Genomic DNA, 72089 nt, shown 5'->3' with positions numbered 1-72089 from the left:
GCAGATCCCATTGGCCACAGTTCCCCATTCCCGGCCAATAAGAGCTGCCAGGGAGGTGTTTGCAGGCAGGAGCAGCACATGGAGAACCCTGCTCCCCCTCCGCCAGGGCCATGGGGGCGTGCTAGCTGCTTCCAGGAGCAGTGTGGGGCTGAGGCAGGCAGGGAGCCTGCCTTAGTGGCAGCCCCGCTGCAGCCAGAGATTGCGATCAACGGGTAGAATCTCCAGGATTGACCAGTCAATCGCGATCGACCGGTTGGTGAACACTGACGTACATTAATTTTGCTCTATGCAATAGGATTTGGCCATATAACTACAGCCAATCATGATGAAAACAGAAAAATACATTTTATTTTGAGCATTTTGTTTTTAAAAAAACATTTTGCTCTTGAATGAAAACCTGTTGCTGACTTTATTTTAAATAAATATTAGTCATCTGATTAGAAAACCCATCATAAGCATGGTTATAGTGGAAATACTGACAACCCTTCATGAAAGCAAGGTGCTGGGTAGTGGTAGATTTATAATTAACAACTTATATTATACTACTATTATAGTTCATATAACGTATACCTTCAAAAAATTTAAATATATTAAGTAAACAGTTAAAGCCAAACTGGACTTGCATAAATGAAAATAATTATAACACTCCAATCTTAAAAGTCATTAGGGTTCCATTGTTAGGGGACGAAGGAGTCAGGAGGCCCAGGTTCAATTCAGTGTTCTGCCACAGACTTCCTGTGTAACCTTGAGCAAGTCTCTTTACACCTCAGTTCCTCACATGTAAAATGGGAATAATAAGACTTCTTTACTTTACAGGAGTGTTGTGAGGATAAATATATCACAGAGTGTGAGGTGCACAGATATAACTGTGATGGAGGTCATAAAAATACATAAAATAGATTGAAACCTGCAATCTGCTCCATGGGGGTGAATTCCTGTGCATGCTGAGTCACACTGACTTCAGAGAGACTCTGCATAGGCAGAGTTTGCCTTTGCAAATCAGACTGTAGGACTTACATTTGTACTCTGGATCTATTTTTTGTTTTGTTTTGGTGTTTCAGAATATTCAGCCATTTCAATTATAATGTTACAAAATTAGATTTCCATCTCTGAATGTTTTTCTTAAATTTTATGAAGGATGTGTGTAAGCAAGTCAATTATTAGAGTCTGTACTGTAAGTAGTGAAATAAAAACTGGTACAAAGTATCATGGATAATTATTAAAACTAATGTATATAAAGCTTTTAAAAAAGGTAGCTCATAAATGCACATTTCAGTGGCTTTGAAAATACCATCCAACAAATTTATACTTTTCTGGTTCAGTACATTTGTTTGAATCAGTTCAACAGAAGAGTAACTTATCTGGCAAATAAATGTCAGAAGCATCTCTTACTAATTTTCTTGGCAAGCCTTTGGCTTTTCCTCATCTGCTCAACCTCGCTGTTTGCATCCATAGTTGATCCTTGGTATGTACTGGCTTCCAGCTCTGAATGCTGTTCTTTGCTGTCCTTACAAGCAGAGTCTTGTGTTCTACTGATGAGAGATTTGTTCAGAATGAATAAGAATATTCGCCACTTTATAAAACAACAATGTAATATTTATACTAGATTTAGAAGTAAACATTTAATTTGTAAAGGAGGTTTATAATTATGTGCAGATGCATACTTCTCATAATCACACAAACTTCAATGGGATTGTATGGAGTATAAATCAGTGCAGAATATGACCTTGAGTGTTTTTAAGAAAATGTAAAATCTTTACCTTTCAGGTAACTTAAATGAACATTTACATAGTACAAATGAGGAATGAGTGGCATGTAAGTTTCATATTTATTAAATAAATTGGAAGAGAGAGATAAAGAGTTCATGCATGAAGAGAAGTGAGCTTTTTATGTTATATATATCATACCCAAAATCTTTAGATGAAAGTTTATTTCCTGTTTCTTCGTCATTACTATATATTCTTTGGTGAGTTTCTTCTAGCATCTTATAACAACTGGAAGCTTCATCTATGTGCTTTCTAGTGCAGTTTTCTCTTAATCGAGTTGACCTCCTTAATGTACAAGAAGTTGCTTTGGTAGTTTCTATACCCGAGGTATTCTCTATTGAACCAGAATTTCCTTCACCAGCTTGTTTGTCATAAGAGGCGACATTGCAATAATCAGAAATTATCAAATCCTGGTTCTTCTGGTTACCTACAAGCTGTGACAAAAAGTATTACTTCAAACTACTGATAGTCAAGCTATTAAAAGAAATGCTGTGCCTGGATTATTGTGTGTGGTGTTAAAAGCAAAATGTCATTTAAGTTATACATGCACAGATAGATAGAGACTTAGAATAAATAGATTACTTAATAACTGGAGTTCTACAAATATACTGCCTGCACAGAGGAACACACTTGGAGTTGTGTGCCATGCTATACAGGCCTTGGAACTACTAAGAACACCCAGCAAGGGAAGTGGATGGCTGAGGAGATAGGGATGTAATGGGACAAAGATGTAAAGTCTGTGGATGAGATAGCTTTTTTAGCTGATGCCTTCTAACAGAATCAGGCGTCTATTGAGGGCAGGCCACAGAAAAAGGGGTTTAAAACTGATGGGAAGGGAGAATCCCACTTTGCCCCTGGGAAGAGAGAAGGGGGTTGGGAGCCTAAACATTCTCTTACCCATAAACATTCCTCTAACCCTCATCCCAAATCTCCTGTAAAAGCAGAAGAGCCCAAAAGGTGCTATCAGTGTAATTCCACTGATCACCTGAGGAATAAATGCCTTGTGCTAAGAGGAAGCAGGCAACCAATAACTCATGTTAGTTCTGCTGTCCTCAACACAGAAACCCTCCAAGCAATTGAAACCTATCATACTGGTTCTGTGAGGTTAGCCTCAGAGAAACAGGTGGCAGAGGGTACCCCAATCCAGGTCCCAATTTTTCAGGATGCTATTTCTGATAAGTTTTTGGAAAGTAACTGTGTCTCTTTAAATCAAGATGCAGCTCCAAAACCGGTAACAGCAGAGGAGTTGGGACCAGGAAACTGCCAGGTGGTAGTTTGTGAGAATACAAATGGCTCAACTGACAGAGTGGGGGTGTCTTTCCCCATGCTGGTGAGACACAGAAAGCAATTATGGGAGAGCTGCTGGGAAAAGGTGCATCTGACCGAAGGGTAAACACACCTAGCCCAGAGAGCACAGATCACAGCCCTCTAGGGGACAAGGAAGGACTCAGTGCTGGGAGGGTGAAACACAGGGTAACCCCAAAAGGGGAGCTGGATTTTCTGCATATGTACAGTCCTGGGGTTGGGAGACCGCTCCCCAAAGGGCCAGCCAATGTGCAGGGTCCCCCTGAACACCTATCTTGCCAGACCCTGAGGCACCAAAATTCCAGATACACGATTAAATTAAGAGCCCACACAATGGGGAACAATGGAGGGAAGGAAAAGCCAGTGACTGATTACATGGGAGAGAGTCAAAGGACACCATGGGTAATGAACAAACTAACCTCAAACTACACTACCTGAACAGAGGGTGTGGTATCATAAAGATACTTGTAAACGCACATCTGTGATAAAAATTTTGGTATTAATGTTAAGTTTTGGGGATAAGAATTTTGACACGGATGTTAAACCTTATGATAATGCTACTTTTCAATTAATACCTGTAAACAGGTTTAAAGCTTATCACAGCAGAGAAACCATAAAAAATTTGGTTTGCTGTGTGTGAATGGGGAAACCGAGGCATACCGCCTCATGGCCTTAATGGCTGGATGCCAGGAGAACTATAACACAAACTGCCTTTGAGCTAGTCAGTGACTAACCCTCTTGCAGTAAACTAAGAGGAGAGGTGTAACGCTCTGTACCTTGGGGGAACATCCAGCACCTCCATGTTATTCCTCGTAAAATGATTGTGTGGTATCCAATGCAAAGTTTGTCATGTCGGGTGTCTTTGGAAGGCTCGTGATGTACTGAGCATGGCTGTTATAGTGATGTTATTATAATTGTTACAATAATGTTACAGTAATGTTATAGGTTATAATTTCATGTATATAGTTATGAGGCTGAAAATGTATCCTCATGGCTTAAAATAAGCCCAGGCAAAAACTCTCCAGGAGCAGAGGGGCAGTTCACACCTCATCAGGGCATGTATGGGACAAACCCAGCCCAACCTCACAGGAACAAAGGACGCTGGCCTAGGCAGCAACAAAAGAATCTGTTAGACTCTCCAGGGAGTCACCCCCCTTCCTTTGGTCAGTTTGGAACTGCGATGAGGTAATGCTCATCTGACTCTGAAGGCGGGGGGCAAAGCCAAGAGGGAAGAAAGGACATGATAAAAGGGAGAGACATTTGCCATGCTCTTCCTCCCTCTTCCACCTACATCTATAGATGCCCCACCATGCAACTGAAGCACTGATCAAAGGAGAGAGCCTAGCTGAAGAGCAACCAGCCAGCCTGTAGTGAGAAGCATCTAAGTTTATAAGGGCATTGAAAAAGTGTTAAGATCAGCTTAGAATGCATTTTGCTTTTATTTCATTTGACCAAATCTGACTTGTTATGCTTTGACTTATAATCATTTAAAATCTCTCTCTATAGTTGATAAATTTGTTTGTTTGTACTGAAGCAGTGCGTTTGGTTTGAAGTATGTTAGAGGCTCCCCTTGGGATAACGAGCCTGCTACATATCAATTTCTTTGTTAAATTGACGAACTCATATGAGCTTGCAGCGTCCAGTGGGTATAACTGGGCACTACAAGATGGAGGTTCCTAGGGTTGTGTCTGGGACCGGAGGTATTGGCTAGTGTCATTCGGTTGCACAATCCAAGGAGCAGCTTACATGCCAGAGGCTGTGCGTGAACAGCCCAGGAGTGGGGGTTCTCACAGCAGAGCAGGGTAAGGCTGGCTCCCAGAGTCAAGGACTGGAGTGGCCTAGCAGATCACCGCTCCAGATAACACCAAGGGGAACGTCACACTCCCTTGCTACAATTTAAGCCCATTGTTTCTTGTCCTATCCTCAGAGGTTAAGAAGAACAATTCTTCTCCCTCCTCCTTGTGACAACCTTTTATGTACTTGAAAACAGTTATCGTGTCCCCTCTGAGTCTTCTCTTTTCCAGACTAAACAAACCCAATTTTTTCAATCTTCCCTCATAGGTCATGTTTTCTAGACCTTTAATCATTTTTGTTGCTCTTCTCTGGACTTTCTTCAATTTGTCCACATCTTTCCTGAAATATGGCAACCAGAACTGGACACAATACTCCAGTTGAGGCCTAATCAGCATGGAGTAGAGCAGAAGAATTACTTCTTGTGACTTGCTTACAACACTCCTGCTAATACATCCCGGAATGATGTTCACTTTTTTTGCAACAGTGTTACACTGTTGACTCATATTTAGCTTGGGGTCCACTATGACCCCCAGATCCCTTTCTGCAGGACTCCTTCCTAGGCAGTCATTTCCCATTTTGTATGTGTGCAACTGATTGCTCCTTCCTAAATGGAGTAGTTTTTCCCTCAGTAAATTCTTCCCACACACACCACACAAACTCTCACACATAAATATACATACAAAATAATCCTTTCAGCTAATCATGCTAGTTATTCTACAGGCTGAGAAGAGATATTATTTCTATTTTTAAATATCTGTGAGATGCTTAGATACTATAACGATGGGGAACGCACAAGCAGATAACATTGCATAGCATAGAATAGTATGAAGCAAGTAGACAAAGTTTACTAGGATTTCTCCATTCTAAAAAGTTCAATAACTGACGTGAAAAAGTAGAAAAGGATTAGAAGACTTTAAATAAAAAAAAGACTAATAAAAATGTAAATTCTAGACTCAATAATTCTGTACCAAGACTAATAACATCTTAGAAAAAATTAACTCTTCAGTAAAATATTGTAAGATACACAAAACATTTCAAATAGGTATTAAAACATGTACATACTTGTTCATCTAAAGTACCCTGAAATGGAGCCTCTGTTAATGCTTTTATTTCTTCCAATTGCTTCACAGAAAATTGAGGTTCAAAACTGTTATCTGTTATTTGAGTGCAGTCATCTATCTGGAAAATACTGGGTTCTGATCTCACATGTTCTTCTTCAGCATTAAGCTCTCTTTCCTTCCCTACTAATTGACGGACAGGCTGTACTACAGATTCTGAAAAGGAGTTCAGTGCTGTCAGAAGCTCTATTGGCAGGACATTGCTGTTCTCATCTACTGATATATCTACAGATAGAGCATCACCTTGACACTGTAACGTGTCGTGCAAGGGGTTTATCATTTCTGGACTCTCTGAATCACTGAGTGGTTTCAGCAAATCTCTAATTTCAAATTCATCACCCATTATACTTTGTACAGTTAATGTTTCCCTGGAAATCTTCTCTGATGTTGATGATAAAATAAAGTCAGGTATAGACTTCTCAAGAGAATTATCTTTTACCGTAGTATCTATCTCAGTAATGGTCATAGTGGCACTTTGACAATCTTTTAAAACACCTGGAAATACATTCCGTGGTGTCCATTCCTTTGGAGCCATTAATGTCTCTTTTACAACTGCACTTGACAGTAGGCTTCTTTCTGGAGAGTCATCTTCATCATTTAATCGATGTGAAATCTAAATGAAAAAAATGTTCACAAAAATGGATACATGTTTCTAAAAACATGTAATGAACATTTACTTTACGGTTCATTAATACTCATATTATTAGGGTTACAATTTTTTGATAAAGCAAGCTACAAGCCCCTAAGAATTTCCACAATGGAAAAATTCCCATTGACCTTAATAGGGGTTAGACTGTACCCTTAGTCATAAAGGCAGAATGAATTAAGTTGCTGACTCCCCTATTACTGAAGATCCAGGATAAGATGCAGAATAAATCTACCACTATTTTGAGATCAAAGGTCTCATCCTGTTCTCAGGGTACTCGTGTCCCATGTTAATGCTCAGGATGATTTCTCTTCCTTGTTTAGCACGACATTAAATCGTTATGTAGTCAAAGCAAATAGTAGAAGTGCGGACTACTGCAGATACAATATATGTATGTTTTGTTTTAAATCACATGCAACTACTGACAGGGTGCAGAAAGTTTGTCCCACATCCAACGCTGAATATTATGCAAAAAGTAGGGTAAATATAGTTATTTAGACTCATTGACTTTAAGGCAATAAGAGACAATCATGATCATCTAGTCTGACCTCCTGCACACTGCAGGCCATAGAACCTCACCCACCCACTCCTGTAATAGAACCTTAACCTCTGGCTGAGTCACTGAAGTCCTCAAATCATGATTTAAAGATTTCAAATTACAGAGAATCCACCATTTACCCTGGTTTTACCTTCAATTGACCTATGCCCCATGCTACAGAGGAAGGCAAAAAAAATAAAATAAAATAAAATAAAAATCAACCCAGGGTCTCTGCTAACCTGACCTGGGGGGAAATTCCTTCCTGACCTCAGATATGCAGTCAGTTGAACCCTGAGCATTTTGGCAAGACCCACCAGCCAGACACCTGGGAAAAAATTCTCTGTAGTAACTCAGAGCCCTCCCCGTATAATGTCCCATCACTGCCTGTTGGGGATATTTGCTACTAGCAGTCACAGATTGGCTGCATGCTATTGTAGGCAGTTTCATCAGTTTTATAGTCATTTTTGTCATGACACCAAGAGATGTGCCTGTGACAGACTGACAATAGGGTCCTGTAATATTCTGAACAAACCTTATGGAATTAAGATAAACTTTACTGAATTAAGCTAATCCTTACTGAATTAGGTGTAATACCTTTGGTTTCCATTGTACAGTCAAACCCCGCAATAAGGCGCCCCGCCATAACGTGAAACGCATATAACGCGATCACAATTTGGCCCCCGTTTAAGACATACAGTAATACAGTACTGTATGTACCAGTGGTCCCCAACGCCATGACGCCTGCCAGGCAGGGGAGAGAAGTGCCAGGCAGGGGAGAGAAGCTGCAGCCCCGCACCTGCCGGGGACAGTGAGCACCGGCGCCCGCAGCCCTGTTGTTCTCTGTCCCCGGCAGGCGCGGGGCCATGGCTTCTCTCCAGCTTCAAGAGGATCCGCGGCCCTGCCAGCCGGGGACAGAGAACAACAGGGCTGTGGGCGCCGGTGCTCACTGTCCCCGGCAGGTGCGGTGCCGCGGCTTCTCTCCCCTGCTGGGCACTAGGCACTAGGGGCACTAGGCGGCACACATCAATGCACCGCCTTGGGGACCACTGATGGGCTTGAAACCCCGCTATACCGCGACCTCGCGCATTTAGCGCGATGTAATTTTTTGGACCCCAAATATCGCAGTATAGCGGGGTTTCACTGTATTACAAATACAATTATATATGTGTTTTGTGGAATTGTATGTTCCTTCTCTAGTAGGAGAGGGATGCTAATGTACTTCTTCTATTATTGTCCTCTGACCAGGGCCGGCTCTAACTTTTTTGCCGCCCCAGGCAAAAAAGAAGAGCGCCGCCCCGCCGTAAACCCCCCCCCCCCCCCGCGCCGCGCCGGCCTGCCCAACCCCCCGGAGCGCCACGCCGGGCCGGGCCAGCCAACCCCCTCCCCCCCGAGCGCCGGGCCGGGCCGCCCAAACCCCCGGTGTGCTGGGCCACTCAAACCCCCTCCCCAGCGCCGGGCTGGGCCGTTGAAGCCAACCCCCCCAGTGCTGCGCCGCCGAAACACTCCCTGCGCTGCCCGGCTGAAACAAAAAATAAACACCCTCGAGCGCCGCCCCGCCGAACAAAAAAACAAAAACACCGCGAGCGCCCCCCGCCACCCCAACATTGGCCGCCCCTTCTAAGGTGCCGCCCCAAGCATGTGCTTGGTCGGCTGGTGCCTGGAGCAGGCCCTGCCTCTGACACCACCCCTTTGGAAAGGTACACATATACTAGTTCAAACTGGATTCTCCAGGGACCAACAGACAAAGAAATTATTTTTAGATAAATAGCCTGGTTTTAAACTGGCTCAGGGCCTTCTTTCTGATCCAGCAAATGGGCAGGACCTCTAGTCCACAGAGGGCCCCAATCCTTACAGAAGGGTTAGCAGGACTGGGCCTACTGAGGCCCATAAGACTGTGTGCTTGTTCTGAGCAGAAGCTGTGATGAACTTGTAACCACAAAAGAAACCCCTTTGGTGGGTTTGGAAGGACTGCTCCAGAACCCATGTTGGGGTAGGGGTAATCTCTGGTAAGCTTATAAGCATGTGTGTAGGTTCTTTTACTGTTTTTAATATGGTTTTTCTGTAGTGCTTGTACCGTAAGAATAATATAGGCTTACACAGAAAGAATTGTTTATAAGAAATTTATAATTTGACAATAACGCTTATCAGTCTCTGAACAGAAAACAAGCAGGTGTGTTTGTGCAGCCTGCCAGTGCCTCTGCAGTGAACGACAGAGTGAAGGCAGGGAACTGCCCAGCCTGGAAATACCACCCCCAGAAGGGAGAGAGACACGGGACTTCACCTAAGAAAGGCAGTGACTGGGGAGCTGGAAACCTAAGAGCAGGTGCCCTAGTTGGACCATTGAGGGGAAATACAGGTGCAGTTGTCCTGAACTGTGACAGTGCCTGTTCTTCAATCAATGAAAATACAGAACTTTTTCTCCTTCCTATGAAGGATTGTCTGAAATTTCTGAACCAGGTACCTCAGTTAGTACCTCAGAGGACTGACATGCTTACAGTTTTTACCAACATTGTATTTTTCGCTGCTCATACTGTTGCCCCAACATTGTATTTTAGGGTAAATTTTCTTCAAGAGATTTTTTAAAATCTTTTGTTGCCAACGCATGGCAAAATTGTATAGAGCAACAGCATTTTAATATCAGCAATATAAATCTGATTAACCACACTGACAATTAAAAGTGTAATAAAACAACAAGAGGACAAGATCACTGAGGAGAAGAACCTTCTTCATACCAATTTATGGATTTTAAGAACAAACTTGGAACATGCAGTCCTTTAGAGAGACTAAATTTAAACATTATGATATAATCCAGTAACCAAGGATGCAAATTAAAAGATCTATTGGCAAGTTAGGAGGGAGAAGGAGAAACAAATTTGTTAAGTAACGGGAAAATTACTACTGTCATCTGATAAATATGATTTCCAAAAGAGACTAAGAATATACTTAAAATGTTATAATTATACAACAGTTTAAGGGACTGAGACAAGGAGGGATACTGAAACGATAATTTGATCCAGTTTAAAGAGATGCATTTTATAATATGGAGAATTCACAGTTACTGCAAAAAAGGGCTTGATCCTGCACCCATACAGTGTATGCGCAGGAGGGTTAATTGAAGAAGAATTATGGCTTATGAAACACCAACAATGGGCAACCTTTGTGAGATAAGAATAAAGATTACTGCAAGATACTAGGGCATAAGGAAACTCAGAAAACAGAGGAATGGTAGAATAAACAGTCAGGAATACTACTTTGTCAAAATCAGTAAAACCCAAATATGACTTGTTTAAGGATGTCAATGTTTTACTAAATTACAAAATCTTGACAAACAATTTGTCTTGAAGTTTCACAGTTCTAGCTGCAAAACTGGCAAGCTTGAGATAGTCAAGGTGTCTGTGCTGGGAAGACTGTAATGGCTATCAGTTTCTCTTGCTACAGTTCTTTCTGTACCATTTTGATCTGTTCATCAAATAGTGCAAGAGATCAGAAAATACGAACAAATATAATTTACTGTAGTAACTGGGAGTCTCAGGTACAAGAAAAAGCAAACTCACAGGAGCTAAAGCAATATAAAGGAGCCTTTTACTCCTACTAGTTTGTCAGATACCATCTCTGGCAATTCTCCCTAGACACTGGAATTCCTAGTTCTCCTAGTATCTTTAGGTTTTACAACCTCCTTTGAGACTATTAATCATTGGCATTCTGTTTCAGGAACTTTCATATTGGATTTTATTCCACTGAACCAACTCTGAAATATAGGGAAGTTTTACTTGATGAAATTTGTTAGTACACCTCTACCCCGATATAACGCTGTCCTCGGGAGCCAAAAAATCTTACCACGTTATAGGTGAAATCGCGTTATGTCGAACTTGCTTTGATCCGCCGGAGTGCGCAGCTTCCCCCTCCCCCGGAGTACTGCTTTACTGCGTTATATCCGAATTCATGTTATATCGGGTCGCGTTATATAGGGGTAAAGGTGTATCAATATTAGTATGTACTGTAAAGAAAAGAATCTCCTGGCTTTGTTTATGATATGATTACTTACTCATATAGTTTAATCTGTTACAAGATATATGTTTTACTATATTGTCTTTAGTATTTTCTTTTGGGAACTTTAGAAGATTCTGTTATTTTCCAAATGTTAATCTCACTCAGAATCTATGAAGAAAGTAAATTCTATTTATATGAAACTTTAACAGCTTTCTTTTGGATGCAAATTTTGCTTCACCCACCTTATATAATTTAAACAAGGTGGCAACCCTTGTATGAAAAAAATGTGTCTTTAGTCCTCCCAAATAAACAGAATGACCTGTGGCTAAAAAAAAAATCAATGGTAAATTATTTATCTGTGTATGTGGCACAGACTTAGTCTTTTGTTACTTGACACTAGAGTATAACTCTAGTATGGAAAATGGCTTGCACAAATTACAGATTCATATCTGAAGTACACATATGCTAGTGAAGTGATCATAAGCAAAGATTCACACAGCATGTGTGACAACACAGGAATCTTTGGATTCAACACCACAGACAAAAGAGATGCAAAATGCATCTCCCTGAACCAGCAAGGGCCAAGGTTCTAGAGAATGATTCACTCCTCAAGCAAAATAGGCCATTTTATCACCAGCAGCCTCCATCACTGGTTTGTCAATCAGGAGAAGCTCTAAGTTTAGCACTGCTAACTTTTTGGATTACTATACACCCGTTGAAGGGAAAATTGCAACCACTTTAAGTAACTACAAGTCTGCCAGCAGGGGAGGTTTCCTAGGGCCTCAGCATCTAGATCAACAGTGATTCTGGCCCATTAAAGAAAGCCACACTGTTTACAAGTTCATGTCTATTTCAGCTTCAGACACAGCTCTTGCAGTAAGATATTGTCAGTCACCAAACTGCTTTCAACCTATATTCAGGGCTGGTGCAACCCATTAGGCGACCTAGGCAGTCGCCTAGGGCGCTAGCATTTGGGGGGCGGCATTTCGGGTCCTTCGGCGGCGGCCGGATCTTCGGCCGCCCCAGTCGCCGTCGGCATTTAGGCAGAGGGAGCTGGGGCAGGGGGGCACGGGGAGGGCCACCTGCAGCAAGTAAGGAGGGGAGGGCGGCACGCAGGGGAACTGCTCCCCACCCCAGCTCACCTCTGCTCCGCCTTCTCCCCTGAGCATGCCGCCCCGCTCTGCTTCTCTCCCTCCCAGGCTTGCGGCGCCAAACAGCTGATTGACGCCGCAAGCCTGGGAGGTGGGAGAAGTGGAGCAGCGACGGCGTGCTCGGGAAGGAGGTGGAGCAGAGGTGAGCTGGGGCAGGGAACTGCCACACGGCTCCGCGGACTGGGGGGGAGCTGCCGTGGGGGGGGCCCCTCAGGACGGAGGGGGGCAGCTGCTGCGGGGGGGGGGCGCCTCAGGGCGGGGTGCGGTGGGGAGTTGCCGCGGGGGGAGGGGAGGGGAACGCCTTAGGGTGGAGAGCTGCCACAGGGCTCGGGGAGGGCGCAAGGTGGAAGTTTCGCCTAGGGCGCGAAACATCCTTGCACCCTCCCTGGCTATATTATGCATCTGTGTTAAGAACATGTGCTTCAGAGTGGATTTGGACAAAGACTGGTATTTTTGCTTTAAATATTCAAAACATATGGAACCTCATTTTTTCCCCAGAAAATATTCTGTAAGTGCTAATTAAATCAAATCAAACTGTTGACATGCATTCTGTTGTATGAATATACTCACCTTTCTCTCTGTTTTCAGAAATCCAGACATGTCAGTATCTAAACCTATAATGATGGTAAATAAAATAATATTTTTCAAATTTACTGTCACTGAATTGCACTTTTAGAGCTTCTCAGCTTTTTCTGATTAAGGGGCCTCTGGGTGTTATAAGATGTTGAAATTTCAAATTCCCTTCACACTTATACTGGCATTAGAAAAGGTTCAGAGAAAGGCAACTAAAATGATTAGGGGTTTGGAACGGGTCCCATATGAGGAGAGATTAAAGAGGCTAGGACTTTTCAGCTTGGAAAAGAGGAGACTAAGGGGGGATATGATAGCGGTATATAAAATCATGAGTGATGTGGAGAAAGTAAATAAGGAAAAGTTATTTACTTGTTCCCATGATACAAGAACTAGGGGCCACCAAATTAAATTAATGGGCAGCAGGTTTAAAACAAATAAAAGGAAGTTCTTCTTCACACAGCGCACAGTCAACTTGTGGAACTCCTTGCCTGAGGAGGTTGTGAAGGCTAGGACTATAACAGCGTTTAAAAGAGAACTAGATAAATTCATGGAGGTTAAGTCCATTAGTGGATATTAGCCAGGATGGATAAGGAAGGGTGTCCCTAGCCTCTGTTTGTCAGAGGGTGGAGATAGATGGCAGGAGAGAGATCACTTGATCATTGCCTGTTGGGTTCACTCCCTCTGGGGCACCTGGCATTGGCCACTGTCGGTAGACAGGATATTGGGCTAGATGGACCTTTGGTCTGACCCAGTACGGCCTTTCTTATGTTCTTCTTTCTTGAGGTGGTCCCTGGCTGAAGCTAACTGAGTTTAGTGACGGAAGCTCTATTTAACAACAAAATATTTTCTAACTTAATTATATATTTTATTACTACTTTTACCTCCTGTTTTCTTATATCTGTGACCCATAGTTCTGTGCCTTCAAAGGTTACCAATCAACTACCACCATCTGTTTCAGGGAATGGAGCATATTTCTCACACCCTCCACACTCAGTCAGCGCTGTTGCCCACTTCCTCCCCTTTTAGGGGTGTCTTGAGCCCTCGGAGTGCTAGGAAGGTGCACAGGGGCCCACAGGGACTGTGATTCTCACCCCCTCCCTTCCCTTTGCACATCCCTGGAACATCCAGGCACAGTCTGACCCACAATTTTATTAAGCAGTGCTACCACAGTAAACTCAGCTTCAATCTAGAACTATATCAATATCTTAGGAAAACCATGAATAGTAATTGTTTTATAACAAACTTGCAAAAGTTATACAGTCCCAACGTTACAAGAAAAATAATGTAACCTGAACTCGAGTCCAGGACATCTTTGAAAAAGGAAGCAAGGGCCAGATTTTTAAAGGTACTTAGGCACAGGGGCATCATTTAGGGGGGCCAGGGAAGCTCTAGCCTCCCCTACCCCCAAGTTTCATGCCAGAGGTCTACTCACCCTAGCCCCAGACGGAGGTGTTTTAACTGCAAAACAGCTAAGCCTGAGTGTAATTTGGGAACAGTACAGCCTTTGGGGCAGGGAGTTTGTTTATAAACAGAGGCAGGGTGAGTAAGATAACAAAAAGCTTGTCATTAAAGTAAATTAAGGATTGTGAGATGATCCTGAAAGAAGTGCCAGGCACTCCTGTTAAAAGACAGGAAACAAAGGGTAGGAATAAATGGTGAGAATGGAGAGAGGTACATAGTGGTGTCCCCCTGGGATCTGTACTGGGACCAGTCCTATTCAACATATTCATAAATTATCTGGAAAAAGGAGTACGCATTGAGGTGGCAAAATTTGCAGATGATACAAAACTACCTAAGATAGTTAAGTCCAAAGCAGACAGCGTAGAGCTACAAAGGGATCTCACAAAACTGGGTGACTGGGCAACAAAATGGCAGATGAAATTCAATGTTGATAAATGCAAAGTAATGCACATGGCAAAATATAATCCCGACTATACATACAAAATGATGGGGTCTAAACTAGCTGACCCCATCAATAAAGAGATCTTGGAGTCGTGGATAATTCTCTAGAAACATCTGCTCAATCAAAAAAGCTAACAGAATGTTGGGAATCATTAGGAAAGGGATAGATAATAACATAGAAAATATCATATTGCCTCTATCTAAATCCATGGTATGCTCACATCTTGAATACTGCATGAAAATCTGCTCACCCTATCTCAAAAAAGATATACTGGATTTGGAAAAGAGTACCAAGAAGGGCAACAGAAATGATTAGGGGTATGGAACACCTTCCATATGAGCAGAGATTAAAAAGACTAGGACTTTTCAGCCTGGAAAAGAGATGACTACGGTGGGATATGATAGAGGTCTATAAAATCATGAATGGTGTGGAAAAATTGAATAAGGAAATGTTATTTATTCCTTCACATAATACAAGAACAAGGGTCACCCAATGAAATTAATAGGCAGCAGATTTAAAACAAACAAAGTCTTTCTTCACAGACAACCTGTGGAACTCTTTGCTAGGGGAGTTGTGAAGACCAAAACTAAAGCAGGGTTCCAGTAAGAACTAGATAAGTTTATGGAGGATAGGTCCAACAATGGCTATTAGCCAGAGTGTGCAGGGATCCAACACCATGTTCTGCATATCCCTCGCCTCTGTTTGCCAGAATCTGGGAATGTGTAGGAGCCAGAAGGGGGACATGCTGCTGCTTCTGGGAGCTGATTGAGATAAGTGCTGTCCGGAGCCTGCACCTCTGACTCCCTCTTGTACCCCAACCCCCTGCCCTAATCCCCCTCCTGCCCTCTGAGCCCCTCGGTCCCAGCCCAGAGCACCCTCCTGCATCCCCAACCCCTCATTTCCAGCCCCACCCCAGAGCTTGCACTCCCAGCTGAAGCCCTCACCCCCCCCCCAGCACCCCAACCCCATCCGAAGCCCCTTCCCACACCCTGAACTCCTAATTTCTGGCCCCACCCCAGAGCCCTCACCCTCTCCCGCACCCCAACCCCCAATTTCATGAGCATTCATGGCCCGCCATACAATTTTCATACCCAGATGTGGCCCGTGGGCCAAAAAATTTGCCCACCCCTGCACTAGACCTCACTCCCCTCTCAGAGCTGAGATAGAACCCAGGAGTCCTGACAGGGTCTCTCTCCCCGCAGAGTTAGTAACAATGTAAGAATATACATTAAAATTTTAAACCTAACCAGTGTCCCTTAAGTGACTTGCCAGCAGACGTGAGAACATGCGAGCATTAGAGCTGAGTGGGTCTAATATTTATTTCATTTTCTTTTTTTATATAGGAATTAGATACAGGGCTCCTGTCAGTTAATTGCTAAGTTATCTGCCAAAAAACTAGAGCTTTCACGTGCCTAAGTAGCTCCTGGAATAACGGTTAAAGTTGGATCCCCCTTCCAAAATCTGTAATGGTGCCCCTGCTTAGGCAGTCCCACTCAGCATGTCTCCCACAGGGTTCACCACCTAGCGGAATTTTGAGAGCCAGGATAGGTGCCAGTTAGGCACTTTTCTCCCTATTCACTTAGATGGGGACCATCTAAGCAGCTACATATGGGACTTTAAAAAGCTGAAATGAGTGCTGCCCTGCTTAACTGGACATCTTCTTACTCAAGCAAGGCAAGCTTGGAACTTTGCAAAGCGATGAGAGGCTGACCGGCCCTTACACACGTCTGACTGCTCCACGGCCATTTCCACTATCTAGTACAGCACTGGAAAAGAGAAAATACTTTTTATTCCAACTCCCTCTGGAGTCCCCCTGTGTAGGAATGTGTTGCTCCCTAATCATAAGCCTTGAAGAACGGCAAACTGTTCCCTCGGAATTGAGGCGGGAGTGACCTTGTTCTAGCGCCTATGTTTGGAAAACATATTGGCTAGCCTGATAGTACCTTTGCAGCTGGCTGTTCACGCGCTCTACAGATGAGTTTGCTATCTTGTATAATTGCACACTGCGTGTATCCTGCCTGCCTTCTGAATGGGCAAAGATGTAACCACTAAGAAGAGTTGTAAACAAAGTAAGGAGAGAAATAAAAACCCCAGGAAAAGTTTTCCTGGGAGGCTTTTGGCTTGAGGCTTTTTGCAGGAGGCTTGTAAAGCCCTCTGGCTACCAACAAACCTGGCGTTCTGTTTCCTTTCCTGCGTCGTCACCACTGCACCCCTGAGCATCCTTAGGAACCCAAGCCACTTGATAAGAACCACAGGCACAGGACAGAAACAATGGTGAGCTGAGCTTCCCACCATGCTTTCATGTCAGCATTCTGGAGGGTGGGGGAGGAGCAAATGGAGAGAAAGGGAGGGAGGCACTCCATGCCACGCCAGCACACACTAATCCAAGTCCCTTTGTCCATAGCCTCAGACGGTTCCCAGCAACTCCTGGAGGAAGTCAATTTCAACAATATCCCCGAGCACATAAAAGATAGCTTTCATCATCTAGCTGGGTTGATGGCACCCTGAATTTATGCTCTGGATATACTCAAGCGCTTAGTGGATCCCCAATTGCTATAGGAATGCAAGGGGACAATCTTCTACGAGGGTGGAAGGAACAGGAAAAAGTCCTGCCTCTTCATTTAGTCCTGGCCTTAGAGAATATGCTAATAGGAAAAATACAAGAAAATCCCTCAAATACACAGGAAGAAAGTAAGAACTACCATCACTAAACTTCTAAAGTGACCCAGATGGGTCCTGGTGCCGTTATCCCAACCCTGCAACTGATCTAAGCAAAACCTTCCCCACCCTCCTTTCCTATCTTCTCCACTAGGACACTCATGGACACCCCATCCATTCCTCACTCACCCTTGCTCCAGACCACAGTTACTGGCTTACAAAGCTACAACCATTTGCTGTGGGGGAGTGGCAGCACTTAGGACACCAAGGCTTAGGTATTTCAGTGCCAATTGGCAGGAAAACAGTCACCCAGGGGGGTTAGGCAACAGCTGAGCAGTGGATTTAAAAATACCATGGGCATGTAAATGGTGGATTTAGCCATTTAATTCTTCTTTACGTACCTAAGTACCTTTAAAAATCTGCCCCTCTGGTCTCAAAGGTCACATATCTATATCCTAAATAAATCTATATGTATACTCATTTACAGTTTCTCAGTTGTTTCTGCCAAATTTAGAGTGACTGTATTTTAGGTTGTTTTTTACAACATAAAACATACCTACAGAGTAATTTTGCTGTCTACCTACTGAGGCATTTAGTGGAAGACCAGGCTGAGAAATCTTTGTAGTAAATGCTGCACCCCTAAAAAGAAACAAATACAATTTTAAAAATTTGCCATTCAAGGAGCAATGCACAAAAATACTTTGCCCGTTCTCATGGGCTACGCCTTCCCTGGGTCAGCTGCCGCCGACCTGCCGCCAGACACCTGGCCCTGCCCCTTCCCCAAGGCCCCCACCGTCTGTTGCTGCCTGCCTGCTGCTGCTCACCGCGTCTCTTCTCCTTGGGGGCGGGGGAGTGAGGAGGGAACATGATGAGCCAGTGGTGGGCAGGAGGGTCTGGCGGGTGAGTGAGGCAGCTCGCTCAGCCGTGCACTGGGGCTGGCCGGCCATGGGAGGGGAGGCTGGCCAGCCATGGGGGGAGGGGGATGCTGGCTGGGGCCGGAGGCTTGGCCCGGTGTGATTGGGGCCGGACTGGCGGGGGGTGGGGGGAAGGGGGCAGTAGTCTGGCATGGCTGGGGTGGGCAGGCTGTGGGGCTCCTCTTGTTATGGGGGGGTTTGGGCTCCGGCGTGCGGGTGGGTGCAGCCTCGGGCAGAAGAGTCACAGCCAGCAGGCTAGCCTCCCCAAAGCGGGGCTTCACCCACCACACATGCACGTTCTGGTACTTTGGACAAAATTTTCAGCCTTGTAAAGGGTCAACATACAACAGTTTGCTACTTTAATTGGAGTTACCAACCTATTCAGTGTAAACACAGCACTGGATTAGTTTTGATTAAAAAATAACACAAGTTTGTTTAACTATAAGGAGCGATTTTAAGTGAGTACAAGTACAAGGTATTAAAGTCAGAAATGGTTACAAGAGAAATAAAGATAGAATGCTTTCTAGTCGCTAAAACTTAACAAACTAGACTTGGATCAAGATAAAATCCTTACCACATGTCCCCAGCAACCTTGCTGACCAAATTCTAAGGTCAGAACCCCTCCCAAAGTCCAAAGGCTGGTTCCTGTCTTCTTAGGTGAGATAGAGAGAGAAAGAATCTGGGGTGCTTTTGCCCCTTGCTTTTATAGTCCAGGCACCTTTTGAAATGCATTTTCCTGGGTTACTCCTAGATAAAGTTCCTTCCCGCTGTGAGGAATATGGAATTTCATGATGAAAGAGATTCCACGCTGTTGCTTGCTAAATTGCAGATCGAGCTGTTCCTGCCTCTGGCTCATTGCCAAAGAATGACCACTTGAGAGATGATTGCCAATCAACTTCCAGGACACCTGACTATCGGCATTAGTTTGTCCTTTGTCTTTGTGGAACAGGTTTACCCCCTTCCCAGACTTATCTGGTAAACACATTTAGGTCATAATTTCAGCTTATGTTCATAACTTTACATATAATGTTGCTACACAGATTTCACCATGATATTACTGATCAGTGAGTTATTAGTTTTCAAACAATACCTGACAAGGCATATTTTACACAAAGATTATTACAGTAGTGTGTAGGGCAGAGGTCCCTAAACTGTGGGGTGTGCCCCCCTGCCCCAGGTTAACACAGAGGAACATTCAGGGCCAGGCGGCGGGCCGGGCCAGCCCCCACAGAAGCAGGGAAGAAGCACCACCCAGCCCCCAGTCGTGGCCCTGGCTCCCAGCCCCATGTCTGACTCCCGTCCCCAGCCTTGGTGCGGTTCTGCACCCAGCTGGGAGCCTGGCTGTGGCTCTGCTCCTGACTCTGCTCCTGGCCTCGCCCCCAGCCTTGGCTCCAGCACCAGCCCCACCCCCAGCTGTGGCCCGAGCCTCATCCCCTTTACCCCTGTCTGCGTCCCCCACCGCAGAGCTGCGGCTTCATTCCTGGCCTTGGGGGGGCAGAGGGGCATGAACAGAGGGAAGGGGGGCACAACCCTCAAAAGTCTGGGGACCACTGCTGTAGGGTGTGAATACAGGGGTGCATTCAGTCACAATGTGCAATACCAATGTGACCAAATCGTTGAGTCCTCTTCATCAACCAGGTAGGCAGGTGGTAGTCCAACCAGATGCAGGATTTTTGTGACCAGGAGCTTCACCAGTGGAGAACTTCCAGAGCTGGGAAAACATATGATCAGCTTACACTATGTTGACCTTCTAGTTACTTTAAGACTGATTGTTCCATGTGGTATCCTACATAGGTGCTCATACTGGTTTTGCCACATCACAGAAAACAAGTAATGCTGCAAGAGAAATTTTTTTCCTGTGATGCGGTAGCCACCAATATGGATTGCTAACTCTGACCTGCAGACCACACCCAAGGAAGAGAAGAGTAACTACAGAGATGTTAAAATAGGCATGGCTAAAATGACAGTAGGGAAGAAACTCGGAGAGCAAGGGAGGAAGATGTGTCAGAGCCTGCTGGAGTCTGGAAGAGAACTTCCAGAGAACTTCCTGACCAAATTCAGCATCAACTGAATTAATCCACTGAGGCCACACCACGCTCAGCGAAGGGCCTGGCCGATGCCAACAACATGGCCACCACTCAAGTACAGTGAGCTCAAAGCCTGTCTGAGCAGAAGAGATCTGCAAGGAAGGAGGAGTGCAGATAGAAGGTCTGAACCTGCAGGAAAGGATATACAGTATCTACCCCCTTTAGTGAGGTTCTTTGAACAGGATGAATAGGGACTTGGATTTGCAGACCTATTCAGTTCAGGCAAATCAGACTAAGTTTAGCAGACATGCAGGGAGTGCCACCAGACTTCAAGTCTGGCTTTTGGGTGTGGGTAGAAGTTGGGGAGAAGGATCTCCTAGCTAAGGTTGAATCATCTGCAGGAGAAAACTGGAGCATGTTTGGAGAACTATTTTCACTTTGTGTAAAATGAGGCATGGGTACCACAAGTCACATCTGGGTGCTCCCTGAATTGCCAGGCTGTGGAGACCAACACTAGAAAGGCCACTTTCTATGCCAGGAGACAAAGTTGAATGTTGAGAATGGGCTCAAATGTTTCAGAACAGAAGTCATTTAGCATCAGGTTTGGGCTCCAAAAGAGAACAAACTTAACAGGAGGCCTAAGGTAAGAAACTACTCTAAGGAACTTGGTTGGGAGCTCATTAAAAACCTTCCATGGAACTCCTAAGGGTGCTGCTAAAGGATGAGGCCCAAACCATAAAAGATGAAGGCCCTTTCTCAAGCCCATCCAGATGAACTCTGCTAATCTGGCATTAGCAGATTTTCTGGTTTAGGTCCCAGGGAAGAGAAAAAGATATACAAGATTCTGTAGTAAGAGAGGGAAGCATCTTTCAGGGCATAAGCCTGCAGAAATCAAAAACGAGCTTTTTCTGCCATGTATATACTAACAACAACTGGATAGGTACATTACTGAGTTGGTGAAGTATCAGGTACTGGCTACTGCTAGAGACAGGATACTCGATTAAAGGGACAAATGGCGTGATACAGTATGGGAAATATAAAAAGATGTACTTGCTGTTGTTTACAAAGCAAGTTAAAAAAACCCCAACCATTATCTCATGGTACTTACAAACTGATTTCCATAATCATAAATTCATAGTATTGAAACACCTATTAGATCAATGATACTCAAACTGAGGCTCGCAAGCCACAAGTGGCTCTTTAACATGTCTCCTGTGGCTCTATGCAGCACATGATATTAAAACACTGTGTGATTTATTTATTAACCAATCTAAGTTATTGACAAATCAAGATGTTTTTCCTACATTATTAACCAATTGTAGTTGATAAAATAATACTTGGTCAGACATTTTGCTGTGAGAATTATATAACTAAATATTTCCCCTGTCATACTGTTTAAATGAGTATATAGTACTATAGTAAATGAAACAATGAATTCACACTACAATGGCTTTTTTGGGTAATGTTGATCGATAATTTGGTTCCTGAACCACTGAGTATCACTGTATTAGATCATCCAGCCTATTTTCTTCCCAACACAGATTATTCCCTACCGGATTTTAGGATTTTGTGTTGTCTAGTGTTAATTGCTCCAAGGGATGGTACTTCCACAAGTTATTCCATGGCATAGGCCATTCTATGGTTTCATAAATCTCAGTGTCAGGATGATTTTTCTGACAACTTAAATTTTCCTTTATTTTTTTCCAGTTATGCCCAGTTATATATCCTTATATATAAATATATAGGAATGGGCACAGGAATGGAATGGTTTCACCCATCACTGATACAAAGCGATCTCTGGCGTTAAACACAACTGCTTATTAGCAACCAGTAAAACTATTTTATAATTCAAGGCTGGAAAAAATATCCCATTCAAATGAGGCTACAAGGGAAACTTTTTGCTGGGAAATTACTGTTTGTCTGAATGGAATTTGTCCAGCGCATATTATACTCACTGTAGCAGAGACTGAGATTGTTCAGTTTCACTCATCTTATGAGCCAGCTGGGAGAAAAAAGTGTTTGAACAACTTGGTGAATATACACTACTCAATGATTTAATTTTTCAGCATTATTATACACCTAGCTTCTTCCTATTATCAGTGGTTTTGGAAGACCTAAATACAGCAGTGAGACTCCAAATTCTGCTAGACCGGATTACTACGTAAAATATTACTATGGCATATGGGCTACTTACTCAATCCAAGTCAAGGAAGACAAAATACAGTCAGAATGAAAATATACCTTATATAATTAAATTGTATACCCTTAAGCTTGAGCTCTTTTATTTGTGAAATGACCAAAGTACAAATTAAATATATTCCTCGCCTCAAATTCACCCTCTTTAGTTGAGTCCTGGAAGCAAATACTCCCCTGTCCCCAATTATTTTTAACCACTCTTTCTTCCCTCTGGTAACAATAACCGCATCTTCCAATTAAAGAGGATAGGCTGCTACTCCAGAAATGGCTGAAGTAATAGCATCAATCACAACAACTATGAGAAATACTAATAGTACACAAATTGTCCCCTAAACTAAGGCCTTCTCTACACTGGAAAGTATTTTTAACCTAAAATGTGAATTTAAATTAATATAGTTATGCCCGTATAACACACACTCCTCTCCCCTCCAGTGTGGACTCTCTTATTCTAGAATAAGAGTTCCTTCTTCTGATTTAGTTTATGTCTCTTGGGAAGGGTTTAAGCTAAACTAAAAATAAGTCTCTCATATCAGAATAAGAGCATTCACTCAGGGGATTACACTGATGTAACTATACAGGCATAACTGGAAATATTTTCCCAGTTATGTAAGTCTAAAGAAGCTCATTTACAGGACAGGAATCTCCATCACATCAATCTAGAGTTTCCTACTACTCATTCTGTCAGCCTGTCATCTGCAGGTGGAAAAAACTGGTTGCCAATTTGAACGTTCAGTAATTTTACAGGCTAATTACAGCCCTGCTCCTGAAAGTGTAGCAAGGCCCGCCCCCCCATGAAACTCCAGAGGAAACTCTTCTGTGCATTCCTGGGGTAAGTATATACTGCAGATTTGGTGCTCCTCCTTCCATAAAACCCTTTTCAGTTACATACACTCTGGCTCTTTCCACATACAGAAGCGGGAGGGGCACAGTCAGGCACAATTACTCTAATAATTATTCATTGCAGTATGTGTGTAGCTGCAGAGCTGTAATTTCTATACATACCGGATTTATCTGGTTCTTTTGCTTCATATTTTTTAGATTATCACTGAATTTACAGACAAACTGAATCTCTGGGGAGAGGTTTTCTAAAACTAAACACAAAAATAGGTAGTTAAAGCCACTTTTGTTGCGCTACTGTTATACAGACTCAAGGAATTTCTGCAAATTCCAACTGCCTGAAAAAATAATTTGACAAATCACACCTTCACACTGGTTACTTCTGAACTAGATTCTAAAATCACAATATGGCAGATGCAAGAACTGAAAAGAAAACTATTTAGGGAAAAAATTATTAATTCTTTTGCAGACAATATTAAGGAAACATGGGCTACACATCAGACAGTGTGATTCATTTCTGACAATAGGTTTTTTTTCCTAACAACTGGAATTTTAGTCAGTGTCCTCATGCACATAACAAACTTTAGTACTCATCTTTACACATTAATTATCAAACTGATATGGGAAGATTAAAATTACTGAATGATGATACTGAGAAAAAAACTCAGCTCTAGAGTAATATAGAGTGCATCTCTGTTGAATTTGATCCCTTATACTGCAAAAATCACAACACTGGTATCCAAATTATTTTGTTGCTTATTTTATCAACTTCAATTGACTATAGCGCATATTTTCTTGTCATGAAATTGATGTGATAAAAATTAGCACAAATAATAACATGCTAACTACAATGGGCTGAATAGAAACCAAAAGCTGAACAATGAGCCAAACCAAAGCTCTGTACTCTGAAGCTCTAATTCCAGTGGATGACCAGAAGGAGCAAGTTCTTTCAGGTGAGGATCCTCTCTGCTGACAAAACACCAGACCACAGAGAATTCAGCTCCAATAACTGACACCAAGAAAATCCTAGCCATTTAGAAAGACTCCCATTGCCTTCAGTGGGGTTTGGAATCAGACCCCTACCTACTATGAGTAGATATAAGGTGAGAGGTAATCTCTCAAGGGGCCAGATTTCAAACCATGCAGGGTCTTAAAAATAGGCAAAAATACAATGAATTGGACCCAGAAACAAATAAGAAGCCAGGGTAGAGTTCTGCACACTAGTATTTTGTGTTCGGAATGCTCAAACACTTGCAAGGTAGGCAGTAGAATTCTGCTTTGCCAGTCAAGTTTTTATTGACAGGAGTATGGGATCATCACATTACTTAAAAGCGATTAAGTGAGGCTGAATTATGGAAGGCAACCCAGACAGGTCCCAGTGAAAATTTTATGCCACACCATCAAATACTTGTTTATGCCCCTTACTTTGAGGAGCTATCGTAGAAAGCCTTTAGAGTTAACAAAAAATAAATTCATACCCCTGCTTTTCTTAAACTAGGTACCCTTAGTAACAACATACTGGCAGAATGAAGGAAAATAAGCACTAACAAATTTATGTTTTAAATGTATATATTTAAAATATATTGAAAATTTGGCCTGAAAGATTAACTAATTGTTATTCAGATTTTAGTAGAGATGCAAAATTATTCTGATTAAAAATACTGTACAAAACTGTTTCGCCTAAAAATTAAGAAAGAGTCAAAGAAATAAAGGTCTCAGGAAAAACAACATATATTGTCTACTGAAAAAAGAACAATTTCTTACCTCCATCTACTCTTCTTATTTCGGCAGCAAAGATGGTTTCAGTTGTTAGAGATACCTCCTTATTAACAAAAGATAACCTTTAAAAAAAAAATAAAAAAAACCCTACAAATTGTTCTATCATCCTCTTACCAAGGGTACAAACACAAGCAACAAAATATTAACCAAAGCCAATATTTCTAACTCCATTCCTTCCCTATATTATCACTTATTAAATACCATTGTAATTACGTGAGAGCATTTTTAAGGTAAACACTATTTTTCAAAAGTTTAGAACCTGGTTGTAAAAATCTGCATCAAGCTGCAAATTGGCATAGAAGGATGAGTCATGAATACATCTCTGTTTTTACAAATTTCCAAACATTTTTAGTCAACATTTCTTAGGAGATACAGAGTAAGGGCAATGTTGTTCAGCGGGTTTAATTTCTCAGTAACCAAAGTATCAGTTTGAATGAGAACATCAAGAGAGTTCTGAAATTAAAAAATAAAAGAAATGTCCACATTTGCAGTATTTTTATTTTACCAATGCTTTTATCATTGATTTTATTTTCTTTGGGCTGGATTCTGATACCTTTATCCCATTGAGTAATACATTGTTTCTCAGGTAGTCCTATAAAAATCAATGGGACTATTTCTAGAGTAAGCTACTATTCCATATAAGGGTTCTGGAATACCCTATGGAGATTTTTTTCCCCTCACACTTTAACCTGTCGCAGAAAATCTTAAAATAGATATTTATCAAAGAATCTAGGAAGGCTATTCTAAAACCATTTTAATCAGGTTTATATTAGGTAGATTCCAGTCTCATAGGATTGTTCTTTGTGCTTTGTGTTTTTGTTTCCAAAGGTGATAGTCCTACATGGCACAGATGCAGCATTCATCTCATCACATAAGTCCCAGCAATGTATTAACACTCATTTTTTAAGTCACACTTGCTCCTATACATATATATTTATCACCTCTTCGTGTGCAGCTCCTCTTCGTCTAGGTCACTCTCAATTACTGAGCCCTCCACTACTGTCTCATCACTGTCACTGTCAGAAATGTCACCTCCCTTCTTCATGGCTCCTTCTCCACTCCTCAGCCTCCTAGGGACAGCTCCTCCAGGCAGCCACTCTCCCTCCCTCAGGCAACTCCTCCAGGCAACCCTCCTCCTCCCTTCAGGCAGCTCCTCCCACTCCTGAGGCACTGAATCACAAGCAGGAGTAAGCAGAGGGTGGTGCAATGCCTTCTGGGAACTGTAGTCCTCAATGGAGCCTTGTTGTGATCATCCGAACAACAAATTTACTCTAATTGTGAGCTTAACTGTAAGGAGTGAGTGAAAGTTCATAAAAATGTCACAATGCCATAATAAATACACACTGATGGGAAAAGGTGCAAGAGAGAGAGAGAGAGAGAGAGACTGAATTAGTCCAAACAAGAAGGCCAACTAATATAACTCAAGGACTGTGTTAAGATCAGGCCTGATTAATATGAAGTGTGTGCCACAGGACATCAATGAATCAAAATTGGTGTGTCAGAAATTAGGTCTAACTGGTGAACAATATAGTGAGGGGACAGGCTATTACGCTCATCACTCCTTTTGGAGGTCCTTAAAAGAAAAGACTCTTGAGGGGAAAAAATAAAGAAGCAGCTGTATCCCAACAACCTCTGACTGAAAGACAGGTGAACAGGAAAGGAATGAGCTTTACCATTGAGGCTGCCGGGTGCCACCCCCATCATCTTCTTGGATCTACCATGACACCATTGAGCCTTTGCCATCCTGATAAACAGAATCAGACTTTAATAACAGCTCCATCTCATCCCCAACTAACTTCTTCTCTGTTCCCCAAAAAGGGCAGTGATCACCATCTAAGGCTTGGTCTACACTTAACCCCCAAGTCGAAGTAAGGTACGCAAATTCAGCTACGTGAATAACGTAGCTGAATTCGACATACCTTACTTCGAACTTACTGCGGTTCAGACGCGGTCCAAACCGCGGCTGAAACCGGCCTTTCCGTGTCGGATTTGGGGTAGTGGGGACGCAATTCTACAGTATTGGCCTCCGGGAGCTATCCCAGAGTGCTCCATTGTGACCGCTCTGGACAGCACTCTCAACTCAGATAGACTGGCCCGGTAGACAGGAAAAGGCCAGCGAAATTTTGAATTTCCTGTTTGCCCAGCGTGGTGGAGATCCCAGGTGAACACGCAGAGCTCATCAGTACAGGTAACCATGATGGAGTCCCAGGATCGCAAAAGAGCGCCAGCATTGACCGAATGGGAGATACAGGATCTGCTCGCCATATGGGGAGACGAATCAGTGCTAGCTGAACTCCGTAGCAGTAAACGAAATGCCAAAACATTAGAAAAAGTCTCAAAGGGCATGAAGGACAGAGGCCATAACAGGGACGCACAGCAGTGCCGCGTGAAAATTAAGGAGCTAAGGCAAGCCTACCACAAAACCAGACAGGCAAACGGAAGGTCCGGGGCAGAGCCGCAGACATGCTGCTTCTATGCTGAGCTGCATGCCGTGCTAGGGGGTGCAGCCACCACTAACCCAACCCTGTGCTTTGACTCCGTCAATGGAGAATCACGAAACACGGAAGCGGTTCTTGGGGACGAGGAAGATGATGATGAAGACATTGAAGATAGCTCACAGCAAGGAAGCGGAGAAACTGGTTTCCCCAACAGCCAGGATACCTGGAACCAGTAACCCCCGAACCCACCCAAGGCGTGCTCCCAGACCCTGAGGGCACACAAGGCACCTCTGGTGAGTGTACCTTTGTAAATATTACACATAGTTTAAAAGCAAGCGTGTTTAATGATTAATTTGCCCTGGCATTCACGGCCAGTACAGCTACTGGAAAAGTCTGTTAATGTGTATGGGTATGGAGCGGAAATCCTCCAGGGACATCTCCAGAAAGCTCTCCTTCATGTACTCCCAAAGCCTTTGCAAAAGGTTTCTGGGGAGGGCTGCCTTATTCCTTCCTCCATGGTAGGACACTTTACCACGCCAGGCCAGTAGCACGTAGTCTGGAATCATTGCATAACAAAGCATGGCAGCGTATGGTCCCGGTGTTTACTGGCATGCAGACAACATCCATTCCTTTTCTCTCTCTGTTATCCTCAGGAGAGTGATATCGTTCATGGTCACCTGGTTGAAATACGGTGATTTTATTATGGGGACATTCAGAGGTGCCCGTTCCTGCTCTGCTGAACAGAAATGTTCCCCGCTGTTAGTGATCATCCCAGAGAATTGGGTGTGGGAGGGTGGGGAGGGGGGTTAGTTGGGTTTGTGCTGCACGTTAACCCGGAAACCACAGCCCCACCTTTTACATTGCAAACCCATTTTAAATGGCCAACCCAATGGCCGCTTGGTATGTGAAATGAGGGCACTGCTGTTTGAAACCATTCCCACATGTTATGAAGGTTAAAAAAGCCAAAAGACTGGCTTACCATGGCTGCCTGCAAGCCGAATTCTGTTGCCTGGCACTGCGTGAGTGATCTCTCACACCAAACCGGCAGGCCCTCAATATAAGAGGAAAAATGCGACCTTGTAACGAAAGCACGTGCTGTGTAATGTGAACAGCAAGATTTAACGTGAAAGAGTGTACCCATTGTTCTCTAAAATGTGTCTTTTTAACTATCACCTCTCCCTTCTCCTCCACCAGCTGCAAATGTTTCTCCTTCACAGAGGCTAGTGAAGATTAGAAGGCGAAAAAGGCGCACTCGGGATGACATGTTCTCGGAACTCCAGATGTCCTCCCACGCTGACAGAGCACAGCAGAATGCATGGAGGCAGACAATATCAGAGTGCAGGAAAGCACAATATGAACGCGAGCAGAGGTGGGCTGAATCGCGGGCTGAAGAGAGCAAGTGGCGGGCTGAAGAGGATAGGTGGCGTGAGCTTTCTGACAGAAGGCAAGAGTCGATGCTCCGGCTGCTGGAGCATCAAACTGATATGCTCCAGCGTATGGTTGAGCTGCAGGAAAGGCAGCAGGAGCACAGACTGCCGCTACATTGTCCTTATCTCCTCCCCCACCCCACCCGGTGCTTCTCTCCTCCTCCATCCCTCCCGGGCTACCTTGGCAGTTATCCCCCTATTTGTGTGATGAATTAATAAAGAATGCATGAATGTGAAGTAACAATGACTTTATTGCCTCTGCAAGCGGTGATCAAAGGGGGGGGGGGAGGGTGGTTAGCTTACAGGGAAGTAGAGTGAACCGGGGGAGTCATCAAGGAGAAACAAACATAACTTTCACACCGTAGCCTGGCCAGTCATGAAACTGGTTTTCAAAGCTTCTCTGATGTGCACCGCGCCCTGCTGTGCTCTTCTAACCGCCCTGGTGTTTGGCTGCGCATAATCAGCAGCCAGGCGATTTGCCTCAACCTCCCACCCCGCCATAAATGTCTCCCCCTTACTCTCACAGATATTGTGGAGCGCACAGCAAGCAGTAATAACAATGGGAATATTGGTTTCGCTGAGATCTATCCGAGTCAGTAAACTGCACCAGCGCGCTTTTAAACATCCAAATGCACATTCTACCACCATTCTGCACTTGCTCAGCCTATAGTTGAGCAGGTCCTGACTACTGTCCAGGCTGCCTGTGTATGGCTTCATGAGCCATGGCATTAAGGGGTAGGCTGGGTCCCCAAGGATAACTATAGGCATTTCAACATCCCCAACGGTTATTTTCTGGTCCGGGAAGAAAGTCCCTTCCTGCAGCTTTTGAAACAGACCAGAGTTCCTGAAGACGCGAGCATCATGTACCTTTCCCGGCCATCCCACGTTGATGTTAGTGAAACGTCCCTTGTGATCCACCAGTGCTTGCAGCACCATTGAAAAGTACCCCTTGCGGTTTATGTACTCGCTGGCTTGGTGCTTCGGTGCCAAGATAGGGATATGGGTTCTGTCTATCGCCCCACCACAGTTAGGGAATCCCATTGCAGCAAAGCCATCCACTATGACCTGCACATTTCCCAGAGTCACTACCCTTGATACCAGCAGGTCTTTGATTGCGTTGGCTACTTGGATCACAGCAGCCCCCACAGTAGATTTACCCACTCCAAATTGATTCCCGACTGACCGGTGGCTGTCTGGCGTTGCAAGCTTCCACAGGGCTATCGCCACTCGCTTCTCAACTGTGAGGGCTGCTCTCATCTTGGTATTCTGGCGCTTCAGAGCAGGGGAAAGCAACACACAAAGTTCCATGGAAGTGCCCTTATGCATGCGAAAGTTTCGCAGCCACTGGGAATCGTCCCACACCTGCAACACTATGCGGTCCCACCAGTCTGTGCTTGTTTCCCTGGCCCAGAATTGGCGTTCCATGGCATGAACCTGCCCCATTAACACCATGATTTGCACATTGCTGGGGCCCATACTTTGTGAGAGGTCTATGTCCATGTCTATTTCCTCATCACTCTCATCGCCGCGCCGTCGTCGCCTCCTCGCCTGGCTTTGCCTTGGTAGGTTCTGGTCCTGCATATACTCCAGGACAATGCGCGTGGTGTTTAAAGTGCTCATAATTGCTGCGGTGATCTGAGCGGGCTCCATGATCCCAGTGCTATGGCGTCTGGGCTGAAAAAAGGCGCGAAACGATTGTCTGCCGTTGCTTTCACGGCAGGGAGGGAGGGTGGGATCTGACAACATGTACCCAGAATCACCCGCGACACTGTTTTTGCCCCATCAGGCATTGGGATCTCAACCCAGAATTCCAATGGGCGGCAGAGACTGCGGGAACTGTGGGATAGCTACCACAGTGCAACGCTCCGGAAGTCAATGCTAGCCTCGCTACTGCGGACGCAGTCCGCCGACTTAATGCACTTAGAGCATTTTGTGTGGGGACACACACAATCGAGCTTATAAAAATGATTTCTAAACAACCGACTTCTATAAATTCGACCTAATTTCATAGTGTAGACATACCCTGAGGCATATGAAGCTGACAAGAACTACAAATCGCAGACTCTGAGGGACAGGGCATTAAAGGAACTACTGAAAGTGGCAGGAAACACTGGGTTTGTCTTCACTGGCTGAGAATTCTAATTGGTGGGAAGTGCCTCACTGAGGTCTATCAGTTAGGCACCAAATTACCTTTTGTGGATCTGCCCCCCAAGCCCTTCCCCCTGCATTTCTCTCTTCCTGGCTATATTAGGCAGCTCCCTAGACAGCCTGCTGTCTTCTGTGAGTCTTTCTTAAAAGACTAACTCTCCTCCTACAATGCATGGTGAGCCTGGGCACTTAACTGAGGGCTGTGAATTCCACTGGGAGGCAGGAAGTTGGGCATTGCATTACAACACTGAGCATTGAAACATTTAGCATCCCTGTACTCACACCCTACAAACTATTGCAATAATGTTTGTACAAAATATGCCTTAGGTGGAATAATTTGAGAATGAATAACTCACTAGCCAATAATATCATGGTGAAACGTATGTAGCAACATAATATGTAAAGTTATGAAATCTCCCTGTATAATGTTATTGGCACATATTCAAAAGCATTACAGTTCTGCCTATTCTAAACAAAGGCCTGTTTAGTAGTAGTAAACAGGGTTCCCGAGACAGCAGGGGAAGGAGATGTCAGAAAACAGAACAATATGCAATTCAGCAAATACACATGGGGCAAGAAAGAGCATGGAGCCTCCTTCACCAACAGACTCCATGTCATCTTCTTCATTGCTTGAATTACCTGTACTCTAAAGGGTAACCCTCAGAAGAAGCCCCTTCAATGGTTTACTGGACTATAAAAGAAAGGAGCAGAGAACCCCAAGTTCTCTCTCTTTCACCTAAGACAACAAAGGCACCAGCACCTTTGGGCCTCTGAGAGAGATCCTGACCAAGAAAAGGGTCAGTCACCATCTTGCTGGAAGACTGTGGGTGATAAAGGCCATCTTAAACAAAGCTTTGAACCAAAACTTGCTAAGTTAAATTTCAGATGCTTGTTTTCACTTGTATTTGCTTGTGACAACTTCTAACTTTGGCTCTTACAGTTGAATTTGCTTAAAAATCTATCTTCTTTTGTTAATAAACTTTTTTACCTTTAAAATAAAACTATTCAGTGCTGTGTTTAAACTGAACTGCTTGATAACTCCAGCTAAAGTAACAAACTGTTGAATACTGACTCCTTACAGAGGCAACAGATCTTAATATCTGAACAGTCCAGGAGAAGACTGGACAGTGCAGAATACACGTGTTGAGAAAATTCAGGACTGGGAGTGTTTGGGAGGGTTACCCTGCAAAGCAGTAACCAAGGCTGGTGGAAGTCACAATGTGACCAATGTGTTACCGATAGGCTGCTGGGGTCAAAGCTGCTAGACCAGGGCTGCAGCTATACATAGACATGCTGGGTGTGACGTGCATGCTGTCAGGCTGCTTGTGAGTGGCCCAGGTCAGGATCTGCTGCATTGGTGCCAAGTAGGCATTGTTAATACCAGTTTACGAATGTCTGTGAACACAGAGTCAGCGGAGGGTATTAGGAATTGGGAGGTGTATATATAACAGTGCACTTCCTCTCTCAATGGTAGCAGCATTTCAGAATTTAAAGAAGTGTTAAAAAGTAAGTCCACTACTAGGCCCTTCTTTGGTGTACAGTTACAGCGCTTCAGAAGCACTGGTCCAGCCTCTTCTGTGGGGAACAAGGGGAGGAGAGGTTAAAGCACATCTGCACTGGAGGGATGCTCCTGAATCTAGGTTCACTTTATGTTGGCCCGAATTTTACCCCATTCAGATAGAATTATGTAGTAGAACTTTTTGTAAAGGAGACTTACCAGATGGTCTTTCACATTTCTAGGCAGCCCAAACTTCCCATGCCCTCCATTGAATGGACCATTCCACACCGGGCATTATTTGGCCCTCAGTCAGGAAATGATGAAAGTGTGGCCACTGCATAAGTCAAGTCCAGGGCTAACTGCATGAGCTGCCACTGCTTAAGCCAAAGAGCCACAGCTCTGCAGCTGGGGTTATAATAACTCAAATACCCTGCAGACTGACACAAAGCGGGACTTGAAACACACATTCAATACTGGGTTACTACTGCATCAGTTCAGAATGAGATATATAGTTAAGTGTCATCAGCATATTGTTGGAAGTTGAATCCAAGGCATCTCACTCTCTGCCCCAGTGGTGTATACAGGAACTGGTTCAAAAAGTAATTACAGTTGAACCACTAAGTAGCAGAGACCATAATATAATTAAGTTCACCCACCTTGGTAGAAGAAAAGTAACAAAAATTAGTTCAGACACACTAAACTTTAAAAAGGATATTTGAAAAAAATTAGAACACTGGTCCAAAAGACCCTAAAGTCAAAAGTAAGGGAACTAAAATCCTTAGATTCTACATGGAAGCTGCCTACATAGACTATAATAGAGACACTGAAGGGACGAGGGGAAAAAAAGAATTAGAAAGGCTAAAAACAAACTGGGGTGGCAAGATTTAAGAGGTTATTCAAGACAAACAGGTATCCTCAAAAAATGGAAAGCCAGCCCTGCTGAAGCTAACAGAAAGGAGCATAAACTGTGGCAGGTAACTGTAAAATAGAAATTAAAGGGCTAAAAGACAATTTGAAAAGCAAATAGCTGAAGACCTAAAAACACACAATAAGAAACTCTTTAAATATATCAGAAACAGAAAAGCACATGAGAGTAACAGGCGGCAGTGTGTCCTGTGGCACCTTTAAGACTAACAGAAGTATTGGGAGCATAAGCTTTCGTGGGTAAGAACCTCAGTCTGTTTCTGATAGACTACGAAGAAGTAAAGGGAAGAAGTGATGACGATAAGGAAGCTAAATGATTCCTTGGCTAGAGAAGATACTGGGGACATAAGAATCCTATCCCCATCCTTTTCAGATAATAAAGATGAGATGCTGTCAGAAATTGAGGTGTGAAAAGAGAAGATAAGTTAAAGAGTACCAGGAATGGATGTAAGTGTTCTGAAAGAACTTAAGTATGAAGTGAAGTTACTATTAGCTGCTCTGTTGGAGGTTAACAAATGTCATGCCTATCTTTACAAATATATCTAGAGGTGATCGTAGGAATTATAGACAAGTGAGCCTTACTTCATTTGGTTGAAATTATAATTAGAAATATTATTATAAAACACCCACATGAATATGATATGGAAGGAACAAACCAGCACAGCTTCTCTATGGAAAAATAATATTTTTCTAATCTATTAGAATTCTTTGAGCCTGTCAACAAATCAGCAAATAGATTGTTGGACAGTTTTTATATAATTTGATATAATTTATTGAACAGTTTTTAACACTCTCTCATAAGACACTATTAACAAAATTAACTTTTCACATAGAAGCAAAGAACTGTCACGAGTCAGAAACTGTTGAGAAGATAGAAAACAAAGACAAGGAATGGTCCATTTTAAGTATGGCAAAAGTTTAACAGTAGGGGATCCTCAAGGTCCTATCCAGGGGCTGGTGCTTAATGTATTTATTTATGACATGGAAGAGAAGTTGACCCATAAAATGGTAAAATTTAGATAAATCAAGACTAGAGAAGACAGAAGAATGTTAGTGGGGCCTAAAAGAGCTAGGTGAATGGACAACATGATGGAAGATTAAATTAATTGCTGACAAAGGCAAGGTAATGCACTGGGAGGAATAATCTGAACTACTAATACACACTGCTGTATTCTAAAGTAACTGTAACCCCTCAGGAAAAAGTCATGCTTATCAGTGACAATACAATGAAAACCTTTTTTTTCAATGCACAGCAGAGGACAACAACAAGAACAAATGGCAAACAATGTTAGACTGCATAAGAAATGAGATAGAAAATAACCCTGAAAATATATCATTATATAAATCATTGGTATGCCCTCACCCAGCTGATCATCTTATCTCAAAACATCATCATCATCATCACTCCCATGACTGCATTGGTCGTTGGGGAACCATCATTGATGAGCAATCAACCGTCTCCACCCCGGACGATTGTGTGTCAGTGCTTGAGTCTCCAGGAAGTCCATTCCTGTCCACTCTTTTATGTTGTCAATCCATCTCTTCTTCTGTCTACCTCTTCTTCTCAGTGATATGTGAGCTGATCCCATCACGTTTGTCATCAGCTTGGTTTTCTCTGCACTGATTTCCATGCCATATTTTGTGGAGGTTTCATCCAATTGTTTCACAAGGTTGGCAAGTTCATCTTCGCTGCCTGCCAGGCCATCAATGTCATCAGCGAATCGAAGATTTGAGATTGTTTGCCCCCCCAATGCTGACTGTGCATATGTGATCTTCTAGGGCATGTGTCATTATGCGCTCCAAGTAGATGCTGAACAGTGTGGATGAAAGAAGGCAGCCTTGCCAGACTCCAACAGTGGTGCGAAACCACTCTCCTATTGTGCCATTGATGAGAACTGCACTGCTGGCCTTGGCATACAGTTGTTTAATAGTAAGAATAAGCTTACGACCAACATTGTACTTCTTCATGGCTGCCCAGAGAGCTTTGTGCCATACTCTGTCAAACGCCATTTTGAAGTCAACAAAGATGTGGTAGATGTCCTGCTGGTGGTGTAAGTACTTCTCACATAGAACACGAAGGTTGAAAATCTGCTCTGTGGTACTTCTTCCAGCATAAAAGCCAGCCTGTTCTTCAGCGATGATATTCTCTGCTTGTGGCTTCAATCTGTTCAATATGACTTTCAACATCACTTTGCTACGATGGCTAATTAAGCTCATGGTCCGGTAATTTTGACACAATTGCAGGTTGCCTTTCTTTGGCAGAGTGATGATTAGTGATTGTGTCCACATGGAGGGCCATTCACTGGTCTGCCAGATCTTGTTGCAGATCTTGGTGAGTACATCTATTACCATTTATCCTCGGAATTTCATCAATTTGGCTGGGATGTTGTCAATACCTGTAGCCTTTCCATTCTTGAGCGATTTCACAGCTGTGTCCACTTCTTCACGCAGTATTGGAAAGTCATCCTTCTCTATTGAATCTGGGCTGTCTAAGACACTAGGATCTCCATTTGTCTGGTGGTTGTATAGATCAGAGCAGTAGTTTGTCCACCTATTGATGATGTCCCTTTCTTCTGTAAGACTGTTCCCTTCTTTGTCTTGAATTGCGTTAGCTTTGGTCCATCTTTTCTTCGTCAAGTCTTTTACAACCTGGAAGGCTCGTTTGCTATTTTTATTATTGATACTCTTCAATTTTAGAGAATTGTTTTTCAGTCCATATCTCCTTGGCCACCTTCATTCCTTTCTCGATCTTTCTGCCAATCGCTCTGATTTATCAGCTCCCTCCGTGCTATTCTTGTCTCTCTTAAGTTCTCTTCTAATGTCACACATTTGTAGTATTTCATTTGTGACCCATGGTTTTGTCTTTTTACGATGTTTCCCATCTGTCCCCTGTGAGTCCGGGGACAGAATAGGCCCACTGCTCCTCCTGCATGTCGTAAGAGGCGACTAAAAGGGGGCTGCCTGGAGAGGGATGGGCTCTGCCAGGTTAGACATCTGCCCAAGACGCACCATATGATGAGCAAGTCAACGATTTCCATACCGGATTGATCGCAGCCCAGGTTAATAATGACGGTGCCATCCGTTTCCCACCCGGGCAGACGCGACAAGTATGCTATTGGTGTAACCCCAACAAAGAGAATCCGTGGAAGAGATAACATCACCATAGACACATGGAATGTAAGGACATTGAGACAAATAGGGAGGTTCAAAGAACTCACGTACACCTGGTACCTCCTAGGAATCTCTGAGGTCAGATGGAAGAACTTTGGAGAGGTACTAACAGAAGAAGGCCATATACTCCATTACAATGGAGAGGACAAACATGTCAATGGCGTAGGATTTCTTGTGCATAAAGATATCAAGAATTCAGTATTAGGATGCAGCCCAATGTCCAGCAGGCTTATTTCCATCCATCTAAAGGCAGTACCATTTAATATCACAGTGGTACAAGTCTATGCCCCTACAACAGACTATGACGAGCAAATTGAAAATTTTTACAATCAGCTCCAAGACATCATCGATAAGGTACACAAGAAAGATCTCCTGATTGTACAAGGAGATTGGAATGCTAACGTGGGTACTAAAGCACAGACAGATTGGAAAGATTATTGTGCCCTTTCTGTAATGCGGTAACCAATGAGAGAGGATTGAGACTTTTGGAGTTTGCCACCTATAACAATCTGGTTCTTGCAAACACATTAGGAACACATAAAGCATCTAGACGATCAACATGGCACGCACCTAATGGTCTATGTCACAGCCAGATCGACTGGCAAAACCGATTTAGTTCTGAGATTAACAGAGCTAAAACAAGGAGCTTCCCTGGTGCTGATATTGGAAGTGATCACCACCTTGTGATGCTAAATTTTCAGCTGCGGCTAAGGAAAATCGTCAGGCCAAAGTTCACCAGAAGTTTGACTTAGAAAGACTCAGAGACTGAAACATTGCAGAGCAATTCCAAGCAATGATCAGCGGAAAATTTGCGCTGCTGCTTGCTCTAGAGGAAGATGTAGAAACAATGACCAACAATTTCAATGCTGTAATGAATGAGGCAGCAATGGGCATCCTTAGGAAACATTGTATCTCAAAACACGTAACAAAAACAGAAGTGGGGTTCAGAGATGGGTGATTTCTGTCTGAGAAGAGACTGAAAACAATAGGACTGTTTAATTCATGGAGGAGACAAATCCAAAAAGACATGACAGAAGTATACAAGAAAAAGAATGTGAAAGATCAGGTTTATCTGGCATCCCTGTTTGCCCTCTTAGTGCAAGATCATGAAAGGCAACAAATGTAAAACTCATAAAATACTTTTTATACAACACAGTTAACCTGTTCAATTGATTGCCACAAGATATCATAGAGGACAAGATTTTAGTAAGATTCTAAGAGATAAGACAGTTATATGGGTATTGAGAATATCCACAGTTACATCAGATAAATTTTTTTTGAAAATCCTATTGCATACTTCAAGGCATACACCAAACACTATTAGAGCCAGACAAAACCTTTTCTTCAGGGACAGTATTCCATAATTGTCCATTATGGGGTTTCTTGCATCTTGCCATTAGCCATCTAGCAGCCGATACTATCAGGGGCAGCAAACTGTACTGGACCGACCACTGGGGTCATCCAGAATGGCAACATTTAAGCTCCTGCCTCAAAGGGGGTATGCAAGTCAGAGGCAGAAGATATAGACCAGCATGTTGTAACTGACTGCGCAGCCTAGCCCGAGTAGCCTGCACTGGCTCCCCTGGGGGAGAGCGCCAGCGGGGCGGAGAGCGCACGGCTCAGTGGAGGAAGTGGGCATTAGCTCGAGCAGCAGACGCCCGGTATGCTAGGCCAAGCCTGATGCTCGAATGGCGGCACAGCGATGTGGGACCGCGAGGCGACTGGCAGAAGCCCGCGAAGCAGACCCCCATGGCCAGGTCACCTCGGCACCGGCGGCCTGAGGGGCTGATGCAAGGTCGGTGCGGACTCGTGGCCGCGTGGCCGCGCTGGAGTTTGCCCCGACAGCCCGTTACACGCCGGGACGAGGCCAGGCCAGACCGCTCCGGCAGAGCCGCGCGCGGGTGGGGCCCAAGCCTGGCTCGGGGCGGCACCACACTCCCAGCACGGCGGCGCTGCTCAGCCTGGCACGGGGCAGCGGTGCCCGGGCAGGTGCGCGCGGGGGGGGGCGTTATTCAGGCCGGGGGAAGCGGGACCCAGGTGGGGAAGGAATGGGAGAGGAGCCCCGCCCTCCGCTCTCCCCACAGCAGGAGGGAGATAGCCCCGCCTCCCTGCACCACGGTAGGAGCTCTACCGGTCTGGACAGCCAGTCGCAGTCGCTCACTTGATGGCCATATGCAAATAAACCCCAGTCTGCCGACCAATGAGAAAGTACTTCAGGGGCAGCACAACGGCCCATTGGCTGTCGGCCCGTGGCGAGATGGTGCGGTCTCCCCTCCTGATCCGTCTCGCGCTGTGCGGCTTCGCTGGCTGGTTACTAAGGCAACGGGCGAGTGACGCGTCGAGTCGGGCGCCCGCCATTGGTTGTGCGATCGGGCGATGGCGGCGGTCCGGGTGTCGCGCGCTGGGGTTGTCCTTGTCGCTGCGTGCGCGGCTTTCTCAGTCTGCTGCGGCGCTGCGCGCGAGAGGAAAGAGGAGGGCAGCAGCTGCAAGCGCGAGCTCCTTCAGGCACGTCCAGCGGTGAGTGGGGACCGGGGAGAAGGGTCAGAATTTCCATCAGGCGGGGTGAGGACTGGCCTTTTTACGACACTGGTCCTTCCGCGCCGGGGGACCGGGACCTCCTGGGCCTGATTTAAAGGTCCTGAAAGAGCGGCTGCGGTGAGTGGGTCCTGTCCCTGCTAGTGTTTGCCCCCCGCGGAGTCTGGAGCGGCTGGATAATGGGGTGGATACACCCGTGGCCACTGCCAGAGGGACGTGGATGGCAGCTGCTCGCTCCTCCATGCCCGCTCCGCCCTCCGGCGCGCTGCCGTGCCCTGGGCAGCGCCGCAGGGAAGGTCACAACCGGGGCCCCTGAGGCGCGATCGTTCTAAGTAGCCGGGCGGAGAGAGGTGTCCTGGCTTCGGGGCCGGGGGGAGAGGCCATAACGTGCCGCTGACGCACTGGCCCTGCTTGCGCGGCGGGGGCTCGGGCCAGCTCCCAAACCCAGGCACCTTCACGCCGTTTGTTGTGTTTGGGGGGCGGGGGGTGTAGAAATGGGGAAATCGTGTCGCCGATACGCGCCTGTGCCCAGGCATCACCCCCGCTGCCTGTACAGCGAGCCCCTGTTTGACTCCGCCCCAGTGCGGGTTCCCGTTGCTTACCCCGAGGGACCCTCTCACGGGAGCGCATCATGGGATCCAGAAATGCAGCGCGCACGGAGCTAAGGTGGAGCCCTTGGGCGGCACCTGCTTTCCCGGCTGTAGGTTTCTGCAGTAAGATAAATAACATCTTTGTACACTGAGATGGTGGCACTGTGAGGAACCTCCACCCCGCATCTGTATTAATTCCCAACACATCAAATAACGTTTCTCTGCATTGTGCCTGTTTAATGAGTATGGCTGGCTACAAGGAATTTTTGTATACTTAAAATTGATGGGCTGCCCCTAAAACTCGGTGATACATTTTTTTTTTTTTTTACTGACTGTGGGGACCCAAGCTGAAGACATCCATATTGTGTCAACCATCTTTTTAGCTAAGGACTGGACAGGATTTCCTTGGGAAAATTGTCACTGTAACTCAATGAGTTGTACCAAAGGCTTTCTCATAATAAAATTAGTTCCTTCCAAGTCAAATAGCAAGGGCTAGAGTACTGCAGAGAGTTGCCCTGAGGCTTGTGAGATTACTCAGTGTATGACAGTTTTAAAGATAACCAGATCATATTGCTCAATGTCAGAACAATGGGATTAATAGAAAATTATATCCTTGTAATGCCACAACAAATGCCTAGCACTTTTTATGCTTTGGGACAGTTAGCTTCAGTTGCATTTTTGGAAGAGCATGAACCTATGGCGGAATTAGTTGGTGTTGCAACTGTACTGTTTACATCATTCTTGAAAGGTAGGAGGCCTTCCACTCAGAAACTGTATCAAACACAGTGTGTCCATCTTATATGCAGGCCCCAGGATGGCGCTTAAAAAAAAAAAAAAAAAAGAGGTGAATGTAGCTAAACCAGTCGGTAATAGTGACCATAATGTAATTAAATTTAATATTTATAGGGGGGAGAGGGGATACCAAAGAAGCCCACTACAGTAGAGTTTAATTTCAAAAGAGGAGCTACACAGAAGTGAGAAGGCTAGTTAAATGGAAAATAAAAGGAAAAGTCACAAGAGAGAAATGCCCGCAAGCTGTTTGGAAACTTGTTGAAAACACCATAATAGAGGCTCAAATTAATTAATTAATAGAGGCCCCAGAATGAAAAAAAATAGAGGACCAAAAAATGCCACTCTGGGTAAATAAGTAAAAGAGGTGGTTAGAGGCAAAAAGGCAACTTATAAAAATTGGAAGTCAAATCCTACTGAGAAAAATAGAAAGGAACATAAACTCTTGGCAAGCCAAGTATAAAAGTATAGTTAAACAGGCCAAAAAAGAATTTGAAGAGCAACTATCATGAGACACAAAAATGAACAGCAACAAATTTGAGTACTTCAGAGGCAGGAAACTTGCCAAACAGGCAGATACGACTTGACTGAGGTGCTAAAGGAGCACTCAAGGAAGAAAAGGCTGTTGCAGAGAAGCAAAATGAATTCTTTGCATTGATCTTTATTTCAGAGGATGTGGGGGAGATTCCCACCACATGAGCTATTCTTTTTAAATGTCAAATCTGAGGAACTGTCCCAGATTGAAGTATCAATAGAGGAGGTTTTGGAACAAATTGATAAACAGTAAGAATCAGATGGTATTCACACAAGAGTTCTGAAGGAACTCAAATATGAAATTGCAGAAATACTAACTGTGGTATGAAATCTTATCACTTAAATCAGCCTCTGTACCGGATGACTGGAGGATAGCTAATGTAACTCCGATTTTTAAAAAAGGTGCCAGAGGCAATCACAAGCTGGTAAGCCTAACTTCAGTACCAGGCAAATTGGTTGAAACAACCGTAAAATTTTGCTGGGGAAGAGTCAACACGGCTTTTGTAAAAGGAAAACATGCCTCACCATTAATGCATCATTCGACTTGCTGCCAGAACATTTTCTTACATTTTTACTGCTATTTTTTCTTTTGTTCTACTTCATCTTCTCTTAGTTTCCACCTTTCTGTTCATATGAGTGTCTATACTACATTGTAAAGCAATATTCTTATTATGCCATTCTATAAAGTGTTTGCAATAGTTGTATAGCTTCCCTTATAACAAGCAAGATGTATTTGTAATTAAAAATTCAAAATAAACATAGGAACTTCTTAATGGTAGCAATGAGTTTGAAATGGCCAGAATAATTTGATGCTATTATAATTTTTCTATTAAATAGTAAAAATGTTGCAGAATATTGTGATCTCAAGGCTGCTGGGGTGGAATCCTTGCACCACTGAAATCAATGGCAAAATTCTTAGTTGCTTTAACAGTCAAGATTTCACCTCTGTTCTCCATTGTAATCAAGGCTAGCAACATTCCTGAACCTCATTCCCATCAATATTTTAAAGCACTTTGACTGTTCTGAGCAAATTAATGCTCAGTGACATTAATGAAAGGTTTTCCAAAGCAAATTTCACTTCAGATGCTATTTCAGACACTTAAGAGCAAAGCCTAAACAGGTGTTTGCGTTATCAAATGTAAGTGATCTCACTAAAATCTGTTAAGAAAAAAAATGAAATTATTTATTTGACTGGGAAAATAAATTATGCAAAATATCTAGTATTTGCTACTGTTGTACAATTAATTATTGATGATAAACACAAGGTGCCTTATTGGCAACTCTGCATAAAAGTGATTGCATCAGCCAGTGATGGGCTCCTGTTCCTAACCTAAAGACATCTTGTCACGGCATTGTTAGCTAATGGAGCTCTAACATGGCTGAATGCAGCAGCATTCATTAAAATATGCTACTTGTTATATCTTCATTTAAAATAATTGACATTTTAGATGGTGTCAAGATATTGAATTACATTATTAATTTGCTTTTAGAAATTTGCATAGTTACACTGATTTGTCTTTTGAAATTAAGAAGACATGATTTTAAAAATAAGAAGCTACACTAATGTTTACTATAAATTTCAAGTTTGAGTTTTCTTGGTTTCTACTATATTTTTAGATGGTGTTGAAAAATAGAAACCTTAGAAATCTATCACCTTCCTGCCTGCCCTGTTCACCCATAGCCAACTTTACTATTCTCAACACAATCAAGGCTTCTTGACAAACAATTAAGCCAACAAATACAGGGTTTTAAATCCCACCTTCTGAAAACCAGAACTGCAAAAAATCTCTACAAAGTTCTCAAATCTCATCAATAGTCTCTACAGAATTATTACATTTATTTGATTTAAACTAGTTTCATACCTATAGTTTTCCAGAACTAGAAGTTTATTTAATGGATTATTGCAGAAGCTTGATTTTCTTGAAATCATGGGGAACAGTTCTGCTACTCATCAGTCTATGAAGTAGTGACCAGATGCAATAATCTACAAAGAATAAAGTATCAGTTATTATTTAAATTTATACAAGACATTAAAGAGCACCTGTGCAAAATATGAGAGAGATTCTCAGTGCCTTTGCCATGTATTAAAAACACAAGTCAACTAATACAAACAAAAAAACCCTACTGTAGTCTCCCCAAAACCTAGAAGGTAATTGGGGGTTGGGAAGAAGTACTCTTAACCAGAAAATGCAATCTGAAACATAATTAGCCAGATTGCAAGTATCAAATGGTGGATACCCAATCCAGTAGGTTCCCTTATTCCTGTTGAAGCTGTTCCATTTGGATAAATATATAAACAATTGCACCAGAGAGAGAATGACTCTAGTCCGGTGGTTAGCGCACCCTTCTCAGAGGTGGGAGACCCTGGCTTGCTCTAAGCACTCTTTCATTATTTATCCACAGTGGAACAGCTTCAACAGGAGGAACTGAAGGAGCTCCACATTGGAAAGCTCACAGCTCAGTGGTTAGAGTACTCTCCTGAGAGGTGGGAAGACACCTGTTCAAATTGTTTCTCCCTCATTAGCAGAGAGGGGGAATTGAATCTGCACCGACAAATGCTTTAACCACACTAGCTAAAATGCTACATGCTGAAGGTGGGGGGTGAAGATAGGCACCATCACCTCCTCTGGCTGTTTTGCATGGTGTGAGTCAGGGACCTAACTCATTCCTGCAAGAAATGCCACACCTGACTCCAGCAAAGATGTGCCTGTGGGTGGATTGCTAAATAGAGATAGGCTTCTCTCTACAGCCCAGACTTAGACACTTATCTGTGAGAGAGGGTCAGGGCTTTGCACCCCTCTTGCTATTGGCTAACTTAGGTGGCTCTTTGCCTTGCCTCAGGCTTTTTTGGATTGTATTCTAAGACATCTCTCTCTCTCCCCTTTCATTGTGTAGGGAGCCTATGCGCCTAGAGTGGCTTTTTGGATCTCAGTGTTGTTCCTGTGATTTTCTAGGCACCTAAATATTAGGTGCCATGATGCTCAGCATTGGAATGCCTATATTCTTTGTGGATCACACCCTAAATAATTATAAAGGCCAGCATGGGTTCAGTTGAAGGGAAATGGAAGAGAGAAGCTAGAGGAAGGGACATGCTCCTTGTCCAGTTTGCTGACCCCTCAAAGAATTCTTGGATATATAAACATGGATATATAAATACAGGCAGAGCTCATGTATAATTAACAATTCTTAACTCTCAGAAAAATGCTCCAAAGTCCTCCGTCTATGCAGGAGGATGAAGAAAAATATTTTGGTGCTAGAACCCACCCCTGTGATTAAGGAGGTGCACTTGGACAGAAAAAGACTCTGCCAGCTAATGAGGCCCTCACCTCTTCAGCCTGCAGTTAAGCCTTTTTGCAGGCTGGTTTATGCCTTCCTGTTGAGTGACTGCAGCATTTCTGGTGTCTGAGGAGATGTGGGTTGAGAAGAAGGCATGTCACTTCCCTGGAGGGGGAGAGTTGCTACTTCTAATTTCTGTTAATGTGGGTGGTTTTTTTTAAATCGTTTCTGTTATGGAAATGCATAGAGGCCCCAATCCACAATCCCCAAAGTCACATAATGAAAAGATGTTCCCTGGCCTAGTGATCTAAGTACTGATTAACTTTAAGGTATCAAATATTTTTTAAAAATTCATCTTAGATATTTAAAATTAATTGATTTCATGTCATGGAAAAATAAGCCACAAACTCCAGTAGTACTTGTTACAATAACAACCCTACGGTGCAATGAAATTCTGGTTCTAACTGCGTAGCCTTAAAGGGGGGTAAACATCTCTGAAGAGTTTAGAATCCAAAAGTAATAAACAGGAAAGAAGGTGTGATGTGGTTTTCATAGTTGAAGGATTTACAGAATAGGTGAGTCTTTTGGAGGATAGGGAGGCCTCTTGGTGAATGTTAACTAGGCGTGTTAAAAGAATAATGGGATGATGAAAGGCAGCACTGAAAAGGAAGTTTGTGACAGAGGTAAAAGATACTGGAGAAGCTTGGGCAGAACATTGGTTGTGGAAGGGGATTAATATTTTTAGATGAAGAAATAGTGCCTTGAATTTGGTTTGGAAGCTAGTAATGGATATTGAGAGATGTGGAGAAGACAAGAGTCAGAGTAGTATGAGCGGAAAATAACCTTCACAGCAGCAATTTGGATGGTTTGAAGTGGTGGGCGTGATGAGAGGCAGGTAGGCCAGAGGGGGAATTAGTGTAGCTGAGTTGAAGATGATTAAGGTTTTAACAGGAAGAATTAAAAGATAGAATAGATTTTTAGTGGGATTTATAGAGAAGGAAGGTGCACTATTTGGTAAGGGCCTGAATACAGAGGAGGAAAGAAAGAAAAGTCAAAATGGCTTCAGTTGGATGGTGCGTGTTGTCAACATTGGTAGAGAACTGAGCCAGAGGAGGAGGGTGAGGAGGAAAAATACCCTGATTTGAGGTGTCAATAAGGTGTCCAAGGGATGTTTGAGCTGCTGATGGAGATGCAGAAATGGAGAGAGGGTGAAAAATCAGGATAGAGAGGTAGATTTAGTAGTGATGAGTATAAAGGTAATATAGTAGTTGAAACTATTTGGAGTGAATGAGGGCAACCAAATGGAGAGTAGAAGAGTAGTCAAATATGCTTGTTGAGATTCTAAGTGAAGAGGCAATTCCCCCTGAAGAAATATTGAAAGAAAGGTCATTGAGATAAGAACTTGAGGCCTCATCTACACTAAGGTTGTTGTGAAAAATCTCCCACTGCTACAGTACCACTAGCGGCAGTGCTAACATGGAATGGCAGGTTGCATTTTGATCACAGTAGCATTTATTACACATGGTTAGATGATGTAGTGTAGCTCAAACACCAGTGTTTTTTAACACCAATTCCAACCATTGCTAGCACAAAAACCTAAAATATAGGCACCATCTGGAGAGTTCAAAGTTACTGAAGGCCATTGAGGAGAGTATGTGGCGGATGAAGCAGTTGACTGTAACAAGGGCGGAGGTCAGATCGTCAAAGAGAACAAGGATAGAGTAGAACTGGCCAGAGGTAAGAGGTTGGTAAAATTTGTAAATGGGTTTCAGTGGATGGAAGAGTACAAAGGTGAGATTGGAAAAGAAGAAATCCGGGGGCTTTGAGTAGATCTCTTTGAGAAAAAAGGCAATGGAGTGCTTGCTGGCAAGGTGGGAAGCTGACTTTTTTCAGGTTTTGGGGAATCTGGAGAAACAGATAGATTAGAAGATGTTTTCAGAACAGGCGAGGCAAATACATATTTGGAGATGGAGGTGAGATTCCTTAGTGTCTTAAAACATACAGACTTGATGAGAAGTAGTAGCTTGGAGGAAATTATACCATGCTCATTCTTTTTCCATTTTTTGAACTTAATTATACTAAATTTTCTTTTGTTGCATGTTCTAGGTGTAGAAAAACAAACTTGAAAATGCTGTCAAGACTCTTTCGAATGCATGGCCTTTTTGTAGCCTCTCATCCATGGGAAGTCATTGTGGGGACTGTGACTCTCACCATCTGTATGATGTCCATGAAGATGTTCACTGGCAATGATAAGATCTGTGGCTGGAATTATGAATGCCCAAAACTTGAAGAAGTAAGAAGTTAAATTTATTTTGAAATAGTTAATCTACTACTTAACCCTGAAACTACTCTTAAAATGCAGATTTTTCTCATAGAATAAGGGCAAAGGGAGGAAAATGGCCTAAAATGTTAGAAATGAAGTAATTCTCCTCATGCTAGCCACCATGGAAAGGAATGTCTGCATAATTTCCCCATTTTTGATGTGTACAGCCATAAGTAGTTAGTAGACATTGTGACACAGCAGGTCTTTGTTAAATTGAGCCCTTAATCAAATTGAGACACTTGGTGGACTAGGAATGCTTGGCGTTAACACTTCTACAGCTTCAATAATTTAAATTTATGGTACTTCTAATTGTTAAACTTTCATTGGGTTTTAATATAAGAGCCAACTAAAGCCATCTTTATTTCAAACAGGACGTTCTGAGCAGTGACATCATAATCCTGACAATCACGCGCTGTATAGCAATCCTTTATATATACTTCCAGTTTCAGAATCTAAGGCAGCTTGGATCAAAATATATTTTGGGTAGAGTATCTTATTTTGTATTTATTATTTGTTATCTTAGTTTCTTAGTTGTAGAATAGTGTTCGTGAATGTTAGAACATAAATGGTCACATATATAGTGGAATCAATCTGCCCCTCTAATAGGTAGGAAGATGAACATTTTAATATTGCTTACAAGTGAAATGATTCTTTATTAAAATTTTGACTGTCTCTCAAGTTTGGAAAGACAGAAGTGAGGTGCGAGTATATAACTGTTGTTTTAAAAAATGTAATTATTGAAGTGTGTATTAACAAAACTTGAAATAATTACCACTTCGGTGAGCTCATCCTCTCAGATTTCTTATGAAGTCCCTTTTTCCAGTGAGTAACCAGGAGATTTGTGGCTTGGATTCCTCAGGATCTTTAATTTTGTTAAAATGCAGCACTGATCACACTTTTGTGATTCTCTTTGGGGAATTTTACAATTTTTTTTTAAAAAGAGTATTCACATTTAAATCCCAGTTCATCAGAACTTTGAACGTGCTTGTGATTTTCACATAGATTGACAAGAAAGAATTGAAATTTGCGAAGAAAATGGAGGAACTTCTCCAAAGAGCATGTTCTTTTAAATATTCTTATTAAAGGGCCAAAAAGACTAGTGTGTACTGAAACTAGCCAAAGGCAAATACATTTCCCTTAGACTGAACTTCAGCCCCCACCCATTGTCTTTTCTGCCCCCATCATACAACCATAAGTGGAGTTTTAAAACTGGATTTTGTTTATACGTTTATCCCCTTGGTAATTTCTTAACTCTGTAGTTAGTTAATTAAAAACAAGCTATATTTAATTCAATCTGGAAATGATGGTTAACAATTTAAATTTGTATTTTAAAGCTCTTTTGGCTTATGTGTTAATTCAGAAGGAATTTAAACTTCCAATTTCACAATTATCTTCAAACATTATTTCAGTGATTGAGGAATAGTGGAAATCAGAAATTAGATTAAAATGTGGTCCAGGGCTAAATCCTAGGACTTGAAACATCTTTTTGAAAAGACAAACCCATAGTATTAACAGTGAAAGCTTATCCGAAGAAAATAACAATCTGAAAAGCTGAAGCAAAGCTAAACATATTCATTAACAATTTTAATTCTGTATTTTACATGTGCACAATAAGCATGCATTTGTCATGCTGCCTGGGGCTTACTTTCTAATAACAGAAAAATAAATATTTTACCATGATCATTCATAAATGATAGGGTTGGAAATGTCCTCTCCCTTCATCATATTCAGCCACTGGTTTTAAGTGGGATTTCTGGCCTCTTTAGTAAAATATATAATCTGAACTAAACCCATCCCTCCCAAACAGAGATTAAATTGGAGCACAGTATTGAAAAGTCCCTCTTGGCTAGTGTAGCAGTTAAACACTTGAGTCAGAGATACTTGTTTATTGCTGCAAAAGAGAACATTAGAGTGTAAAATCATATGAAAAAGGTCCTTTGGAAGAAGGAGAAAGTTAGTTTGTAAAATGTTTGGGTTTCAGTGCCTTCTTATTTTAGTCTGGAATGATCTAAAAATGCAACTCTTACAATTTTTTTAAGGTATTGCTGGCCTCTTCACAATCTTCTCAAGTTTTGTTTTCAGTACAGTGGTGATTCACTTCCTAGATAAAGAATTGACAGGCTTGAAGTAAGTATTGCATATTTTCAGGTTTTTAAAAATTTAAGTGGCTTGAAATCCTTGTGCATATGTTAAATCATTTTTTAATTCTAATATAAAGTGTGGCTCATTCTGGTCTAAATTATGTAAAGATCTATAATGGATAGATTAACATGATTAGCTACTGCTTCAAAAAAAAGTTTGATTTTTCCATTGTGTATAATGCACAAGTTTGGTTTTTTAAACCTAATGTTATTGGATCATTAATGTGTTCCTCTATGTCTCTTGTTTCAGTGAAGCGTTACCATTTTTCCTGCTTCTGATTGACCTTTCCAGAGCCAGTGCATTAGCCAAATTTGCACTCAGTTCCAACTCACAGGTCAGCCTTGCTTTTTATAATGTAGCTATTGAATTTAACATCTGAGTATTAATGTCTCATGAGACATATATACATGAACAAAAATATACATAGTAATGCTATGTCAAGTGTTCCTACATAATCCTACAAACACTCAAGTGAATAGTTTTATTGAAGTCAGTTGAATTAGTCAGGTGAGTAAAGTTACTCATGTGCATCAGTGTGCTTACAGGATCAGGCCGGGGGACTGTAGTGGAAACAATATTAGCAATGCTGTTTAGTGAGTCTACAGTTCCCAGACAAAAGCTTCATTAGAATGAAGTTAAGATTGTAAAGTGCCACCAACTAAAGGAAAAATGTTGTAGTGGTCTAAAGAATATAATAAAAAGTATCCAGGAAATTTTTAAGTAAGATTAAAATAGTAAAAAGAATGGAAGTACACAGGTACAGTCATCTGAACAAACTTAATAAAATAAAGTGTAAAATGTACATTGGTATTGCAGAGCATGAAATAGGATTTTTGTTAGCATCCAGGCACTGTGAGGCATCTGTTTTGGAACTCCATATCTAATATTTGTGCAAGTCCAAATCAGTGTCCCCTCCCATCTCCTGGATTTGAACTGTGTCAAGAATCTTTGCTTTTTTCGAAGATATGAAAACGTAAGAATGTCCATCGAGCACCATGAATAGCTAAACAAGATATAATACTAACTATGAGTACAGTAGATGGCCTAAGTTCCACAAGGATTTCTCACTACTTGGAGTGTCCTACATGCAATTAGTGCAGAATAGGTTTCTGGAGTTTTTAAGATAGGAGTTTACATGTTTAAAAAATAAAAAATTAGTAAATCCTTAGTCAGTTCTCTCAGGCATGTTAGTGATTTTCAGTTGCCAGATCTCTGCTCTATTTCATCGAACTTTCATCTTATTCCATAAACAGGTCTGAGACTACTGTTGTGATTCTGATTCCATTATAGTAAATCTGTTTAAGCTTTGTCAAACAGCTAATTAAATCCCTCAACCCTAGTTTTTACAGCCTGTTAATGCTAATGCCCTGTAAATGATACAGCATTTTAATGAAGTTCAGGCTTTTGGATATTGAGATTTTTTAAATCTAAGAATCTAGATTTAATGCTTCTTGTGGAGGAAGGAAGGCTCCTATTTGTCCCTAACTACAGTACACGCTGTCTGTAATGAACCTCTGGGGATCCATTTGTTCATTACAGCCAGGGGTTCATTATAGTGAAAGAGCTCTGCCTGGGGGAGGGGGCAGTTGACACCTCGAGCCCGGCAGTGGGAGCTGACAGCTCCTTTGGCCCCGCAGGGGTGGGGGTGGGGAGGTGACAGCTCCTCCAGCCTTGGGAGAGGTTTGTTATTGTGTACGGCATTATAGCGAGGGTGTACTGTAGTTTCATTTATTTTTTTTTTTAAATGTCCTGAGTATATAAATTATTATTTTTTTATAATGGGGATATATCTGCATACAAACATACCCCAGTAGAATTGTCTTTTTATTATTGAGACATGAGTTGCTTTTTAAAAAGTTGATTATACAAGTAGTCGGACAAAAAGGAAAGATGTGTTAGTGACATAGCTTTGATCTGCAATATTCTAGGTTTTAGTATAGAAAGTACAGCCATTAAACTATTTAAAAACTACTAAACTGCTTTAAAAGAATCAGAAGTCAAGTAGACTCATGCATAGACTTTAAGTGTTCACTGATTTTTATCTTAACAAAACTTTGTGTCCTAGTCTCTTTAATAAATATTATCAAAAGTCTATCTCAATTAAAGAAATTTAGAATAACTCTCAGCTAAGGATGGAGAGCTGTACAGTCATTAATCAGATTACATAAATGGTGAAACAATAAAAATTATTATTAAAGGTTAACATCTTGAAGTAATTAAATGATTAAAGAACAAAATCAGCCTTAGGAGAATTTGAGAAATGAACCCACATGTCTGTATTAGGCCATATATTCACATACAATATGCATTTATATAATCAAGGTGTTAAACCTTTTTAATCCTCACTTTATTAATCATGATTTAAGCTCTTTTTTATGGGAGCGCCTATACCTACCCTGGGACCTATCGGCTCTTTTATCATGTTGTGAGGGGTTGGGTGAGAAATGTTAAGAACAACGAGTCTGCTTGACTTGATGTGCCTGCCTTTTTCACATTTTATCTGAATCCCACCTTTTTGCTTGATCACCGTGGTCTACAGTTCACTTCCTCAACACAAATCAAAAGTTGATGTGATTCATCCCATTCTCTGTCAGAGAGCTGTCTATTGGTGTAACTTTGCAAACACATCACTGTTTGTATTTTGCCTTTATTTTAACTGAGGGAAATTCCTGTGTTTTTTAGGATGAAGTAAGAGAAAATATTTCACGGGGAATGGCAATTCTAGGTCCTACATTTACGCTTGATGCCCTTGTTGAGTGTCTTGTGATTGGTGTTGGTACTATGTCAGGTGAGTAATATAGTCAAGAGTCTAGTTATCTCAAGCTAAAAAAAGAAAGAATTCACAGCTAAGGTGTCAATTATCTCCTGGTCCTCAAACAATAGATGTTCTTACTGGTCGTATTTCAGTGTCTTTGCACAATTAGGGAGATCTAGTCATTGCCTATATTTTGAATTTACTTGCTTTTTGTTATCTTAAAACAGATGTGAATAGTATTGCAGGTGCTGATGACATGAAGGAAAATGCAGATTTCCATTGAATTCTTGTAGGACACTGCATGGGTGCAAGGCTCTCTTGCACAGATCACTTTACAGGGTTGGCGTCTTATTTTGTACGCTATTCCCTTACTATTTTGGGATGAACTGAAATCTCCCACTATAGCGGAACTTCTTTAATCCATTACACTTTCAGTACAGATGTATGAAATAACAATGACTTGCCTCCTTATTGTTGTAAGAACTAATGTTTCTAAAATGAATTACATGCTAGGGATTACTAGTCTGTTTTAACTACAAACAGGCAAAGAAACTTCTTATATTTTTCTTTTCTATGATTTTTATCTTCATTGGCACTATAGAAGATTTTTGTTTTAGGAAATGTAGCTACTAAGCATAAAAAGTAAGAGCTTTTCAGATGTAAATAATTCAGCTGTTTTTAAAATAAACAAACTGCAAGTCATAAATCCACAATAAGGGCTAAATGCAATTTTTCAGTTTTTAAAATTTAGCTGTCTTACTCACTGGCATTGACTGCCACTCACAGAACTTTAAAGATGCCCTGCAAAGGAATCTCCCTCTCTCTTTTATTTATTTATTTTTTTTAAATGGGTTTGAACACTTTTGTGCTTCTTTGTGATGTATGAATAGGGCCTGAAACTGTGTGTGTTTGTTTGTTTGTTTTTAAGGTCTTTCTTCCCTGCTTGTTTACCTTTAGAAACATCAGGCGTGTTCACTTGGTCTTTCATGGTTTTGCTGTGGGACTTACTGGATATTTCAGAGGATTTATGCTTTTAGCTCTCTTATCTTAATCAAAGAAGTTAAGATTATGAATCTGTAACTTGGATGTCTGTTGTCCAAAATGTTAGTAGTTTATGTTAACAAAAACATTGTTTAAACAGTCTCACTAAAAATTCCTTCCCCTCAGTTTTTCAGGTTTCATTCCTACCATTGTTGATGACATCATTTCATTAGCTCTCCAGCCCTCACAGAGTCTTCTAGGCTAGACAGATCTGAATTTCTAATGTAAAAACAATTTTGGTGGGATGGGTTGGAAAAACCTTTCCGTCTACTTTTGTACATCAGAAAAGTGCACAAGACTACTTCTCTCCTCCCCCCACCCCCCCCGAGACCAGGTGGGTGAGGTAATATCTTTTATTGGACCAACTTCTGTTGCTGAGAGAGACACGGTTTTGAGCTTACACAGAGCTCTTCTTCATGTCCTGTCATCTTTAACCTTGAAAGCATATTTAAAACTGCCCACCTCAACCCCCTAGTTCTAAGTTTCAGCTCAGTGTGATTTAAATATACCTTTGGAAAAGCTACCTAATGAAAACTTCAGTTCTCTTCTAATTACAGAAATGCTCATGGGGCAGACTAATTCTGAAAATATTCATAACCTTTAATATCGCTTTGAAACTTTTTTTAGTTATAAAGCGAAGTTCAGAAGGAAGATCAGTAACTGCTCATATGTGCAATGCTTACAAGAGAGTAGCCACAGATCAATACTTTGCCTGACTCCTTCAATACATGACTGACTACCTCTGCCCAAATATCACGGATTAAAGTTTACTTTAAAATCAAATTCTGGTAGACAGATGAATGAGGAGTCACAATCTGAAGCCTGCAAACTTAGAACCAGTCCTTCATTGAGAGCTTTAAAATACTAATGGTAATTTACACTTTAAATAAGATGACAGTATTATTCTTCAAGGTACAACTTACAGTGTAGATCCTAATCTTGCATTTGTATTTCAGCATCAGTACACTATAAATATTTAATGTATTTATGTTGAAATACAAATGCAAGATCACCCTTGCTTAATGTGTTCACTTTTCGCAATCTAGGGATGGGATAGTCAGTCCTTTTATGATGTACAAAGTCAGTTTAATGTTGTTGTGCTACCATTGTGATACGTTTTCAGCATAAAGACAGCACATTGTGTAAGATGTAAGCACAAAACGTAAGAATGTTTTTGCCTCTTTTTAATGTAGGAGTGCGACAGCTTGAAATCATGTGCTGCTTTGGCTGCATGTCTGTTCTTGCCAACTACTTTGTCTTCCTGACTTTCTTTCCAGCATGTGTCTCCTTGGTATTAGAGGTAAGACCAGTTTCAAGATGGCATCAGTAGTATAACAGCACGTTGGCCTAATGCTGGTGTCCTGTTTTTCTTTGTATAGCTATTAATTTAAAATGAGAGATAACAATTTAATATGGCACCCAAGTTTAGCCTTCACAATTTATATCCTATTATACATTTATTTCTTTGTTCAAGAGGAGTCATAATCAAAGTTATAATTTGCATGGTTGTAGTCAGAGGTGAAAGTAAGCTGGACCAGCTTCTCCGGCGGTGATTTAAAGGGCCCAGCGCGCCAGCCGCTGTGGGGAGTCCCAGGCCCTTTAAATCACCGCCGGAGCTCCGGCAGCCGGGCTTGGGTGGGGATTTAAAGGTCCAAGAGCTCTGGCAGCGCTTTAAAGGGCCTGGGGCTCCCCGCAGTGGCAGGAGCACTGGGCCCTTTAAATCCCCGCCCGAGCCTGGCTGCTGGAGCCCCAGGGCCCAGGCAGCCAGGCTCCGGCGGGGATTTAAAGGACCTGGGACTCCCCGCAGTGGCCGGAGCCCTGCCGCCGCTACCCCAGCGGCGGCAGAGCTCCAGAGGCGATTTAAAGGGCTATGGGCTCCCCACAGTGGCAGAAGCACTGTGCCCTTTAAATCTCCGCCCTCAGCGGCCGGAGCCCCGGGCCCTTTGAATCACCGCCGGAGCCCTGCCGCCACTACCCCAGGGTACCCAGGCAATTTTAAATCTTGAAAGGCCCCGCCTCTTCCGGTTGAGGCCACGCCCCACTATGGACTCCGGCGTACCGGTAAGGCCTTTAAGTTACTTTCACCCCTGGTTGTGGTATATCTGGAACAAAATCATATGTCACGTACAGTAGTTTTTAGATGTTGAAAATAATAATAGTATATAATCCAATTATCAATATTTAAAACTTGCAGTTGTTTTTTGTGTGTGTTCAACTTTATTCTTCTGCAATAGCTTCTAAACAAATAAGGTTATTGTATATCCCCTGTATACATACGTATACCTCTAATGAACATGAATGAATTGTGTGCTTGGAGGAATTAAATTATTTCATAAAAACAGAGAGAAGTTATGTCCTGGGTAATATCCCCTTTTACAACTAATTTTGGAGCAGAATAGAGCAAAAAATTACATAGTTTCTTGTACTACAGTTCCAGTAATTAATTCGAAAGGTTAACATTCCCGTTTATATGATGCCCTTTAACTTTCAGTATAATGTTCAGGCACAATCTTATGCTCGGAAACGCTTGGGATCCTATTTTGAGATCTGAATCAGTGTTAATCTTGATTTCTGGATATTTGATTTACAGGCACTATGACTTAAATAGTCAAAATTTGTTGCCTAATGTTACACTCCTGCATTTGTATTTAAGCGCCTAAGTGGCATGGAGTTTGTTTTGTTCTCTTCAGAACTGCTGGGCAGCTCTCACTCTTGCTCAGATAGACTTCAGTGAGATTTGTGGATGCTCAGCTTCTCTGAAAATTGAGCCAGTTCCAGGCCCCAATTCAGGAAAGCACATGCTTAAATATTTTCCTGAATGAGGAGGCTTTTGTGAACCAAGGCCTTATTTATTTTATGGACTTAAGGGCTTAACTTTAGACACAGAAGTTTGAACATTTTGGGCTGAGAGCCTCCTGCTTGGGTCTTAAATTTTCTCTTTGGTTCCTGTATTGCCACTGAGTCTTCAGTGTGGTATTAAGTGGATCAAATGTAACTACAGGCTTGCGTACAGGAGAAAGTTCAACCAGTTTCACTAAAGGTGTGATTTGTAAATGATTTAGTTAAATTGGTGCAAAAGGCTGTATGGACACTCTTATTGTGGTTTAGGTTAAGTTGAAGTCATTGTAAACTAAGCCAAAACAAGCCAGTTTTAAACCAAAAAGAAAGTGCCCACATAGGTAGTTGCACTGGTTTAAAAACTGACTTAGATTAAACTGGTACAACTTTCTTGTGTTGACAGAGCCTTAGTAATCAAATTCTCTAGTGACATAATAGTAAAAAGTTTGCTTGCTTCTCTGTTTCTTCAAATATATGCACTGAACAGGGTCTTTTGTTTTTCCTTGTAGCTTTCTCGTGAAAGTCGTGAGGGGCGTCCCATATGGCAACTTAGTCATTTTGCCCGTGTTTTAGAAGAAGAAGAAAACAAACCAAACCCTGTAACTCAGAGGGTTAAAATGATTATGGTATGTGGGGTTTTTCCCTTTCTTTAGAGAAAAGCAACCATATAATTAAATGTATGCATAAATATTTCTCAGTTACTGTAAAGTTATATTCCCTGCCTGTTGTCAACACCAGCCTTTAGTTTTAAACCTAGGAGGGCATGGGAAAGTAAAAAAAGAAAAAAAAAATTTTTTTTAAATTGTTACTAGATTTGGTGGCTAGTTACAGCTGGAAACAGGTTTCACTTTTCTCTCTCTCCTTTTTAAGTCTCTAGGTCTGGTTCTTGTTCATGCTCACAGTCGCTGGATAGCAGAACCATCTGCTCAAAACAGTACAGCAGAAAATTCAGTGGGAATGGATGAAAATGCACCAAAGAGAATTGAACCTAATGTTTCTCTATGGCAATTTTATCTTTCTAGGTGGGTGAATATCTTGGTCCTTCTAAATATTGTGTTGCATCTACCACTGACTGAGGCTTATTCTCTGGTGCTTTCAGGTTACTTTGTAAGGCAAAGTACTTTGCAAAGCAACCATAAACCCATCTGCTCTGGCCACTGTAGGATTCCCTACATATGGAGATCCTTGTGTGACATGGCATTCCATAGTCAATTTAATGGTAATTGATGTAGTCTAGTCAGGTGTTCAAATCAGCTTCCCTTTACTCTGGGAACATGTGCACAGCTTCTCCCACACATGCACCACCCATCCCCAAGGACTTGGAGAAAAAGTCCTTGTCACTGTTCTCTCTCCTTGTGATCAATTTTTTTCTAACGTTAAGGTACTATGGACTTGATTGTCAGAGGTTCTGACAACCTACAACTCAATTAAAGTCAGTGGGAGCCATGGATTCCTATCACCTCTGAAAATCAGCCTCTAAATCTCTTGATTCCTTACCTATTTAAGCAGCTTAATTTCTGTATCCACTATAATAATTGCCTCGGATGGCAAGATATGATATTTGAACCACACTACATTTACCAGGAGATAACTGTTAAATCAGTTGATTTAGATGTTGAATGGCACATGCCTTCTGAGTGATTTAGTATTATATTTCTCTTTGCTAGGGTTTCAACATAGGAATTGCTGTTTACTGTGGTTTAGTAAATATTTAGTGAGAGAAGTTTTAGGTGTCACTGCTGTTCTTCAAACATGCTGAACTGCCGTGCTGTTTCTTTTCTAAAGTAGCGTACTTCAATAATGTGTTATAAAGGGGGTAGAGTTCTAACAACTGTATAAATTATGATCAACATATTGCTCTTGTTAAAGCAAATGGATGCCCCAGTGATACATTTTATAAAATGTAGCTATATACACGAGATTATATAAACATTGCAGGTTAGCTTTGTAGCATTTTCTTGTTAGGTATTAGCTTGCATGTCTTGCTTGTTTGTTAAAGCAGTGTGTGAGTTTATAGTGATATACAAATGTTTTTTATACACTCAAAACACATTTACATTTACTTCTTGTTTGATCCTCCTTCAGAATGGCCAGTTTGGACATTGAGCAAGTAATCACTCTTGGTTTAGCTCTTCTTCTTGCTGTGAAATACATCTTCTTTGAACAGACAGAGACGGAGTCCACGCTCTCACTGAAGAACCCCATAACCTCTCCCTTGATAGTTCAGAAAAAGATTCCTGATAACTGCTGCAGAAAACAATCTGTACTTGTAAAAAATCATCAGAAATCCAGCACAGTAGAAGAGGCTGTAATTTCCAGAGAGAGAAAAGGTAATATATATGCTTTGGGCATCTTAGGTACTGAAGGATCCAATGCTGGGGCTATTTTGCAACCAAAAAACTGTAGTCTGTTGAGATTTTTGTAATCTAAATTCCAATTTTAATTTGTCTTTATGCAGTTGAAGTAATAAAACCTGCATTAGCAGAGCCATCAGCCAAGGCTACATTTGTGGTTGGTAGTTGCATCCCTATGGAAACTTCTTCTCTCCTTAATAGAAAGGAGCCTGAAATTGAATTGCCCAAAGAGCCACGCTCCACTGAAGAATGTTTATGTATACTTGGAAATGCAGAGGTAAGAAAAGAGAACTATAAGGTTTCCAGTTCTGCTGAGAAGTTCAAGACCAAAAAATTATAAGCAGTATTTTAAAACTTCACAGTGAAACCATGTTTGTGAATACATTCTTCAATTGATTGCATTGCTCTTACAATTGAATGTACGTGTAAATAGTATGGCTTACACTCTTAGTATACACCCATTGCAAAATGCACTTTAGAGATCATTTCTGGAGCAGTCAATTCCTGCTTTTCAATTATTTGTATATGTTCTGATTCTTGAATGCATGCAGCCAAAAATTCAGTTTTTGCCCATTTTTGTAAACAAAAGATTTGTTACCATATCTCCCCCCAAAAAATTCCATATCATAGTAGCTTTCCCGCTCATGAAAAACTAGAGTGTTAGTCCATACATCTATTAAAGGTGGCTGGTTGAGAACAACATCAGGTGCTCAGTTTTATTCACCCTCAGCTCCCAAGCTCTCTGAAATCTCCGAGGTTGTGTGGCTACTGATTCTGATTCCCCATGAGACAGAGTATTGTGCTCCCTCCAGACCAGTGGTCCCAAGCTTTTCACGTTCCTCTTCCCCCTCCAACCCATCTGCATCTCCCCCATGGGAGCTGCGGTCAGGAGCTGGGACCTGGGGGAGGGCGGGGAAAGAAGGGAGGTGCGGACAGAGGTAAGGGGGCTGAGGCTGGTGCCAAAGCCGCAAGGGCCTAGGTTGGGGGCGGGGCTGGGGCGGGAGCAGAGGCAGGGCCGGAGCAGAGATGGGGGCAAAGCGGGGCTGAGTGGCACTCCCTCCCCACCTGCTGTGGGGGGTGGCTCGGGCCCCACTGTGCTCCCCTCCCACTGGGGGGGGGGGCACTCCCCACAGTTTGGGGACCACTGCTACAAAACATCAGACTTCCCCCTTTCCCCCAATTTGTACTTTACAGAAAAATGTCCATTTATAAGCTTGTACATAATCTGTCTTCTTTGGATAGTTCGATACACAGAGCCAGATCCTCAGCTGGCATTTGACTTCAGTGGAGCTATGTAATTAATGCTACCTGAGGATCTGTCCTGTAGTGTTTAAAGTAAGAGTCTACCTTCACTCTGGAAAAGCAATGAAATTTCGTAATAGAACTTTTAGTCTATACATAACTCTTTAGTTTGGCTAGGTATTGCAGGTTATTTGATGGTAAGCATGTACTACAATACATTACAATGAGTAAAAGCCTCACTCTGAATCTCACAACATTTTATAAGTTTAAGTTGCAGCTGGGGTATCTGGGCGAGGTTTGTTAGTTTCCTTTGCTTTTGGTTTATATGGATTCATGATCGACACAGACCAGTAATTCATTTAGAATGATTTTCTTTGTATGCTGCAGTTTACTGATGTTGATAATGAAACAGATTCTTTAGGTATGATTTGCAGAAGTAAAGAGTATCCTTTACCATACTGGAAACATTAAATATTACTGGAAACATTAAAAGTTGTACTACAGTTGGTACTAACACAATTTTTTTTTTTTTTTTTTTTTAATTTCTAGAGAGGTGCAAAATTCCTCACTGATGCAGAAGTTATCAACCTAGTCAGTGCTAAGCATATTCCTGCTTACAAATTGGAAACTTTGATGGAATCTCAGGAACGTGGTGTATCTATTCGCAGACAGATGTTATCTCAGAAGCTCCCTGAACCTTCAGCCCTACAATATCTTCCTTACAGGCATTACAATTATTCTTTGGTAAGTATAATGGAGACAAGCAAGAGTGAATTAATTTTTAAATTTTAAGGTAACTCCTTTTGTGTGTTTTCCCCAAATTCTTCTCAAAATTATAATTCATGTGCTCCACTTCCAAGGAATTAAGACAGAGCTGTCAATTATAGTTTCAACCTGTCTTCATACAAACACAGACTGCATAGGTATTCATTCAGTTCACATCTGAAAGTTCTCACAGACATAAGTATTGGATACTTAATTTTTTTAAATGAAAACTTAAGACTCCAGATCAGTTTTGTAGCATGATCAAAAAGGACAATTATGTATTAATGTATACAGTTCCCTAATCTCAGTAAATTTAGGGCTTTGATAATACCACAGCTGAGTTTACTGGGATGAGTGAAAACGTGAGTTGAGTCATAATAAAGGGAAAGTTATTCAAAATCCAGATTGTTAGTTTAATACAGTTTTCACTTTGTACAGTAACTCTCCTAATAGATACAAGCACATAGCATTCACTAATATATAAAAAAAATTCTTTCTGCAGTTTTATCTGTTACTATACATTACTTCAATGATTAAACCCTTCAGTGAACTTCAGAAGATTACTGTCAAGCTTTACTAAATACTTCCAAACTTTGTGCCGTATAAAACATTGCAGTGTAAAAATGTTGTATTTTATTGATGAGTCAGTTGGTAAAGTAGGCTAATTTTTATTTATTTTATTTGTTGATGGCTATTTGTTATCAATTTCTCAACATGCTATCGCCATGCCATATCTTTAATGACTGTTAAATCTAACATTTTTTTTTAAGGTAATGGGAGCTTGCTGTGAAAATGTGATTGGATACATGCCCATCCCTGTAGGTGTAGCTGGGCCACTTTTCCTGGATAGCAAAGAGTTTCAAGTTCCAATGGCAACAACAGAAGGCTGTCTGGTAGCAAGCACAAACAGAGGGTGCAGAGCAATACGTGTAAGTAAAATTAATTCTTGGAGGGTTAGCTCCTTGCCTTGATTAAGAGCCCATCACTTAATACAAAATGAGTTGAATTGTGTAAGATAGGTATCTATTTAATTAACGTTATTACAAATTACCAATAATTCCCAGTAATGTTATTCATTTTCCCCTTTGGTTTTAGCTTGGTGGAGGAGCCAATAGCCGTATTCTAGCAGATGGGATGACTCGAGGACCAGTTGTAAGATTACCCTCTGCCTGCCAGGCTGCAGAAGTGAAGGCTTGGCTTGAAAACTCTGAAGGGTTTAAAATAGTCAAAGATGCATTTGACAGCACAAGTAGGTTAGTAACATGGCTTTCTGTAAAGTATTTACTAATGTAAATCTATAATGAAATATAGAAATCTCCCATGTTTAGGTGTACTACGATGCAAGAAATTACATGATACTAGATTCAGGGATCCAAATAACTTTGGTCTAAGTAATCAACAACATTATTCATGTCCAATATCTGGTTAACCATTAGGGCTGCAAACAAATGTTATATCCCCTAGGAAAATACGGAATTCAATCACAGGAAGAAAAAGGAAGTTAAAATGGTATTATTCTGATTACCATTCATACTTGTTACTACCTCCAAAAACACTCTCACACTTCAGTTCTGACTTGATTTTAGTGGTTGTTATCCTGCACTTGTAGAATTAGAACCAATGTTGTACACCACCATCTAATCTTTCAAATGATCTAACATGTTCTTCTCTAATTCTAGAGGCTAAAGAGAATATTGACCCTATAATGCCAGAACTGACAGGGTGGGGAGAAGCATAACAGTATTAAAAGTAACATGATTTAGAGCATGAATGTCATAACTTCTCTTATCCCCATCCCTCCCAAGTATTTGCTGTTGTATATTAACTCTGGAAAAATCAAAGACCGATTTTTCGGTATTGGTTAGCAGAGTCATGTTCCACAAAAGCAGGTGGAGGTCAGTAGTACGCATGAGCATATTCCAGCAAGGCTTGATACCATGGTATAGAGCCATCCTTCCTGCTGTTGAATAATGGGCAATATCTTCAAGTTAGTTTGTTCTTGCTTACTGCATAGCAATAGAATTGGTTTGTGGGACATGCCTTTACTATCACTGCTCTAGACACTGTTTCTGTATATAACTGACTTAAGAATTGCCAAATCTCCTTCTCTTAGTAGTTAATATTTAGTAACACAGAATTTTTTTTGTCAGGGATGGAGGGAGGGAATTGTTTGAAATTAGGTAACTACAACACTAAGATCTTGTATTTCACAAATTGCATGGCTAGAAAAATTAGGCAAACCAGTACAGTTACTTTCAGGAGCAGTAAATTTTCTTAAACATTTGTCTTGGATCAGCTGTCAGAGGACTTTGTGCTGATTTAATTTTGCGCATAGAGCAGGAGGAGGAGCCCACATTGTGCATGGTGCTTAACAGGGTTATCCAGAACTAATGGCTTACTGTCATTTGTAGCTGAAAAGCAGCCTGTAGTCTTCAGCGAGCTAAGGGAGAGAGAAAGAATTGTAAGTAGTCAGTTGATTCTCTTTTATTTACAGGTTTGCTCGTCTGCAAAAGCTTCACATCAGTCTGGCTGGTCGTAACCTTTATATCCGTTTTCAGTCTGAAACAGGGGATGCAATGGGAATGAACATGATCTCAAAAGTAAGATCCAGTCTGTTTCTACTTAGCATTTTTTTGGGGGGGGGGGAACCACTAGTTAAAGCATGTCACTAAATTAACTCTGAGTTAGTTTGTCCGGTCTTACATGACTATACAGGGAGTGGAAGCAAGGACACAGGACTCCCCACTTCCCTCCCTTCAACTTCTCCCCCTTTCTTTTTCTGGGGCTTGTATAAGGGCCATCCAGAATCAGAGTCCTGTGTTAGGGTTTATAGTCCATTGAGAGTAAAATTTACTTTCTGTCCCTTAAATGCTTAAATTTAAAATAGGCAAAACAGGTTTACATGAGTGAGAAATTAAAGTGATTATTAATCCTACTTCAATTTCATTCTTATTGGCCATCTTCCCATATGAACTTGATTTTTTTACCTTTGCTTGTTTTATTTACCTTAGGCAATTTACTGAGGGCAGGCTGTGTCTCTCTCTAGTGATATAAAATGGTAAACTGTAATGGTTTCGTTTTGTGTCTTTGACCATAATCAAGAGTAGTACCTAAGCAATGAAGACCGGAGGGTTAAAATGACTATATTTAAAAAGAAAAAAAAAAATCTGTTCATGCAACTCAGGCTCTCCTTCTTCCCCCAATCCAGAATAAAGGGAAGAATTGATCCCAGAGTCTTAAGACCCATGTTGTGTGCATACCTTGATAAGTGCCAGTGTTCTCTGGTCCTATGTAGCCACTCTGGAGTTAGAGGAGGCAGAGCCTCCACCCACCTGTGCAGCCCCAGGATGAGCCCCCATGCATGGTGGGGAGGAGCAAAGGCTTGTAAATTCATTATTTCCTCTACGAACAATTGAGTGAGATGGGGGCAGAGCAATCATTATATTATCCCTATCCACCAGCACCATCTTACCCAAAAGGGGAGTCCAGGTTCCTCTGTGAGGAACAATTCCTTCCCATTGCTGCTCCAGCGATATGCTTTCCTTGCACAGGGGCTGAGCCCAAAGGTTCAGTCTAGCCCTGATGTCTTACCGTCTCTGTGATGGTTAGTCACATATTAGTTAAGTTCTCCAGTGGTTTATAATACAATCCTCATGAGAAGTTAAGCTTCATTTATATCTGCTTCTGTCAGGGTACCGAAAAGGCACTTGCGAGACTGCAAGAAGAGTTTCCTGATCTCCAGGTTCTAGCTATTAGTGGTAACTATTGTACAGACAAAAAGCCTGCTGCCATAAATTGGATAGAAGGCAGAGGGAAGTCTGTTGTCTGCGAAGCAGTCATTCCAGCCAAGGTGGTCAGAGAAGTAAGTACCGCTTTGATTCATCTTGGGGAAAAAAGCACTTTTGTCTAACCATACTAATCCCTTTTATAAAAATTTAACTTGAAATTGAAATTTATAAATTGTACATAATGATGACTCTTCACTTTGAGCATTATTGTAGGATCATGGAAGTTATAGATAAAAGCGACTTACTAGTAGAGGATTTTTCATTCAATATACTTTTGTGCTGTCTGGTTTAAAATGTCTGAAGTGGTGGGTCTTCCACCCCTTCTTTTGAAAGACTATTGCACAGTCTAATAGATCTGACACTTAAGTAATTTACCTGATATTCAGTTCAGTTTTAATAACCTTTGTAACTGGTCCCTTGGATACTCCATGGCAAATTAATCTGCAGCAGTTAGCCTGGGTTCTGCTACACCTCACAGTGCACAAGACTGGAAATTCTTTGGGACTTTCATGTAAAGAGGTTTTGATTGAATTAAATATGTAAAAATGAGTAATGCAATCAGTAGTATTTCTTGTGACTTAATTTGATATTTAATTTTTTAGTGACCCAGAAATTTGTTGTACTGCAGAATTCTGCAGTTGTACTGCAGAATTTTGTATTAAAAATATATAACTACATTGTAGAAGTCATTGGGGGAAGCTAGAGATTGTGGCAAGCTGGGATGAGGACAATTGAGGGTTTTTGCTATTTGGAGTTACCTTGGAGGCAGTTTGGTACTATCATAGCTCATTAACAGGCTTTTTCTGCCAAACTATTTTTATATTGTCATCCTTAAGTTTCAGATTTAATGTCAACATTCCATTGAAATAAATGGGGTGGTTCACCACATCTCTTAGAAGTATTTATTTCAGGCTTATCTGCAGACTCAGGCAAATATCTCTGCATTGGTTTGCATTGTGTTTATATTTGGAAAATTTTAGCAACTATAAGAACTTAAATTTTCTTTTAAATGAAAGTCTACTTTTTAGAGAACTGTTCTGCAGCAAGTTCCTCAGCCATGGAATCACAGTCTGAGTGCTAATACTATACAACATGGGATTACTACTGCTGTCTAATGAGAAGTATAATAAAAGCATATGGCTTTGTCTAGGTATTGAAGACTACTACAGAAGCTATGGTTGAGGTGAATATAAACAAAAATTTGGTGGGCTCTGCGATGGCTGGTAGCATAGGTGGCTATAACGCCCACGCAGCAAACATTGTCACAGCTATCTACATTGCTTGTGGACAGGTAAGTTCAGCCAATTCACAGCACTATTGGGTTTTGGTTTTTTAAATATATTCTTAAGATAGTTGAACTAAACGTTTTTATTCTGACTTTAAGGATGCAGCACAGAATGTGGGCAGCTCTAACTGCATCACTCTGATGGAGTCAACAGGTCCCACAAATAAAGATCTGTATATCAGCTGCACAATGCCCTCTATAGAAATTGGAACAGTTGGTGGAGGGACCAACTTGCTACCACAGCAAGCCTGTTTGCAGGTACAAAGCATCAAAGAAAATTAAAATAACATCCCTTTAAATCAAAACTCCTCCTGGTTCTATTGTATACTGTGTGTCTAAGTAATACTGCAAGATTTTTTCAAACTTTAGTAGGCTTTAAGATATGACTAACTAGACCAGTGGTCCCCAACCTTTCTGTTGCAATAGCATATTCATGTTCCCAGAAGAGTGTGGTGGGAGCCGGACAACCAGCCGCCGAAATGCTGCTGAGAACCGGCGTCATCAAGAAGCGTCACCGCCGAAATGCCACCGAGAAGCAGCGGCATTTCGGCAGCAATGCTTCTTGGCTTTGCCGCATTTCGGCGGCTGGTTGTCCGGCGGCCGCACTGCTCGGCGATGGGTGGTCCAGCGGAAGCGCTCCCTTGTCAGTAGGCAGGCGCACATAAATGCCCTGGCGGGCGCCACGTTAAGAACCACTGAACTAGACGAAGAGTATTCATGCATCGAATTTACGTTAAATGCTACTTTTTAATGTCTGAGGGACTTAAAAGCTGGTTTGTTTCACGTAATTTAGTAAGGACAATTAAATAACTCAAACTGAACACAAATTTACCTTTACCAGCGCTTGGTTTTAAAGTGGATGTTGAATATTTTTGTCTACAGATGTTAGGGGTCCAGGGTGCAAGTCAAGACAATCCTGGTGAAAATGCACGTCAGCTTGCTAAAATTGTATGTGCTACAGTAATGGCAGGGGAATTATCATTAATGGCAGCACTGGCAGCTGGACATCTAGTCAAAAGCCACATGATTCACAATAGGTAAGAAATGCAAAGCTTAGTACTATTCTGTGTCTTCCTCTGTCCCAAATACAGCACAATATGTAATAATGGTACATGAAACAGTTAAAGCTACAGAGAGAGTGCTGACTCCAAAAGGCTTATCTTACTATTTTTGTTAGGTCAAAAATAAATCTACAAGATCTTCAAGGAACCTGCATCAAGAAAGCAGCTTGAACATCAGAGGTGCGTTGAAGTGAACCATTGCCATAGCAACTGACCAGGAGTAAAGAATAATATATATTTATGAATTTTAGAAGGCAGTCTTCAGTACAAGGATTTTTGTGGAAAATAATTGAGAAGATCAGCAGACTTGTGATCAGTGAAACTCCTCCTTATGACTGACTTTCTTCAGCAGCTAAAAATTACTTCCTTTATGGAGATCCCAGATGTCTTGAACATGGCTTTAGCGAGTTTTTGATATTTCTCTTACTCTGCGCATGCTCTTCTGAAGGGTCAGCTTTATGTCATTAAGGATTGAGGGTATTTTGACTAGTGAACTCCCAGTTATGATTGAGATGGAAAACAAGTTCTGTAGTGTAATTTGTTGTATGTTTAAAAAAATGATTTGGCTAAAATTGGTTTGTATGTAATGTTCCTTGTGATTTTTGTTTTCTGGTTAAAAAAGTAGGTTTTAAATATAAAGTAATAGCAGCCTAATTGCTTCCATGAACTCCTGATTTTAATTTTGTTTGTTCAAGTTTTAAGCTTAGGTCTTGGGTTATGAGATAATTTTATTGAGTCTCACATTAATCTGTAGAAACGATCTATTTATAGTACTTCACTTGCTGCTGTTCCACTTAACTATTAGCTCCCTGAGTTGAATCATTTTTTCCTTTAAGGAAAATCTGTTGCTACAACGTGCAGAAATGTTTGACATTCTTTAATAGGGGTATGAAACCACTGCGTTCAACTGTCTGGGCATTTTGTTCAGAGAGAAGTACTGTATCATGACTTTCTAAAACTTTCATGATACAGACATAGAAACGATTACACATCAGGCAGGTTAGAGCTTTGATCACATTAATACAGTTTTTTACATAACTCTTTCTGTAAGTAGCAAGGGATTCAAGTGAATGAATCAACAGATGTTTACACTTTTAAAATCTCATCTTTTTAAAGTACAGTGCGTTTGCACATTAATAATTTTTGGTGTTTGACACTTCTTTCCCAGGGATAGGTGTTTGACCTCTGCTTAACTTGGAGATGTAATAAAGCCAGAAAAATCAAGTGTCTTTAATGTTCCAGTTGGTTTTTATGTTTGATTCTTTTTATGTTTTCTTTTGTGGAAAAAAAAACAAAACTATAATTTATCTTCTGAAAAATCCAGTTTATCCATCTTACGAAAACTTACAAGGGTCCATTGAAATGATGTTACTAGAAAAATTAACAAGAAATGTAACTGTCCATTAAAATACTGTATTTGGACCAGTGAGATAACGTAGGGTGTTTCTTAATATTATGCAGGAAATATTAGGTAGGTTTATTTTGGTTTGACTTACTACTGAGAAAACAAGTATCAGTTGCTATGCTAAATAGTTATCCTGTCCAGTCACTGAAAGAAAACTATAAATGGATTTGAACATTCCTTCTTACTAGAAGGATGGTGTCAGCAGGTTGGTCTTTTTCTAGGGATACAGAGGCATTTCGGGGGTGGGGATGAAAGAGGGAATGCTGTTCTCCTAATGTGCAAGCTTGGTATAACTGGTGAGGGACTGATTTTGTAGAACATCAACTCTAATATTAATGTATTGATAAAGCTATCATTCAAGCCAGAAGACATACTACATGCTAGGGTATGCTGTGGTAGCATGTAAATATCATGAATGTTTATCTTTCTGAAGTATTATCAGTAGTTTCTTATTTATGCAGAGTTGAAACTGCTTTGTTTCTATGTTCAACCAATGATTTATTATTTAAAGTAACACTGAGCTGGCAATAAATGGTGGTTCAGAGTTCATTTTGGTGAATGTAACTGACGTTCTGTCTTGCAGAATTAACATTTTGTATTATTACTAAATTGTGTACATTTTGGTACAGAATACTTTTTCAGTTTCAGTAAAACAATGGAAAAGCGTTTTGGCTTAATTGTGATATTTTTAAGTATAATTAGTGACTATACTAAATATTAATCACTGTTTCAGGGATTGTTTACATATTGTCCTTTGGTGGTATGAAGAACACTTATGGAGTTGCAATAACTTCTCAATACAGTAGTTGAGTATGAAACTTTCCATTGAGGCCTATTTTGGACACTTCTCCCTACTTTCCAGGCCAAAAAAAAAAAAAAAAAGACTTCTTTTCTGGAATTTGGCACATGGTAGTGGTCTGCTAAAACAGAATTTTTTTTGCAAAGTCTGTGATGGTCATTTCAGAGAGATGTGTGACCCTAAACACAAAAATGCACTTTTAGAAAAGTCTTCCAATCTGTTTGGGCTAGGACTCTAATCTTACTGCATTCACTCTGCATCAGTGAAAGCTAGTGCATCAAAATTAACTGACCAATATGTTACTCACTACATTACACAACTCTTGAACATCAAGATTATTTACAAGGAGGAGGGAGAACTCTCAAATGAAAGTACCAGACAACAACTATGTAAATATTTAATCTTAAAACCTAGTCAAATAACTACTTATTTTTTAAATTAGCAAATTAAGGTTTTAAAAAAATCATAATCTGGAAATAAAGGTTTTTAAACCACTTTCCCATTAAACAAAAAGTCTGGAAATATATACCAACTTTGACTCCCTCAATTTCAGCTAGGAGCCAAAAATCCTACCACCCACACCTTTCCATTTAGAAGCTAAAGTATTGATCAGAGCCTCTCCTCCCCTTGTGTTTCAGGTCCTAGGCCATAATATACTTTCCATGTCTGGCCCATCCAATATCCAGCATTAGTCCACCAATTCCATACAACCGGATACGCTTTCCGTTTCCTCTCTACATCCCATGCTCTAGACCAGGGGTCTCAAACATGCCACCCGCAGAGTTATTAGCTGCAGCCCGGCAAGCTCCCTGCACCCCCTGAGTTATTTCCTGCAGTCACCAAGCTCCCCTCCCCCCCCCCAGCGCGCCACATCCCCCCTCCTCTGCCTACCTCCAGGTGCTTCCTTTCCAGGAGGGTGGGGAGAGGAGTGGGGAGCTGTGCGCTCAGGGTAGGGGGCGGAGAAGAGCTGGGGCAGGGGCGGGGATTTGGGGGAAGGGATTGGAATAGGGGCGCGCCCTCATGGAAGGGGTGGAGTGGGGGCCGGGGGGACGGGTTGCAGTGATGTGGCCCTCGGCCCAATGTACTAGTCCTCATATGGCCCTTGTGGTCATTCGAGTTTGAGATCCCTGCTCTAGACCGGGGTAGAGATCAACTTTATATATGGCAAAATAATTATTGATTCTTTATGAAGTCCCTTTTATTGTATGCAAAACACAGCAGTGGAACCTCTTACCACAAAGGCAAAGTTTGGGGACTGAGGTGGGTCCAGGGCAGAAGATAACATGCTTACAACAAACCACCCTCAGAAACAAAAAACACCCTGAAACCAATATAGAGCACTTGTAATTGGATGGCTGGCGTCAGGTTCTTAGAGCTGCAGCTGTCTAAAGGCTACAGTAGGGCAACAGATATATTTTTTAAAACGTGTTGGCTAACATGTTAAATCTCAGCACAGATGGAGCTGACTGAGGTGAACCCTAGGCTGGCTTTCCTCCTCAACCCTGAGCACCTGGGGCTGGTTCACTTTCCTCCTCTGGAGTGGCTCTGCCACCCCACCACACACAGAGACTTGCTCCAGGGCTATACGTAGGCTTTGCCAGTGTGGAGGCAGCTTATACAGGCAAAACTGCTCTTTTGGGGTGTAGCCTTTTCCAGCCATCTTGAGCAAAATAAGCTACCCAGCAAGAGCTCAGTTTTGCTGAAATAACTGCATCAAAGCAGGGGCTTTTGGTGGCTCAGCTATGTCAGTCATAAATCACAGCCATGGTGGCAAAAGTTTGTCGTGTAGACCTGGTCTTGGCTATAGTAGTTCTGTGCCCTCCTGCAGGACCCTCCAGCATAGGAGTTGTTCAGGCATCACAGTGGAGAGTTATTGGTCAGTCAGTTCCCAGAGAGGACCAGGATTTAGAAATTTTGGCAGATAGAACTGCAGATTTGACATTCCAGCTGCCTGTCAATTTAATAGACAAACCACAATACCAGGTACATGCCCTGATATTTGCATGGGTGATGTTGTTGCAGGTGATATTCTAGATGTCCTTCAACTCAAGGGGGGGGGGGGGGAGACTAGATGACAGTGGTCCATCCCTATTTCATAAGGGTACAATATTATACAATGGAAGGGCAAATTTAAATGGTGGTTCCGGGAATAAGCCTCCAGCTCAGGCTTTTAAAACTGCAATTGTGTCTTGTTGAACAAATATAGGACCTTAAAAAGAATGAGAGACAGGATAGTTGAAAATATAAAGGATGCCAAGTTGTCAGAACAGTGTCTGTTCGCCTCGGCTCGCTCATTAATGAAAATAACAAAAGATTGCAAGAAACCATAAAGAAGCAGTAATGTGATATATGTTATCAGCAAAGGGGCAAGCACCTCAGATAACATTGACAGTGAGGATGATGAAGCATTTGAGAGGCCCAAAGTCTATGAAAACAGTGCACAACTAGACATGGAGACCAAAACAACCTGTAGAAGAGGGAAGAACAGAAAATCTGTGGAAGATGTAAAAGCCTGAGCTGAAAACACTGTCCAGAAAAAAAAAGGGGGGGGGGTGCAGGGAGGGGAGAGAAGTTAGGAGATGCTACAAAATTGCCATTTTGAAATACCATGCAAGCCATCAAAAACAATCCAGGATGGAGTACTCTCATTAAATTGTATTGAATCCATACTCCTAAGAGAGAGATCCTCAAGCCTCATAAAATGAAATATGCTATCAGCTTTTCAACCAAATAATATTCTCTGTGTAACAAAGTGGAGCTGGAAACCAGACTTCCCTCTCCCCTTCTTCTGTCTTCCAATAATAAAAAAAAAAAAAAAAAAGAGAGACTTGGCAGCATGCCCACTCTCTTCCACCACCCTCTTCTGTGTCCACTTGCCATTCCATGTTCAGGCTCATGGACCAAACTATAATTCTATTATAAGGGCCTGGTGTATACAGAGATTTTTGTACTGCTATAACTAGGTTGGTTAGGGGCTGGTTTGTTTTTTTTTAAACCAAAATAGTTACACTACTCCAATCCCTACTGTGGATGCAGTTATACAGGCATAAAAAGTGCTTTACAGCAATATAGTTATTCTTGTGCAGAAAGCGGAATAAGCAACATCAGTAGAAATACATCTGTACTAGTATCAGTGCGTCCGCTCTAGGGGGGAAACCACTTTAACAATAGTGGCGTAATTAAAGCTGTATAACCCTTAAACTGCTCCAATGATAAGGAAGAAGGGGGGGGCCTACTAGAAACAAAGAGGTATTACTGTTATGGGAGTTTCAGACTATACAGAGTCATCACGCTTCTCCCAAACTAGCTTCTTCAGAAACTATTTTGTGTTCTATTGAGAATGTCACGTGTAAGCTTCTGCCCTAACTTGGTCTGAAGGCTAAGCTTTCCCAGATAGCCCAAAGACAAGAAGGCTCAAGCTGCCTGCAGTGGGCCCCTGGTGCAGACATCTGCTTTGGTGAGAGATGAACTGGGGTCAAGTAGCCTGTTTCTCCCCTTGTCAGAGACCCGTGGCACCATCACTCCCTGGCACCGAAGATGGCGGGACCGGCCCGGCACCGATCCCATTCACCGGCGCAGAAGCAGCACTGGAAGCAAGGGAGAAGTGGCTCCCCCACTTCAGGACCCACCCCATCGGAGCCGGCCAACGGGGCTCATCTCAGGGAGGAACCCCAGCACCAAAACTTTTGGAGCCTGCACCGCTGACTTCAGCCCCACAAGGGGGACCATCGAGTCCGGTGCAGTTGGACTCCCCGGGTTTGGTGGT

General features: G+C 41.9%; 2 protein-coding genes across 2 annotated transcripts in view; one reads left to right on the top strand and one right to left on the bottom strand.

Moving 5' to 3' along the window:
* The window catches only part of ANKRD31 (ankyrin repeat domain 31), a 115310-nt gene extending 89070 nt beyond the window's left edge, over positions 1–26240 (bottom strand). The window contains 9 exon segments of the mRNA XM_026649268.1: positions 1393–1529; positions 1908–2200; positions 5928–6596; positions 12879–12922; positions 18023–18081; positions 22339–22385; positions 23582–23670; positions 25181–25257; positions 26137–26240. Of these exon segments, the coding sequence (XP_026505053.1) occupies positions 1393–1529; positions 1908–2200; positions 5928–6596; positions 12879–12922; positions 18023–18081; positions 22339–22385; positions 23582–23670; positions 25181–25257; positions 26137–26240 (1519 nt within the window).
* A 12822-nt stretch (positions 26241–39062) lies between these two features.
* On the top strand, positions 39063–67416 carry HMGCR (3-hydroxy-3-methylglutaryl-CoA reductase). The gene is made up of 20 exons (XM_024194129.2): positions 39063–39318; positions 46632–46818; positions 47220–47331; positions 48888–48975; positions 49240–49324; positions 51673–51778; positions 53980–54086; positions 56134–56250; positions 56495–56646; positions 57710–57954; positions 58083–58255; positions 59770–59964; positions 60756–60914; positions 61081–61238; positions 62480–62585; positions 63677–63847; positions 64924–65064; positions 65158–65316; positions 65941–66095; positions 66236–67416. Exons 2-20 carry the CDS (start codon positions 46654–46656, stop codon positions 66288–66290), a joined length of 2649 nt encoding a protein of 882 aa, XP_024049897.2. The 5' UTR covers positions 39063–39318; positions 46632–46653; the 3' UTR covers positions 66291–67416.
* Positions 67417–72089: the final 4673 nt, after the last annotated feature.

This window comes from Terrapene carolina, unplaced genomic scaffold (assembly GCF_002925995.2).
Source record: "Terrapene carolina triunguis isolate 2854851 unplaced genomic scaffold, T_m_triunguis-2.0 Scaffold69, whole genome shotgun sequence".
Taxonomy (NCBI): domain Eukaryota; kingdom Metazoa; phylum Chordata; order Testudines; family Emydidae; genus Terrapene; species Terrapene triunguis.
The sequence above is the reverse complement of the archived record's forward strand: the minus strand, read 5'-3'. Positions and strand labels throughout refer to the sequence as shown.

Bases quoted from the DNA above. Each gene is read 5' to 3' on its own strand.
- HMGCR (XM_024194129.2), top strand. From the start codon at position 46,654: ATGCTGTCAAGACTCTTTCGAATGCATGGCCTTTTTGTAGCCTCTCAT. The intron at 56,251-56,494 runs GTATGTGGGGTT...CTCCTTTTTAAG, and splicing joins AGAGGGTTAAAATGATTATG to TCTCTAGGTCTGGTTCTTGT. The intron at 56,647-57,709 runs GTGGGTGAATAT...ATCCTCCTTCAG, and splicing joins TGGCAATTTTATCTTTCTAG to AATGGCCAGTTTGGACATTG.